The sequence below is a fragment of the Mercurialis annua genome, linkage group LG3, assembly GCF_937616625.2.
Source record: "Mercurialis annua linkage group LG3, ddMerAnnu1.2, whole genome shotgun sequence".
Taxonomy (NCBI): Eukaryota; Viridiplantae; Streptophyta; class Magnoliopsida; order Malpighiales; family Euphorbiaceae; genus Mercurialis; species Mercurialis annua.
The window spans coordinates 58,129,089-58,201,177 of NC_065572.1; the positions used below are offsets into that span (position 1 = coordinate 58,129,089).

At 35.0% G+C, this 72,089-nt stretch overlaps 3 protein-coding genes and 2 long non-coding RNA genes across 6 annotated transcripts; 1 reads left to right on the forward strand and 4 right to left on the reverse strand.

Moving 5' to 3' along the window:
* The first annotated feature begins 2,599 nt into the window (after nucleotides 1-2,599).
* LOC126672735 (uncharacterized) lies at nucleotides 2,600-4,000 on the forward strand. The gene has a single exon (XM_050366690.1). It carries the CDS (start codon nucleotides 2,600-2,602, stop codon nucleotides 3,998-4,000), a length of 1,401 nt encoding a protein of 466 aa, XP_050222647.1.
* Nucleotides 4,001-23,134: 19,134 nt separating this feature from the next.
* On the reverse strand, nucleotides 23,135-25,684 carry LOC126672736 (uncharacterized). Its single transcript, XM_050366691.2, has 3 exons — nucleotides 23,870-25,684; nucleotides 23,434-23,747; nucleotides 23,135-23,162 (listed from the first exon to the last, which is right to left on the reverse strand). The coding sequence occupies exons 1-3, from the start codon at nucleotides 25,682-25,684 to the stop codon at nucleotides 23,135-23,137; spliced, it is 2,157 nt and encodes a 718-aa protein (XP_050222648.2).
* A 6,716-nt stretch (nucleotides 25,685-32,400) lies between these two features.
* LOC126671017 (uncharacterized) lies at nucleotides 32,401-33,077 on the reverse strand. The gene is made up of 2 exons (XM_050364708.1): nucleotides 33,014-33,077; nucleotides 32,401-32,938 (listed from the first exon to the last, which is right to left on the reverse strand). The coding sequence occupies exon 2, from the start codon at nucleotides 32,831-32,833 to the stop codon at nucleotides 32,444-32,446; it is 390 nt and encodes a 129-aa protein (XP_050220665.1). The 5' UTR covers nucleotides 32,834-32,938; nucleotides 33,014-33,077; the 3' UTR covers nucleotides 32,401-32,443.
* An 18,139-nt stretch (nucleotides 33,078-51,216) lies between these two features.
* LOC126671363 (uncharacterized) lies at nucleotides 51,217-53,803 on the reverse strand. The gene is made up of 4 exons (XR_007638982.2): nucleotides 53,638-53,803; nucleotides 53,448-53,541; nucleotides 52,485-52,570; nucleotides 51,217-51,624 (listed from the first exon to the last, which is right to left on the reverse strand). It is a non-coding gene; the product is annotated as an uncharacterized LOC126671363 (long non-coding RNA).
* Nucleotides 53,804-58,449: 4,646 nt separating this feature from the next.
* Nucleotides 58,450-60,970, reverse strand: LOC126671362 (uncharacterized). Of its 2 annotated transcripts, none has more exons than XR_008790291.1 (4): nucleotides 60,815-60,970; nucleotides 60,625-60,711; nucleotides 59,662-59,747; nucleotides 58,450-58,801 (listed from the first exon to the last, which is right to left on the reverse strand). It is a non-coding gene; the product is annotated as an uncharacterized LOC126671362 (long non-coding RNA). The 2 variants fall into 2 exon arrangements; XR_007638981.2 differs by having other exon boundaries at nucleotides 60,625-60,718.
* Between the last annotated feature and the right edge of the window lie 11,119 nt (nucleotides 60,971-72,089).

Consider the following 72,089-nt stretch of genomic DNA (forward strand, 5'->3'; position numbering starts at 1 on the left):
CCTCAAGCAATAAATGAACCTTACTCGAGGACGCATGCCAACTAATGAATTCATATTTGCACACATGTCAATCATAATGTTCCAACCAATGAATGCCTGAATGAATGCTTCCCGAGATAACAACTAATGATGATGCAAACAAATGATCAATGCAATGTCAATGAAATAATTTGATAACATTAAGACTACAATCACGAAAGCATGCTTATTGACACAATTGACACTATGAAATTGCTATCATATGCGGGACGTGTAAACAAATTGGATACAAGCTACATTGAGCAAAACATAGCATAATTGGTCTAGAATTCAAGCAATGGCGTATACCTCATTAGATTTCACTCGCACAAAAGATCAAAGTGTATACAAAATGCACATGTAAAGTCACCATAGGCTTGCTCAAAGTCCGGACTCCACTACTTAGTTCGGTTTCCGACAACTATCAAATGGACTTAAACGGGTGGTAACAGGGCTAAGGGTTAGGGGTAGGTAAAAGGTAAATTTGGCTAAAAACTTGACTTGAAAAACGCTTTGCAAAATATAAACCCATTTGCAATGTTGCAAGGTTAATGATTTCCAAACCTTGAAACAACAAACACACATCTTAAATTTACATTTGTTTTGTTGTAGTTTTGGAGTAAGCTTGTAAACTCCTAAATCATTGTAGGTTCTTGATTAGCCTTAGAAAATCAAGTGTGAGTTAGAGTTTAACTTTGAGAAAACTCAACACTTGTAAGTTCGAGATTAGTTTTGGAAAATCTCATAGTTGGTGTTTAGCTATAAAGCACTAAGTTTGGAGTTAGCTAGAAAACTCTTTGTGAATCTCATTTAGTGGATTCTAAATATCAAACTTTGTTTGATAGTGGAGTAGGATCGATTTGTGATCCGAACCACTCTAAATCTCTTGTGTCAGATCCTCTAAACTCTTATCTCCTTTTAAATTCTTATTTCCGCTTTAAAGAATATTTTAACTTCCGATTCACATTCGAAATCCGGTTTGCCATACCTCAATAGGGTCTTTTAGACGCTCAGGGAGAGGATTTTCATAAGGTTAAAGTAACGGAAAAGAAAGCAGCAGGTAGGGCCAAAAAATGCGCTAAGACTTGGTTTCTATTTGAAATTAAGAGTCGACAATACTTGGTTTTGTGGTTACAAAGACTCAGTATCAATTAAGCGTTGACAACTGTTCACCATGGAAAAAATAAAACAACGTTAACAGATGATATTGTGAGTGTCATTAGGGTGTAATTGAGAAAGCAAAACTTCCTAGAAGTCAAGAAAACAAAGCACCAAAGGATCCAGAGGGAAACAAAGACCACCCAATAATTGTTCCTCGAATATAACCTAGTACCGGGGAGGAGGAGGAGCATTCGAAAAAATCCCAATATCAGCCAAGAATACATCGCAATAATTGGGTATGGTGTAAAATTCACGAAAAGTAACTAAAGAATATAGCAGTAAAGAACAAGGATACTTTTTCAGCATAGCAACAACTTTAGCATAACTCTGAGACATGAGTAAAAAAACAAATAACATAAATGAGAGAAGAAAAATAGGGGAAAAAAGGAGACAAAAAGAATGCAGCGAATAATGATAAAAGTTGAAGACCAAAAAGGTTTAGGCAAAATTTCAAATTGGGAAGAGAAACAAAACGACGGCAGTACCCGAAAAGGTGCTAAACACATTAAATGAGACATGATAGGCTTATTAGACAAGCACAGAAAAAAGAGCCATTCTACTATCACACTCCACTCGACAAATAGTAGCCCATCCCACAAAAATTAGGCATAAATATTTAAGTAAAATTGGTATAATAGGGAAGAAGGGGGAGGGGGGAATTAGTGATAAAATACCATAAAATTCCACATGGTTAAGTCATGAGAAGACTAAGTTGCTCGCTTATAAATACACAAGTACACATACCATTTTATACAATTAATGCACGACTCATTTACTAGTATACCCTTACTAGCTTAAGTATTAGAGTGGATCCGAGGCCAGTTTGCAAGATCCATCTTCTTTTTTGTCTTACAGAAGGAACCAAACAACCAAATTACCCGCTCATACATCTCGGCTCCATCAATAATTTTTGAAATAAATAAAATTATATATTCAAAAACTTAAGACATTGTAAAGTATATGGTCATGGAGATTTAAATTTAATTGGCACCATAACTGTGTTTGGGTTAGCGAATTAAGTATTAGTGTTTAAGTTAAAAAATTTGACCTTATGGATTCTAAAATTCGATTTATTTAAGACAACCGTAGGGTTATAGCTGAAATGTAGTCTATAGTCTATAGTTTATGTATGATTCGTTACATTTTGGAAGTTGGATTTGAAAATAAAAGTAGGACATAAAAATAATTGAAGGGTAAGATAGTGATTTGAGAAAAAATGGATTATTTTTTAAATGTTGTGAAATAGAATACAGAAATAATTGAAGGATAAGACAGTTTATCGAGGCAAAAATCAATAGTTTTCCTATAAATAGCGGTGCCAGAGTGGGTTGAAGATATAGAAAAAACTAAGGAAAAGTAAATTACATATATCAATCTCTAAATACACGCCTATTAAGTTGCAGAAGAGAGAGAGAACGCGATGGCGCAACCGGTGATTCCTCGGTTTGTTGTGTTGAGATCAAACGGTGACAAGTATTTGCGTTATACTAAAGAAGGAGAGTATGTGAAATACGTAAAATGCGAGGGAAATGATATTCTTGATCCCCTATCCAAGTTCAGAGTGGAGAAATCGAAGAGCAACCAAGATTTAGTCCACATAAGATGCTGTTATAACAACAAATACGTTGCTCGCATTGACGCATCGACGCTTTATATCGGCGCAGCAAGTGATGCGGTGGAGGAAGACCAATCCAAATGGTCGTGCACGCTGTTTAAACCTGTGCTCAAAGATGGCGTAACATATCGTTTCCAGCACGTTCAGACCGGAAACAATCTCTGCCATTTGCGAACAGGGGGCGCTGCTAATGATCACTGCTTAGCTGTCCAATGGTCTGGCCCGGACAAAAATGGATGGGATCTCTTCACATTCACCGACTGGGAATCGCTGGTCATACTGCCCAAACATGTGGCAGTGAAGGGAGACAACGGCAAGTATCTATTCTACCGCGGGAACGGAGACGAACACATGGAATTTGGAGCTACTGATATCGGAGATAGCAGAATTGGGGAGCAAATCTTCACCAATCCGGACGGAAGCATCCGCTTGAAGCATGACTCCAATGGAAAATTCTGGGGGGCTATTCCAAATTGGATATATCCAGACTCAAGTGATGAGTCCGACTCCAATCCAGCAACATCATTTTGGCCAGTGAAAATCAAGGGTAACGCAATCGCACTCCGTAACAAGGGTAACGACAGATATTTGCGCAGAACCAATTATGGTGGCACGGTGGACTGTCTTGCTGCAGCGTCTTCAGCGACGACTATTGACAAAGAAAGCTACCTGGTGCTGGAGGAGCTAGTGAACAAGAGAGAGATTTATGATGTGGAGTACCGGCTAGACGACGCGAGAGTGTATAATGAATCAATCATGACATTAGCACGCTCCTGTGTCACAAACATGACTCAAGAAACAGAAACATTAGAGGTGACGATGAGTTATAATCAGGAGTCGATGTACACCGTCACTACCGGTACTTCCTCCTCATCTTCTTTCAGTATCAAATTTTCGATTGGTATTCCTGAAATTGCAGAAGAGAGCGTTGAAATCAACAAGACAACCGAGAGCGATTACGAGTGGGGAACTACTGTAAATTCATCCACCACTTTGACAAAAACAGTCCCCGTAAGCGTCAATCCCATGACAAAGACAACGCTCACTCTTGTTGCAACGCTTGGATTCTGCGATGTTCCTTTCTCCTACACTCAGACAGACACTCTCACTAATGGCCAAAGAGAAACCACCGCAAAGAATGACGGTCTTTTCAGTGGTGCCAATTGCTTCAAGTTCCGCACTGAAGCCTCTGATGAACCACTATAAGTTAAGGTTCCATTTCATATACCAGCTCCTGCTCAGGGATGCATTATCTTTATCCTAAATAGATTTGTGTTGATGCGTTTTACCTCATCCGTATTAGAAAAAACTATGAAAATGAAAATAAATGCTGTAATGAATAATTTACTATAATAAATGTGTAAGCAGGTGATTTGTCGTTATAATATTATTGTACTGTGAAAGTGAAATATATTGGAATAAACTTCTTTTCGTGGTTCGCTGAGTTTTGCTAAATTTATGTGAACTTTATTTCTAGGGTTATCTACATATATACTCGTTTTACTCCACTGCTTCTCATTTATACTCTTCAAATGAAAAGTTAGCATTTTTACGCTTTTTTAATTCTCATCTTTGCAACTGTAAATACATTGTGATTATATTACATATGAACAAAGTTAGTCCATCTATTATAGAAAGCCTCTAATTTTAGCTCAAGCGCCACCATACTATAATATATAAACTAATAAATTATTTTATAGAAGATAATGATCTTGTTTGATACTAATAAATTAGTTGACTTATCTTTTAACGTATTTGACTGTTTTTTATATATTAAAATTCTTAAATAATTATTAAAAAATAAAAATACTTTGTAAGTTATATTAATTTAACTAAAACATCATTATACTAAACTTGTGTCTTTAATTCCTTATCTAAGTACTCTTCCTTCATAATTATTAAAAAAATAAAAATAAATATTAATTTTATTAAAATATTTTTGTATGTATATTATTAATATTCTTTTAAATATTTAAAATATCTTAGTATAATATAAAAAAAATTGCACATTTTAATCATTTAATATTTTTAATTCTAATAGAATTTAAAATAGATTTAATAAATTTTACTTATTTTAAAAATAATATAGTAAATTTTATGAATCATAACTATTTCTTTTATTTTTAATAATTGGAGAGTAAGAGCGTTTGTTAAAAAACATTGAACCCATAATTTTAACAGAAAGTTATCCAACGTTTATATAACTTGAGTTATACCTCGTTGATATGAACCATTACTACTAGAAAATATCAATAAAGCAATACATTCTCAATAAAGATTCACCAATATAACATTGTAAACTTCAATATTGATTATATTAAAATTGTAGTAAATAAAATAATATCATTGTAGATTTTTATTTATTATGCATCTAGATTAATTTCTTATAATGTATATAACATGTTCGGTAAAATACCTAAATAGATGATTTAAACTTAATTTAGTGCTCTGAATATATATTTGACTTTTTGGTTAAATATTTTTTAAATTTTAACTTTTCGGATATATAAAATAAAAACATTTAGAAACTAGAGATTACACATTTTAGGAAATAATATTTCTATAATATCTTGTATTACAATACTTGAAAAATATTTTTTTATTGAATATTTGTTGATTGTTGATTGATTTTAATTGCTCATCAATTTTATTTAGTTACTTTTGATAGCTTGTTACTGTTGCTCTTTGGTTGATTATTGGTAGTTAAATGGTTAATTATTGGTAGCTTATTGGTAGCTCATTTGTTGCTCTTTAATTGATGTTCATGCTAGTTGTATTTTGCTTTTATTTTGATTGGTTTTTAGTCGGTGAGTTAATTTTTACGATGTTTGAATACAAATACAATCTTTTAATAAATATTATTTCTTTTTCAAAAATAATGTAGTCTATCTTCTAATTTTATTTTATGTTATAACATATGATATTTTTATTTGAATAATATAAAAAATCAAAGATAATTTCTTAAAAGTTAAATTTTTGTAGATGAAAACAACTTTATACAGTATATATAGAACATATGAATATAATAATGAAAACATATAGAAATGACGCTATTTTTTTATAATAAATGATAATAAAATTATATGTTGAGTAGTTTTTTGTAATGTCATTCATTACAAATTCATGCAATGATATGATATTATTATTATTCAACTATTATAATAATTAAAAATATTATATACTTTAATTTGTATTTATTTACTTTTAGTTTCTAAGTAGCTCATTATAGAATTTTAGTTGTTTAATAGTTTCTTTTCAATAGCTCATTAGTTAAAATCAACCATCGAGCAATCAAAACTGAAATGCAATCAAATTTAATATAATTTTTTTAAAAATTAGGGAAAATTACATTCTATAACTTGTTGCTTTTGAACTATATAATAAATTATAAGTTCTATTAATATCATTGATATGGCACAAAAAATCTTTATAAAATAACACAGATAATTTTTTTTAAAAAAAACTAACTAAAAAGAATAAAATATCTTAAATGACAAATGTCTATTTATAAATGATAAATTATAAAATATTTATAGAAAACAATTATTTATGAAAGATAAAAATATATATGCTCTTATGGATACAATTCATTTTAAGAAAATTAAATTAAATAATAAAACAATAAAAATAACAATATTTATGTTAAAAGACACTATGTTACAAAAGCCTCATAGGGGCTTGATCAACAAAACAAACAAACAAAGCAACAAAAGAGTCCTATTACAAAAGTCTCAAGAAATTGCAACCAAAACAGACAAACAAACAAGACCCTGTTACAAAAGCCGGATATTAAACTCCCTGCGTCACTGAAATCTCAGGAAATCTCAAAAAGGTCACTAAAGTCAATTTTCTTACAAAATGGTCACTGAACTATACCTTTTATTACAAAAGGGTTCACCCATATAAAACGACGTAAAAACCTAACATTTTTGCTTACGTGGCAAGCCAAAATTATAAAAAGGAACATAGTTCAGTGACCTTTTTGTAATAAAAGGGATAACCCAATGATTTTTTTGTAGTTCACAAAAAATTTAGTGTTCTTTTCGTAACAATAGAAATATTTTTGAAATAGAAGGTATAGTTCAGTGACCACTTTGTAAGAAAATTGATTTTAGTGACCTTTTTGAAATTTCCTGAGACTTGAGTAATCCAGGGAGTTTAATATCCTACAAAAGCCTCATGGCCGGATAAACCTAACAGAAACTCCTGATACAGAAGCCTGAAGGAAGCTAGCTAGATAATCTCTGTAATCTGCAGATGGCATTGAAGATGGGAGAGCTTTTATTCACATAGTTGATCTTATCCAACACCACAACTTTCACATTTTTGATGATATAGTCAACATTTGGATCTTCATTATCAAAAAGAAAAATTAAACCTGGATATCCAAACATAGTAAACTAGTGTAGATAAAATGAGCCTTCTGATAACAACATAAGCATTCTTGCCTGAAGCTTTGATACAAAACGAGCTGATAATTCTCCTCCAAGTGTGAATATTCCCATGACAACCACATATAGGAAGCAGCTTATCCCAAATCCTTCTCACAAAGCAGCATTCATATAAGCAGCGGTCAATAGTTTCTTTATTATTATGACAAAAGACACAATTCTCATCCGACACCACTCCCCACTTGAATAATCTACTTTTAGTGTTCATTATCATCTTCATGGCAAGCCAAAGCATGAAGCTGAATCTGGGCACAGTATTCCTGTTCGAAACTAATTTGTACCATCTATCCTGATTTGACTCACATCTTAACTCCTTTCAGGCCTTAGAAATATAAAATTTGTTGTTATCAGCCATAGTCCATTTAACCACATCAGGATCACTTTTAAGCTGAAAGTTGTCTCTGATATAATGTAACCCCCTTCTCGAAATAATACAATTTCATTAAATTTACAAATATCTATTTTAAAACATAAAAGCTAAAAGCTAATTTTGAAAATAATAATTAATTGTTCATAAAAAAATTGAAATTTATACTTGAACAAAATCTATTTCAGATGACACCGTTGTCCCACCTAATGAGACTAATCGACTGACTCACAAACATAAATCACTACAAGGAATTCTGTATTTGACAACAAATTGTTTTGCAGCTAATTTTTTTTTGCTGCTAAAAAACATTTTGCAGCATTAATTTTAAAAGTTGCTGCCATTAGTTAAGTTATAGCAGCATTTTATAATAAATTTTGTTACCAATTACTTAAGGCAACGTTTTATTAGCAGCAACATGCTACAAATTTTTTTTGTTGCTATATATTAATAGTAACAATTTTAGCAATATTAGCAGCAAAAATGCTTGCTGCTTATTCTAGTATTTCTTGTAGTGAATAGATGAGCCATTGTGGTCTAACTCCTGAAAAAAATAGGTGGTAAAGGGTGAGCTGCCTACTCAATAAAACATAGCTAATTATATTTACTAGTGGTCGCTTTACGTGTTTCACCCGTGGCTCGTAGTGTGATTCGTCAAATTATCAAATAAAATTTAAAATAAAATTTAATTTAAAATAGTTTATCTTATTAAAAAATTTAGATGCCTATTTTACTTGTTTTAAAAAAATTAATTGGTTCTCAAATTTTATAATTATAAATAATTTTAATAGAAAATATAAAGTAAAAATTAAAATAGCAGTTTATTTGAAATAGTTTATCTTATTTAGAATTCTATACAATTAAAAAATAATTAAAATAGCAATCATTAAATAGTTAAAGTGGTCTATTTTAATTAGTACTCTATACAAATATCTCAATATAGTAGTTTATTTTGTTTAGTACTATAATTTATCTTAGCATAGTAGTTTATTTTAGTTAGCACTCTAATTTTAATGATATTTTAATAGTTTTTAATTAACAGTTAGATTTATTAAATGAAAAGGACATTAACGTAAATGTGCTTTTCGCCCCCCCCCCCCCCCCATCCGTGCTTTTATATATAGTATAGATAGATAGATATATATGACAACAACTAGAAAAACAAATAACAAAACGCTATAAGGTCAAACCATTAATCCATCAACTCCCATATTAGACCTACAAATACAATCAGACAAATTAAATCATAATTTATTATATTTATTTAATTAGGGCCCATCTTAAACTAGTTGAATCATATCCAATTGTTTGCCGGCCATTTCAATCACATTAATAATATACATCACAAAAAATACCAAACACATTAGTATTCCGACACCATCCCAGTGTTTAGCAAAACACATAAGATATTCTTTGCTTCTAAGAATATCTCGGCACCGAAGTGTCCAGCAAAACATTTATCACATCATTTATTTCATCGTATGACAATTTATCATCACATCTCTAAACCATTGGATATAATCAGTAATAGATAAGCAAATTGTCAACTTCCTTATATATTATCAAAATTCATTCTCAAACTACCTCATCAAACATAACCACATACTGACAACCATGTATCCGATATTTTCATAATTCTCAATTTCACAATCATAAAACATACAGATAATAATGTAACCACTCTGTCAGATAGAGTACAATTAATCATGTACCACAATGCCAATGGCATAAATAATAAAATAAATTACATTTAGCAATCAATTTAATATACATAAATTTAATTAACTATAGTTATCTCTATCGCCCAATAAATAAATTCCGTATGGTACTGCTCGATAATCTAGTCTATATGCGTCTCCTAAAAATATTTATAACATACACTCATCAATTTTATATCTAAAATATTATAACAATATATATTATTATTATTTTACAAGGGCAGTTCTTTAATATGAATTATTTCTTAAAATAAATTACAACAAAGAATCTAGATTATTATAAGTGTATTTTTTGGACTAAAAAGTTAGTTTGTAAATTTTAGGCTGAAGGTACAAAAAAACTCTCGTAGTTTTTTAAAAAGTACAAGACAGCTCTTTTACTTTTTTTGGGAACAAAACGACCCTTAAACTTTTAAAATTGAACAAAAAACCCTCCCGTCCAAATTCTCAGTTAACTGATGACGTGGCATATAGAGAAAAAGTTTAAAAACATCCTTAATGTTTAAAATACTTACCGATTTTATATTTTTGAATTTCTTTAACTATTTTCACCCTCTTCATCATTTAAATATCAATAACTAAATAAAATTATAAATTGAAAACCAAATTAAAATAATTAAAACCCAATTAAATCAATTGAAATCTAATTAAACACTTCAAAACACAATTAAAAAAGTTAAATTCTATGTGTTTACAATAATTAAACATATCGAAACCCAATTAAACAAATTAAAATCTAATTAAATACATCAAAACCCAATTAAAAATTAATTATTATTTTTTTAATTTTTTTTAAAAGAACATCCGGAGGAGAAATCTCCGGTCTCTGGCCGGAGACTTCTCCTCCGGCAGTCTGTTCTTGAGGAACAGACTTGCTGGTTTTGGTAAGCTAATCAAAGGTATTCCTTTTAATTTCGATGTGTTTTGATTAGTTTCAAAGTGTTTTATTGTGTTTCGATTGATTTAATCGGGTTTTAAAATATTTAATTAGGTTTCAATTTGTTTAATTGTGTTTCGATTTATTTTAATAAATGTTTTAATTCTAAATATTATTTAATTATTGATATTTAAATGAAGAAGAGGGTGAAATATGTTAAAAAAACTTATAAATATAAAACTGGTAAATGTTTTAAACATTAAGGATGTTTTTGAATTTTTTTCTTATGTGCCACGTCAGCGATTAACAGAGATTTTGGACAGAATGGTTTTTTGTTCAAAAAAAATTAAAAAATCGATTTGTACCTAAAAAAATAAAAAGTCTGATACTTTTTGAAAAACTACGAGGATTGTGTACTTTCGATCTAAATTTTAGGGAGTAAAGTATAGCTAAGTAGTATTAAGAATGTCAAAAGTTTGAATTGTTAAACGTGATAGTTTAAGAAATTGGGAAAACTTTAGCTCCGTAAACCGTGAAGATATGAAATACTATTGATCATATATAAATTAAAAGGAATACCTTTGATTTGCCTACCAAAAGCAAACAGTTTTGTAATTCAACTCTGTCACATCAATCTAAAAACTTTGGTTCTCTTAATAAAACACCAATCGCACAACATCTCAATATTACAAAGAACAAGATATAAAAAAAAGGGTTTTACTATTCGCCGCCCTAAATTACTATCCACCGCTCAACTTTTTACTAAAATATCCCTAAGCCATTTTCAGTTAAAAAAACTCAATTCTCTCAACTCAACTAAAAATCCGACAAATAACCGAGCGAATTTATAATAAAAATATCAAAATCACCTAAAAATAGAGGACGGTATCGGTTTTTAATATTTTCGTTTTTAATTTTTTTTAATTTTTTTTAATGGGCCATCGCCAAGCCATTTCAAGAAGATGGCCCTTTTGGGCCATCTTCTTGAGATGGCGATGGTCCTAAGGGCCATCGCCTCAATTTGGCAATGGCCTTTATGGGCCATCGCAAACTCAGGGCGATGGCCCACGATGACCCATTAAAAAAACTAGGGGTATTTTGGTATTTTGGTAAAAAGTTGGACGGTGAGTAGTAATTTAGGGCGGTAAATAGTAGTCCACTAAAAACGATAACTTTTATTTTAAACAAATTAATATTCAATTGATAAGTTACACTATCAATAATCATATAAATAAATATTGAATTCAGCAAAAAGAGTAATACCTTGAAAGTATTGAAAAATCTTGATGGAAATCATGTACTGTAGTTTGTGAATTTATGATGCAGGCTAAAATTTTACTTGTGTTTTTTCTTTCTCAAATAGAATACTTTAGTTCTTTTAAATACACATCAAATTAGGTTTAGGGTTTTACTTAAACAAGGATAAAATTACATCTTTATCCCTTATTTAATATTTAAGTTACCTTATTTCAATTATTATTTATTATTATTATTATTATTTACCGGATGTTATATATAGTCCCAAGCTTCATCAGTATAGGAGTCCATTGGATCAGGGAGAATCCAATTGCCATTCCTCCACATATTACTTACTGTGGAGTACTTATGTACATTTCAATCCTTCATTTTGACCCTAGAAAATTTTTCAGTTAAGGAGCACCTATGAATCTAGAGGTCATTCCAGAATTCAGTTTTAACACCATTCCCAACTCTGTAATCAATAAGCTTTTTAATGTCTGTCTAATAAGTAGAAGGCCCCTTGAAATCCAACTAGAACCATTATTTGCCTTAGTACTCCAGAAGCTGCCTCTTTTAATCTTATTATCAGTAATCCATCTTCCCCATAGTGAACCAGACTCATTAATGATGTGTCATACATGTTTACAAACTGCAGCTTTATTCCAAATGCTAATATCCTTTATCTCTAGATCTCCTTCTTTCTTAAGCCTACTGATATCTTCCAAGCTACAAGAGCACTGTTCCCTCCACTTTTACCCTCCCATAAGAATCTAGTGTAAATACTCTGAATCTCTCTATTAATACTTTTAGGAAGCAGCATGATGGAGGCCCAGAAAACATGCATACTCAGCAAGACATATCAGATAAACTGGACTCTACCAACATAAGATAAGAATTTTCTAGACCAAGAATTAATCTTACCAGTGGGTTTATCAATAATACCTCTACACTTCTTGTTAGAAAGTCTAGAAGTAATAAGAGGAATACCTAAATACCTTAGAGGTAAGACACCCTCAATAAACCTCAGGGACTGGATAATACTACTATTAATGTTATTGTCAATATTGCAACAAAATACCTGACTTTTCAGAGGATTAACACTAGGGCTAGAAATAGATTTGAATGAATTCAAAGTGTTAGAGAAGAACATAACAAATTGTAAATCACCATGAGAGAATAAGAGTAAGTCATCAGCAAACATTAGGTGATTAATTTTCATCTTATGACAGCTTTTATGATACTTAAAATCATCACTAACATTTTTAAGCATTTTGGACAAGTATTCCATACACAACACAAAAAGGAGAGGAGACATAGAGTCACCTTGTCTAAAACCTTTACTAGAATGGAACCTATCACCAGCATTGCCATTCCATTTAACATAGAAACTGGTTGTTCTGGTACAGTTCATGACCGATCTAATAAAATTATGAGGGAAATTAACGCTAATCAAAAGTCCCTAGATATTGAATCATAAGATTTTTTAAGGTCAATTTTAAGGAGACATCTAGGGCTACCCTTCTCATAGTGATAGTTCTTAGCTAGATCATGAGCCAGCATGATATTGCGAGCAATAGACCATTTAGGAATGAAAGCTGACCGATTATCAGACACAAGATTGTTAAGAATAGGGATGAGTCTAAAGGTGACAATCTTAGTAATGACTTTATAGAGAGTGTTACAACATGCAATAGCTCTGAAATCAACTGAACTATCAACATTTGTACTCTTAGGAATAACAACAATAGAGGTAGAGTTTATAGTTCTGAGGATTTTACCATTCTGAAATGTCTCCTATATAACTTGGACCACATCTCCTTTAATGATGTCCCAAGAATGCTTGAAAAAAGACTATTTAACCCATCCGGACCAGCAGCTTTCTCACTCCCAATAGAGAAAATAGCTAGCTTAACTTCCTCTTCAGAGACAGTTTACTTAACTTAGTAATGTCAGCTGCACTTTAGAAAGCACCTTTCCTGAACTTCTCCTTATTAATATGAATTATGTTCTGGTTATTATTATTATTATTAAAAAGCTCTTTGTAGAATCTTGTCATCTCACTATGAATATCTTCCTGATTGCTAATACTATCCCCTGAAACAAGCCTTAAGATGACCATATTATTTTTTATCTTCTTCTGCTTAATAGCATTGTGTAAATACTTGGTGTTAGAATTACCAAGATTGAGCCATTGCACCCTGGACTTCTGCTTATAAAAACTCTCCTCACAATTAAGAAGGTATCTCAAGTGATAACACATTGCTCTTTCTTCAGCAAGCACATGACAATTAAGGGGATCCAGTTGCACATCTTTTTAGACCCTATCAAGTTTGTCTCTCTGATCCTTCACTTTCTAAGAGATGTTTGAGAAGCAATGGTTGTTAAGATTGCTAAGTCTTGTTTAACAACTTTCATCTTCTGAGTAATTTGAAACATAGTGAATCCCTAATACTCTTTACTCCATTTCTCCTCAATAATACAATCATAACTAGGAGGGTTAGACCAAAAATTAAAGTACCTAAAGCTTTTTCTCTTCATGTACCTATCCTCTTTCGGGTTAAAAGTAATAATAGGACTATGGTTAGAGAGACCACTAATCTTAGCTTCAAAATAGGCATTCTGAAACAAATCACTCCATTCACCATTAACAAAAACCTTGTCCAGTCTCCTCCAGATTCTGTTCTCATTACACTGATTATTGGTCCGTGTATACAGACAACCAATACTTCTAAGCTCAATCAATCTTGAAGGAGTAATACAATCTATCATTTCTCAAGAATGATTACTATCCAGGTTGTTGCCACCACATTTATCCAACTCTCCTATAATAGCATTAAAATCATCTTGTACAGACCAAGGCTTACTAGTGACAGATGCAATGGAAACTATATCCTGCCACAACTCACATCTATTTAGTAGGGCATTATCATTATAAATCATAGTCCAGCGAAAAAGAATTACTATCAATCTCAACATCACAATGAACTAATTGGAAATAGTCTTTATAATGCTAATCTTGACTCTATTGCTATAAAAAAATGACCCAAATTCTTCCTATATAACTATGATCATAATTATCAATCATATTCCAACCCATCATATTAATCTTCTTCCAAACTTTATCAATGTTACACTGCCTAACTCTGGTTTCAAGGATACCAACTAAGATAATTTTACTATAACAAACAGGCGATGAACCTCAGCTTGCTTAAGGGGATCATTCGTTCCCCTTATATTACAAGTCATCATATTCATTAACCTTTGTCCAAAGGATTAAGAGGCCTTTTGGGTTTATCTATCACTATGCAAATTCCAGGAGTCTTAGTTACCATACCTCCACCTTTGAGCTTCAGATTCTGATTAGCATTCTCCTCAATACTTTTCCCCTATTTATTCTTTTGCTTCCTATTTGTGACCAACTGAAATCCATCCTCAAGAATAGGGTTTAATTTTGGGAATATAAAACCGCTTTGGCCTTTATCAACTTCAACCGAAGGCACAACTTCTATAGAAGACTCAGCATGAACTTCCTGGTGAATCTCCTCTTTCTCTTTGCTATTAATAACCACTTATTTGCTCCCCTCAACTCAACTGCTTCATTATTGCTCTTAGCAATCCAAACTTTTTTTTGCTCAAAATTCATGTGTCCAAGCTTCTTACAGGTTGAACACAATATCGGTTTCCACTCATATTCTACCATTTGAGTTCTCTAAGCTCCATCCTCATCTTCTATCACCACATTATCAGGGAAGATATTGGAACTCTTCGTATCAATCAAGACTCTAGCATATGCAAGTCTAGATCTATCTCTACTGAACTTATCAGTAAACAGCGGTCTACCCAGAGTTCTAGCAATTGAACTTAGTGATTCTGGATTCCAGAATTCCCAAAGAAGCATGTGGAGTTTAATCCATACAGGAATATAGACAATATCATCAATGTCAAAACTCATTTTCCTTTTCCATTCTTGAAGAAGAGGGTGTCTGTCAAATGTTATAGGACCGTCTACCATAGCTTTCATCTTCGCTTCCTCATCTTCAAATTGAAACGCAAAGAGATTGGGTTTAATGTGATAAAAATCAGTTAGACCAATTTTTCCCCATTTATTTTTGATAAAACTTTGAAGCTTGTAAAACTTAGGGTTTAACCCATAAACGCATCTCAGAATAGTGGTCTTTCATCTATCCACCTCCTTGAGTGAATCTTCTTCATGAATTTTAGCAACACGAACTCCATTATTCACCAGTGGATGAATGAATTTTAGGGCATCATTGGGTTCCATTTGACGATTAGTCCTCAATAAATCAACCCATTCTTTTTTTTAACTTCAGGAACTTCGGTGCTCCTATCTTTGACTTCCTCATCCACTACAGTTATTTCTTGCTAAACTTCATTCACTACCTCCTCCTAGATCTGAGGGGTTTCCCCAAACGGAGAGACCTCCCCAATTTGAACATCCACATCAATGAATTCATCTTGAACAACTTGTTGATTAGCCTTAACCTTAGAGATTGCTTTCTTATTCTGTTTCTTTTCCATGGAAACAATGTATGATAGCAGAAAAGTTATCTTTTTATTAGTTCATTTTCTATTACATTTGTGGTTTTTCTAGAGAACCAATCATCTGCAAAAACATCCGGATTTGAATTGAAACCATGGCCATATGTTTGATTCTTGGCCATTCTAAATGAACTTTTGCATTTTGCAGGTTGGACTAAACCAATTTGCATTGGTGGCCATGCGTTTGATGACCAGTGCAGAGCAACCAACCCAATTGGGATTTTTAATTTATTCCTATTTTATGTTTAAATTTTATCTTTAAAAAATTAATTTATTCTTTGTTGTTTTTCCATTTTTTAAATAGTTATGTGCTATTTCAAATAACGCATATAATAACTATTATTAAAAAACATTCACTGATTACTGATTTTTCGTCCAATGTTTTTGAGTAATGTGATGCATATAAATTTATAGCGAAGGTGTTGCCGAATAGACGGTAGAGGCTGTTTTGTTTTTTGTCCTAGCAAATCAATGTGTTTTTGTGTTAGGAAAGTTAATTACTGAATGAGTCTGCCAGTCTGCCTTCTGATCCGTTGGATTAACCTGCAAAACAGGGTAGAAGCTAATTGGATGTTGGTTGTCCGATTAACTCTCCGATGCTAAAGTTAGTATTAAGGTTTGAGCAACGCTTCAAGTATATGAATGTAATTGTGTGTTTAGGCATAACTCAAGCTGCTTATATAGAAGTTGAATATATACCTTGTAGACTTGGAATAGGAAAATGAATCCTATTTAGTAGAGTTTGACCCTGATTAGGAGTTTCATTCCTTATTCAGATAACAGCCCTATTTAGGAATGTCTTCCTAAGTAGTCTCGTCTTCCTAAGTTAGAGTTTATCTTCCTATGTTGGAGTTTGTATCAAAATAGGAAGGATTTTCGAGAATCCTTGTAAATCTTGTAATCTGGCCGAATCCCTAGGTCGACGCGCTTTGTCCGAGTCCTCAGGGGATTTGGTGTTATCCTTGTCGATTGAGGTTATATTCCAGTCGAGGCGGATCTCATAGATCCGACCGCTGGTTTTGTCTGGTTAAGCCCTTTGGGTGGGAGTCTGATATCGTCCGAGGATGGATCTTCTACGAATCAGCTTTATAGTATTTATGATAGGATTCGGTATCCATCATTAGCCCCCCCCCCCGGCCGCGCAAGTGAGCTGAAGTCATGGTATTTATGCCTTGGTAAATTTTAGCTCCATTTGAGGCGAGTCGATTCATATTTCGGCATATCGTTTTGCTTCTTCAACAAGATTTTCATTTTTCATCTCTCTGCCATGTGCCGTTCATCCATTCTTCATTGTGTTTAATTTTAAGACAAGTGTTTGTTCATGTCTTCTTGTATGCTTTCAACTCATATTTAAATTGTTGTCTGCATTTCGCTTCACCTTTCATTTTCTGAACATTACTTTGCTTTATTTTCGTCTTCAATCTCGACGTTGTATTTCTCAGGTTTTATTCTTGAGATTTGATCCATTAGAAGTCATCTTCTTCAATAAATTTATTTAAGTTCTAAAAGGTTCCTTAAAATTGAAGTTGTCAAACTTTTCCTACACGTAGCGCCAATTGATGGAGTCTGCCTTCTAGGTAGAAGCTAACTCAATGATGATGGTTCGATTAACTCTCTAATGCTAAAGTCACTATTGAGCTTTGAACAGCGTTTTGAGTATATGAGTATAGTTGTGTGTTTAGGCATACCTCAAACTCTTCATATATTTGTTGAATGTATACCTTGTAGTCTTGGAATAGGAAAGTGAATCCTATTTAGTAGGGGTTGACTCTGCTTAGGAGTGTAATTTGTTATTCAGATGAGAGTCCTATTTAGGAATAACTTCCTAAATAGTCTCATCTTCCTAAGTTGGAGTTTATCTTTCTAAGTTGGAGTTCGTATCCAAATAGGAAAGATCTTCATGGATCTTCGTGGATCTGGTCGATTAGTCGAATCCATAGTTTGACGCGCTTTGTCCGAGTCTTCAGGGGATTAGGTCTTATTTTTACGGATTGAAGAATTATTCTAGTTAAAGCAAATCTCATGGATTCGGTGTTTAGCCTTTCAAGAGTCCGACATTGTCTGAGAATGGATCTCCTGCGACTCGGCACTATATTACTTATGATAGGATTTGATATCCATCAATAATCCACGAATAAATTAGTTTTTATTAATATTTAAAAATAAACAAAAATAGTGGCTACATTTAATAGTGTTTTTTTAAAGAGAAAATAACAAAAAAACTCATAATTCACAATTAACTTTCATCAAATACCATCTCAGCTTGTTTGTTTTCTTCATTACCGTTATTCTTACATTTAATAGCACAAAACTCTAATTGTTTACATTTAATACCATCTCTCTGATTGTGACATCTGTCTACCACGTTTCATTAGCTCTGGGTTAGTTTTCATTTGCAACAGTAACTGATTCTCTCATTCTCTCACACGATCAGTCTCCTCCATTTCTCTCTTCTCTAACGTTACTCCTCCATTTTAGGTCTTCTCATGTTTAATCCCTAAATTCTAGCAATTTCTTTTCGTTCGTGCATTAGCAGTTTCTTTTCATCATTTTCATTTACTTTATAAGTAACATCATGGTTGTTTCCACAAGATCAACTCCCACAAAAGAGAAATCTGAAACTGCTATTCCTGGTAAAATGAAACGGAAATTAGTTAAAAAAGTGGACAAAAATGCTGAAGGAAGTGGTGCTGCCTCTGTTTCTCAAAATGTGAAACAAAAGGAAAAAATGAAGGATGGCGCTGATGTTAAAAGAAGGCGATTAACATTTGATGATGCAGCTGTGAATAAGAAAACTCAGAAGGGCTTGATTATTGAAGAACCTGCTCGTTCTGTTATGGTATTTTTCATTTTTCATTTTTTTGTTTTTGTTTTGTGTTTTTATTATTCTGATTTGTAATTTATGTATTCTAAATATATAATATATGTATATTTCATTACTAGATTAGTTTTCATGTTTTTTTTTGTTTTTTTTATTATTCTGATTTGTAATATATGTATTTTAGATGTATCAAATATGTATATTTCATTATTAGATTAGTTTTAGGTTTTAATCAATTTAATGTTTAGGTTTATGTGTATCATTTATGAATATTTGATGTATGTTTAAGTTGATATACATTTTAGTTTACATTAGTAGTCTATATTTAATTAGCTTTGTCCTTGTATGTATATTCTATGTATTTAAACTGTTTATTGATATATTTGTATATTAAATGTATCTTTATTTTACTAATTTTATGTGTTTTTTGTGTATTTGTTTTTGTATCTTTGTAGAACTGGGACTACTTGATAGCAGATGAATATCGTTATACGTGTAGAATGACTGTGCCGTTAAAGTTTAAGTATATCGAGGACATCAAGAAGACTCTTTCTGATACTCAGCTGGAATTGTTTAGGAATACGTTTCTTGGGAAGTTTTTAGATTTGAAGCCAATGTCTGTTCAGCCTCAACTTATACATTCTTTGTTGCTGCGTGAAGTGAAGCATCCAAATAATAGGGAATTGTGGTTTAAAGTTGCTGGATATAAACTTCGTTTCAGCATCGAGGAATTTGCTTTGATTACGGGGTTAAACTGTGTTGGCGAATTGAACGTGCTCTCTTTTGCTCCGACACGCAATCGGCTGGTAGAAACCTATTTCCCTAATTCAGATGTTACACGTCATGGACTGGGCGCTATTTTCTTAAATAAGTCTTTCAAGTCTGATCATGATGCGGTCAAGTTGGCTGTAATTTACTTATTTGAGTTCTTTTTGTGCTCAAATGAAACTAAATATCAGCATGTTAGTCGTTTCTTTATGGATATGGTTGATAGTGGCGACTATAATTCATATCCGTGGGGCATCATGGTATTCCGATCTACCATCTCTGATATGAAGAATAGGTTTGTTTCAAGTAGAAAGCTCAAGTTTTACAGGCTGCTTAGTTTTCTGTTGGCTTTGCAACTATGGTTTTACGAAGTTTGTCCTGCTGCAAAGATGAAGATCTGCCTGAGCAATGATGAAGGATCATCAATTCCTCGAATGCTGAAATGGGAAACCAATGATACGGTTCTTAGCAATCGATATCTAAATGAGACTTTTTATGATCTGACACGTGATGAGGTATAAGTTTTTAAAAGAATTAGTTTCTGTTTAAATTTTGTAGCTTTTATACATGTATCAAATATGTATGAAATATGTATCTTTTCTCTATGGACAGTTAAAGTTGAAGAATATTGTTCCAACAACAGACGAAAAAAGCTTGCTTAACATTTCTGGATTTTTTCAATCTGGAAAGAAGAAAATTGTTGAAGATTTGGATGATTCAACAGATGATGAATTGCTTGCTGATTTTCTGAAATGTAAGAAAGTTGAATCGTCGCGACAAAGGAAGACTTTTAAGCACTTGAAGGGTCGATTGGATATAATCGTGTCAAGTCAATCGAATTTGCAATCTGAAGTTACTTCTCTGAAGAAGGAGATGCGAATCGTCTTTGATTGTTTGACGGCGATTGGTGATCATTTCGGAATAAAAAATTTACCTATGGTATCTTTTTACATTGTAGTGAATAATTCATGTATCTAACAGTTATATTTTTAACCATGTATCTAATGCTTTTTCAAACAATCAGGTGTCTGCTGAAAATTTACAACCTGCATTTACAGATGCTGTTGTTAATGATGGTGGTGTAGAAAAGGAGATCGCTGATGAAGAGAATGAGGATGATAACTATGAGTATGAGGAGGATAACCATGAATATGAGGAGAAGGAAGACGATGAGGAGAAGGAAGACGATGATGGAAAGAAAGACGATGAGGGGAAGGAAGACGGTGATGGAAAGAAAGATGATGAGAGTAAGGAAGAGGAGAATGAAGACGATGAGGGAAAGGAAGACAATGATATAGACGAGGAGAAGGAAGACGATGATGGAGAGGAGGGTAATGGTGAGCAAAAAAAAGATGAGAAGGACGATGACAGAAATGATAATGATGGTGATGGCGGTACTAGCAATAATAACGATGATGGAGATGACGATGATGATGGCGGTGGTGATAAATCAATACCCGTGCAGGTAAGATTTCAAATTTATTATTTTATTATTATGTTTTAGTTATAATAATTTCTGGTTGTAAATTTTCAGCTTTCTGCTGACATTGCAACTGATTCTGGTACAAAAATGCCTGACATTGCAACTGATTCTGGTACAAAAATGTCTGACATTGCAACTGATTCTGGTACAAAAATTGTTGTTAATGAGGTATTGTATTTTTTCTATATATCTCTAATATGTATCAAATATGTATCTTTTCTTTATGTTGGTAATTTTTCTATATATATCAAACATGTATATTCCATGTATCATTTTTCTATGTTTTCTGTAATATTTTTTATATTTAATACAGTTTGCTGAGAAGAAAAAAGTAGTGGATGATCTTACTACTCCTATTGGACGTAAACGGAATGTCAAGCCAAGTACTTTATTGAAATCTCCGTACTTGGCTGAATTCAGTTCTGGGAATAAGGAATTTCGTATAGAGAACTCTTCTTTTGTTGTGCCTAGGTTGTGTCCATTGGATAACAATTTTGGAAATGTTACAATGTGTCCAGAAATTGAAGAGTACCATAATTGGATTGCTGCAGGGCACTTAAAAAATCCTAAGTTTAAGGAGTAAGTTCGATTTCTTTTAGTTTTAAGTTTTTTAATGATTTTTTTTGTTTTTGTTTTTAATTTTTTTTTTTTTTGTAGAGGAAGATTTGTTAAGGAAGCCTTTAATTCTATCAATCCTCCTTTTATTTTTGGTGATAAAATTGTTGATACCAAAGATTTTTTCTTTGTTCTGGAGTATGGCGGACAGTCTTTTCATCCGAAGGTATGAGTCGTGCTTAAATTTTTGTTTTTCATGATGTTATATTCATATTTGATACAATGTTGATACATTGTTACTGGGTTGACAGTTTGATAGTTGGCAATTGTTTGACATTTTTGTTTTCTCGTTGTTGTAGCACATGGATATCTTACTTTACTTTTTGAGGAAGAAAGGAAAATATAACAGCAGTGTATCAATGAAATTTACAACCACCGACGATTATTTTGATCAAAGTTTGCAGGCTTTCGCGAAGCTTTACTACGATACCGGAGAACGGGATTTGGTTTATGAAGATCATCCAATTTCTCAGTATATACGTGGTCAACGTATGCTTGCTAATACTAATTGGAGTGAATGTGAATATGTGTTGTTCCCTATCCGCGTTCCTGGAGTCAATCATTGGGCTGTCGCGTTGTTGAATTTCAAGTTTAGGAGGATTACAGTGTATAATTCTGCTCAGTCAACATTGAGTGCTTCATCGATCAGAGCGATTGCTATGAATTATGCATCTATTCTTCCTTTATTTCTTGCCAAGTGTGGTGTATTCGAAGAGAATTCTAATTGTGATTTGCGTTCACCATTTTATTATAGTCAAGGACTCGAGGATTGTATGGAGCTGATTATTGAAGAGAATGTGCCAGATCTTAAGTTTGAGTAAGTAATTTTTTCCAGATTTATACATTTTGTATTTTTATGTATCTACTATGTAGCTTACTTGTATCATTTTGTGTATGCAGTGACTGTGGAATCCTTGCATTCTGTTATGCTGAGTATATTGTGCATGGGATAGAAGATCAAATTACAAATGATTTTGATGTGAAGGGTCACCGAAGGCGGGTCTCGTTTAATTTGCACAAGTATGGGAAATGGAAGACCTTATACAATGTTAAGAGCGAATCAGAGAAATTTATCGACAAGGATAATCTGATTGCCAAACCAAAAAGATACAAAATCAAGGCTGGAAGAAACAAACTTGAATGAACAACACTGGATAAGAAAGAAGCTTTAGTTGTTGTTTTGAATGAACAATGGTTTTTACCAAAAGGTCCTTTTGGTTTGTTTTTATGTTTTTTTGTGTGTTTTTTGTTTTTAGGTTTGTTTGAACATGGTTCTGTTTCCGTCTTCTGTTGTTTGAATTAATGAATTAGTGTTTTTTAATTCAGTATTCCTTTTCATATACTTTTGTCCTTTATGTTTCATTTTAATTAAATTTCCTTTTTGATGATACATTTTGTCATCAATGTATCATACATGTATTAACTTTGTATCACTCGCATATCAACCCAGTATCATATATGTATCAACCCTGTATCACACATGTATCTGTTTTAATTAATATGTTCCAAAAACAAGCATAACAGATATGTTTCTATAAGTACTCTATCCAATCAGAAAATGAAATTCATCCGTTCATCAATGTATCAGAATTATATATATAACAATAAACAATGAAAGCAACATTTCAGGTGATTTTTGGCATGTTTCGGCACGTTTTCCTATTATGCCCAGCTTTTCCACATCTTCCACAAGTGCCATTTTTTAATTCCAAATGTGATTTGTTTCTGTTCTTTTTTTGCCTTCCAGTTCTTGTTCTATGCTGTGGTGGTAAGACAATGAAGTCCTTGACTCTTTGTGGTATAATCCATTCTTCTTCTTTCTCCAATGGATACACAATCTCACTATAAGTCGCCAACATAGCTGCTTTAGTATAGTACCTTGAACAGTACTCATATGGTTCAATTCGCCTCTCGTTTAGAACTGCTACCGCATGTTGACAAGGTATTTCTTCGATTTCAAACTTCTTGCATGTGCATGTTCTCTCCTTCATATTGACGGTGTACTTTTGGCCTCTTTCCAACACTGTTATGATATCATCTGTAGATGGTTTCACCTAACAAAAAGATAATATACAGTTGATAAACATGGCTGATACATATAAGAGATATAAGAAAAAATCTGATTTCTGCACTAAGTCAGATACATGAAATATACATAGATGATACAGATACATACCTGCAGTTTTAGAGCATTGATGTAATTTTGAAAAAGTAAATCTTCATGGTTTGTTGCAAGTGTTGTGACTGTATCGGTAGCAATTTTTCTATGTTTGTATGAGTATTCTTGTTGGAGGTCATGTAGGTGCATTAATAATGCTGTGATTGGCAGTTCCCTTGCATGCACTATTGCTGCATTTAATGACTCAGCTAAGTTAGATGTCATAGTTTTGTACCTTTTCTTGACAGCATGTACCCTTGACCATCTTTCATATTTGATGCTTTGAAGATATGGTCTAATTCGAACATCTAACTCGTCTATCTCTTTCATATGATATTCAAAATCAGTCTCGGTATATGCCTTGGCAGCTGCAAAAAAAGGTTCTTTAAGCTTCTTTGCATTTTTCTTGAAATTTGTCTTCAAATTATTAAGAAGGTGAAACATGCATATGCCATGTAAAGCTTCAGGAAAAATCTTCTTAACTGCTGATTCTATGCTGAGATGTCTGTCAGATACAATGCAGATACCCTGTCTTGTTCCAAATGCCTGTCTCAATCTAGTGATGAAATATTCCCAAGAGGCATCATTTTCTGAATCTACAACAGAAAATGCAAGAGGGAATAGCTTTCCAGCTGCATCTTGAGTTGTTGCAACAAGAAGTGTGCCACCAAATGTTGCCTTCAAGAATGTACCATCAACAACAATTATTGGTTTGCAATGCTGCCATCCTATGATTGAAGCCTTTAATGCAATGAAAACATACAAAAATGAATTGTCTTCTCTCAATTGTATGTCTATGGCAGATCCCGGATTTGTAGTTCCAATCATATATATAAAAGTAGGCAATGATTTGTAAGATTCACAAGGCTTACCTCTTAACATTTCAAATGCCTTTTGCTTTGCTCTCCAAGCCATCATATAGCTGATATGTACACCATGTAAAGTCTGCATATCATTTTGTATATCTATTGGTGTGTAGGTTGTTTTGACATTTAGATACTTCACTTTGATGGTACCCGCAATGTGTGACGATGAGGCTTGATTTTGATTGCTGAATCTGGTTTCTTTTCGGCATGTGTGGTTCATGTTTTGTTTACGAATGATAAACTGTTTTGTGTTACCATTTCTTGATGCCCTGAGATACCATTCACATGTATCATCGATACATTTTATCCAAAAGTTCTTTGGACATGATTTAACTATTTTTTGCTTGTAGTGATTGTTGATTGAATGAACTTGTAAGTATGTTTGAAGAATTTGCTTGTCTTTGAATGATTGCCCAACTTTCAATTCTGTTTCCTGCAGTAGATTTGACACTATTTCTGTTTCTTTCTCAATCTCATTTGCCTCATCTGTGGATTCAATTGTATCAACTGCAAGTAGTTTTGTATACTGCCCTATTTCATAAAATGTATCTGCACTGTATCTTTCTGGTATCTGCACTGTATCTGACATTCTATTTGATTGTGAAATTCCTGTTGAAGTACTTCTTGTAGCTTCTGGAAGAAGATTTTGTATCTGCAGGGTATCATCTGTAACTACTATGCATAGAGGATACATAGTGAAATCCAATTCCTTTTTTTTGATTTCTAAGTAAAATCTGAAGCTTGAGTTGTCTATGATTTTGAGTGGTGGATAATGAATCTTCACTTGATACTTTATTTCAATATTCTGTTTTTCCAAGTTAACTTGTATTTCTTGTGCTATTATATGTAGAAGACTCATATATGTTGAATCTTCAGGTATCATTACACCAATGACTTCAAAACTTTCATATTTATTTGAATCAACCCATTTTCCTTTGTGTTGTATCATAATAGGAATAGATTCCATATCTGTACAAATTTTAAAAAATTATATGAGTCAGATACATAGAAGATACATGTCTGCTATTAATAAATATTAATATTCTGGAAATATTACCTTGTAATTCTTCAATTTTGGTGATAACTCATGTGGAAGGAGCTACTGTCATCTTCCTCAAGCTCTGTATATTTTACGTGTATATATTTTGAATATTAGATCTGTTTGTATATGGAAAGGGAAACAATAACATGTTTTGATTTGTTTTTCTATTAAAAGGGAAACAAACGCGTGATATTAGGAGAGGAATATTGTGATTGTCACGTGTCATTAGCTGATTTGTTCTTCGTTATTTTTAACTGATTCTGTTGCGCGGATCCCGTGATGGTATCTTCAGCTATTAATTGCTGATTCAACTCCGCGTGTCAAGATGCTATTGGGATGGCATGGATGTAAACTTTTGATATTTTGTGGTATCAATGTAAAATAGGTGACCTAGGTGGTAATTAGTGTAATTGGAGCCCATTTTTTGGCAATTTTGTTATTTTCTCTTTTTTAAACTGTATAATAATAATAAAATAGACAATTATATTAGGAAAGAGAGTATTTTTTTTTCATGTTTTGCAATAGTGTTAGGTATTTTGGATTCAATTTATTAAAAAATTCTACTATTATTTTTTATTTTGAAACTAATGAATTAGTCACTAGTGGATAAATACAATCTGCCAAACCATATTAATTTCTTTCAATTCCCGTGTTTTTCCTGTTAAATTTATATGAAGAGATCTTAATTGAAGTTCTTTTCTAGTTATTTATTTCAATATCCATGACAAAATTTGGACTCATTCCATATATAATACGATTTTGATCAATTTTAATAAAACGTTTGGTACCATTTCAAAAATTGGACCCATTTTAAACATAAGGTTTGGACCCCTTTCTAATTCTCGACTTTTCTCAAAAAAAGTGAGTAGTTGGTTAAAATTAAATTATTTATTTAATTTAGTGAGAGAAAGTATATATAAAAAATAAAACAACATTAAATATTTGATCAAACAAAAACATCCTTATCTTGATTTTATGTATATAAAACAAAAACTCAACAATCAATAATATTTTCTAAAAATATTAATTCAAATAATATTTTTAAAGACATTGGTAGACCATTCATTGAATAAATAAAATATAGAAAATGTACTTCTAAAAGATTAAATAATAAATAGGATATAATTAGCATAGTTCATGAATAATCCACAAATTAATAGTTGACGGAAAATTTATTATTTTAAGCATAGTTTTAAGGGAAATTTTTTTACAGTACACTATTTGATATTTAATTTTTAACTTTATATTATTTTAAATATATTTACAGGTCATGCCTTTTTTTTTTACCAAAAATACCTTTTTTTTTCATTTTTCAATTTTTTTTTTACTTTTTACTGATTTATGCTCCTTTTTTTTAGATTTTTTCTGGTGTTTTTTTATCGTTTTTTTAATGTAATGATGGTGTTTTTATAATGTAGCTATTGTGTTTTTTTTAGTGTAACTGATGGATACCGAATCCTACTGTAAGTATAATGGAGCCGAGTTGCAGGAGATCTACTCTCAGGTGACACCGGACTCCCCCTGAAGACCGAAAAGGTATGAAGGAGATGCCGAATCTCTAAGATTCGGTAACACGCTAATAAAGACCGAATCCCACATGATCCGCCAAGAGCGCGTCAAGCCCGGGATTCGGGTAAACGACTAAATATGGAAATCTTGTCCTATTTGGACACAAACACTACATATGGAAGGATAAACTCTACTTTAGGAAGATAAGACTATTTAGGAAGACGTTCCTAAATAGGACTCTTATCAGATTAAGGTAGATCCCGACAAATCAGGAGAATCTCTACGATACGGCCGAATCCCTACAAAGTAGGATTCACCTGCCTAATACAACTCTACTAGGTATATTCGACTACTATAAAAGGAGCATGAGGTATGCCTAGAATCACAATTACATTCATATACTCAAAACGCTGCTCAAAGCTCTAAACTGACTTTAGCATCGGAGAGTTAATCGGACAACCACCGTCCGGTTAGCTTCTACCCTGTTTTGCAGGTTCACTCACCGGTTCAGAAGGCAGACTCCATCAATTGAGACTATTTAGGAAGACGTTCCTAAATAGGACTCTTATCAGATTAAGGTAGATCCCGACAAATCAGGAGAATCTCTACGATACGGCCGAATCCCTACAAAGTAGGATTCACCTGCCTAATACAACTCTACTAGGTATATTCGACTACTATAAAAGGAGCATGAGGTATGCCTAGAATCACAATTACATTCATATACTCAAAACGCTGCTCAAAGCTCTAAACTGACTTTAGCATCGGAGAGTTAATCGGACAACCACCGTCCGGTTAGCTTCTACCCTGTTTTGCAGGTTCACTCACCGGTTCAGAAGGCAGACTCCATCAATTGGCGCCGTCTGTGGGAAAAGCTTAACTAAACTTCAAAAGAAGGAGCTTTTCTGAACTCAAAAACAAATCTCATTGAAGAAGATGACTTCTGAAAGAGTAAACCTGAAGGATCAAACGTCACAGAGAAAACGAAAAGCAACAGAACTCTCAACTCCTCCTCCAGTAACTTTTGACGGGGAGGACTTCGGGAGAATAGCTGAAGAGCACAACGAAGCTCTGGTAGTGGCCATGATCATCGAACACTGGAACGTTGAGAGAATCCTGATCGATGAAGGAAGCGCAATAAACCTAATAACAAGAAAGGCCTACGAAAGCCTAGGAGGAGACCTAGTGGAACTAAAAAGAAATGCCACGCCTGTGGTAGGATTTGGGGGCTTGCCAATTAAGCCCAACGGAACAATTACCCTCGACGTCAAGCTAGGAAGGACAAGGAAAAGCGAGGAATTACCTACACGGTTTAGCGTCGTAGAAATCGACCTGCCATACAACGCAATACTGGGGAGACCATTCCTCCACGACTCAGCTGCCGTGACAAGCATAAAGGCACTAACCATGAAGATACCGACGAAACAAGGAATTATCACGATACAAGGAAACCGAGCCGAGGCGAAAAAGTGCTACGAGCAAGCAATAAAAGAATCAGACGAAGCAATGGCAATAGAAGAAATCCTTAATCACGACATCGAAGAAAAAGAAACAGCACCAGAAGGCAAAACAAAGAAACTCCAACTCGACGAGGAGAAAAGAGTAAATCTCGGCGCAAACATGAACCCGAAGACCGAAAGCGAAATCACGGCCATGCTGAAAAACAACGTCAAAACCTTCGCTGCTAACGCATCAGAAATAGTCGGAATAGACCCCCAAGTCATTACTCATGATCTAAATGTAGCAGAAGCGGCGAACCCAGTGAAGCAAAAGAAAAGGAAGTTCTCGGAAGAAAAACAGAAAATAATCGCTGAAGAAGTAGAAAAACTGGAGAAAGCAGGATTCATACGAGAAGTCCACTACCCCGAATGGGTAGCTAACGTAGTGATCGTAAAGAAAGCCAACGGAAAAAATAGAATGTGTGTGGATTACACCGATCTAAACAAAGCGTGTCCTAAAGATAGCTACCCTCTCCCGGATATCGATCAACTCGTGGACTCTACTGCTGGACACGCGATGTATAGCCTAGCCGACGCAGCTCAAGGCTACCACCAAATTCAGATGAAGGAGCAAGACCAAGAAAAGACTTCATTCATCACAGAGGGAGGAACTTACTGCTACACGGCAATGCCTTTCGGCCTGAAAAATGCTGGAGCAACATACCAAAGACTTATGAATTTCATGTTTAAAGACGAGATAGGAAAACGAGTCCAGGTGTATGTAGACGACCTAATCATCAAGAGCGAGAAGGAAGAAACCCATGCAAAAGATCTTGAAGAAACATTCAACATACTAAATAAGTTCGGAATGAAGCTGAACCCTGACAAATGCACGTTCGGCGTACAAGGCAGGAAATTCCTGGGATTTATGATATCTCAAAGAGGAATAGAGGCGAACCCCGAAAAGATCAAGGCAATTATGGATATGAAGGCACCAAGAAGCATAAATGAAGTTCAAAAACTCAACGGGCGAATCACAGCACTCGGTAGATTCATGTCTTGCTCAGCAAAAAGATGCTTGCCTTTCTTCAAAGCCCTCAAAGGAACACAAAAATTTGAATGGAATGAAGACTGCGAGAACGCTTTTGAAGAAATAAAGAAGTTCCTCGTCACCCCTCCATTGCTAAGCAGACCGCTGAAAGGGGAGACACTATACCTATACATCAGCACCACGCACGAGACCATCGGGACAGTGCTGGTAAGGGAGGAAGATAACGAGATGAAGCCAATCTACTACATTAGTCGAGTCCTGAAGGGTGCGGAGACACGATACCCCGAGATCGAAAAAATGGCACTTGCCGTACTGACCACAGCTAAAAAGCTGAGATACTACTTCCAAAGTCACAACGTTGTGGTAAGAACAAATCAACCATTGCGAAAGGCGATCCAACGACCAGAAACCTCCGGAAGATTAGTCCACTGGTCCATCCAACTCAGCGAACACGACATAAGATACGAACCTCGCCCGACTCTGAAAGCACAAGCTTTGGCGGACTTCGTAGCAGAAATAACTCCAACCGAGACTGGCCAACCCAAACCAGCCTTGGTATGGGAACTCCACGTAGATGGAGCGTCGAATGAAAAAGGAGCTGGAGCAGGAGCCATCCTCAAAGGACCCGAAAAAATCAGGATCGAATATGGAGTAAACATCCAATTCGCCGCCAGCAACAATGTAGCTGAGTATGAAGCCCTAATCGCAGGCCTCGGCCTCGCATTAGAAATAAGAACGGAAATCCTAAAGATCTATAGCGACTCCCAGCTGGTGGTAAATCAGGTCAAGGGAGAATATCAAGCCAAAGAAACAGGGATGATCGAATACCTGAGTCAAGTCAAAACACAGCTCCAACAGCTGGAAGCACAAGGAGGACAATGGGAAATCATTCAAATCCCGAGAGAGGAAAACACCGAAGCCGACGCCATCGCCAAATCAGCGTCAGAACTTGGAGATCTATTCACTAAAATGCAGCTAAAGGAAATTCTCGAATCACCAAGCACCAGAAAAACAGAAGTCATGGCAATCGAGGAGGCCGACTCCTGGATGACTCCACTGATCAAATATCTAGACCGCGGCGAGTTACCAACAGACAAAGTCGAAGCCATTCGCACCATCAGAAAATCTGCCAACTACTCTTTTCACAATGGAGTTCTTTACCGAACCTCATTAACTCATCCATGGTCTAGGTGTGTCTCGCCTCAGACAGGAGAATCCATCTTAAAAGAAATCCACGAAGGAATATGCGGAGCACACGAAGGAGCAATCACCATAGCGAGAAAAACAATACTCCAAGGATACTACTGGCCGACCATCAAAGAAGACGCGAAAACACTAGTCAAGAAATGTGATAAATGCCAAAGACACGACAACATCAGCCGTGTGCCAGCAGTACCTCAAGGATCAATGGAAAGCCCGTGGCCGTTCGCCACATGGGGGATTGACATAGTTGGACCGTTTGAAACGGGAAAACACCAAGTGAAATTCCTAATTGTCGCAATAGAGCACTTCACAAAATGGGTAGAGGTAGCGCCTGTCGCAACCATCACTGCAGCCAAAGTAGAGGAATTCTTCAAGAACGAAGTAATATGCCGATTCGGCATACCCCACACTGTAATAGCAGACAACGGCAAACAATTCAATTGCAAGCGGTTCAAGGCATTTTGCAAAGGACTGATGATCAATTTGAAATTTACTTCGGTGGCGCACCCTCAGACAAACGGAATGACAGAAGTCACCAACCGAACCATAGCACAAGGAATAAAAAAGAGACTTTCTCAGTATAAGGAGAACTGGGCAGAAGAATTATACAGCGTTCTATGGGCATACAGAACAACTCCTAGAAAAGGAACTGGCGAAACACCTTTTAGGCTCGCCTACGGTACTGAAGCGGTAATTCCAGTAGAAATTGGCATACCCAGCATCAGAGTAAACTATCTAGAAGAAGAAACTAACGAGGCTAGAACAAGGCTATGTCTAGACCTACTAGAGGAAAGAAGGGATGAAGCGGCAGCCCGAGCCGCTACATACAAGAAGCAAGCTGCAAGATACCATAACAAAAGAATGAATTCTAGAGAATTTCAAAGAGGCGATCTAGTCTTACGAAACGCGGAAGTTGGCAGAGGAAACGCAGGAGTGAAGAAAATGCAGGCTAATTGGGAAGGCCCCTATATTATCGAAGAAGCTACTGGCAAAGGCGCATATAGACTAAAGACAATAACTGGATCCATGGTACCCAGATATTGGAATATAGAGCACCTGAGAAAGTATTATCAATAGATTAATTCATGGCATGTACTTATTTCCATTTTTGAAATAAAAAGGCGATTTGGCGATAAGAAGCAAATTTTATAGGCTCGCTCGAGACCTAATACATATAATTTAACAAGAATCGCTTGAATCTTAGTTAAAAAATAATTTAGACTCATCCGAGTCAAATAAATAAAAGGATCCGTTCGGACCTACAAATAAATTACACCAGCAGAAGTTTAAATTAACTTCTCAAAATAGCAAACGAGTTTAGATTAACTCTACAACTAAAGAAAAGCAATGGTCAAAAGATCATTATATTCACAGAAGCAAAATTACAAAGGATCCGCCTACGATCCAATACAAAAAAGGCGAAAGCAAAAACTAAAGCAAAAAATACAAAAAAGCGAAAAATACAAAAGAAGGAAATAAAAGCTAAGCCTTCTTCAAAGCATCTTGCTTCTGCTTATCAAGCTTCGCCTTCACCTCCTTCGCCAAAGAAGCAGGATCCAACTGATTGACTCCAGAAAGATCGACGCCAGGATTCTGCTCCCGCAGCTTTGCCCCGATCGCCAACCGGTATTGAGTCATGACTTGGGAATAAAAGCTCCCAGAGTCACCCAAACGCCGGCGGAGACGCCCCTCTTCTTTCTTCAGATCATCCCTCTCCTTAGCGAGAGCACCTGAAGAAGACTGTAGAGACTCGACTTCCTCGGACAAAGTTCGAACCCGAGCCTCTAAAGCGGAAATCTCCCGAGTCTTGGCAGATACGGAGGACCTCAGCTGTTGGATCAGACCAGTCGCCTCGCCAGCCTCCTCCTCCATCTTTTGTTTTTCGGAGAGCCAGGATTCGGAATCTCTCTGGAGCTTCTTCAATTGATCCACCGCATCCCTTCGGCGGCGCTCCAAAACAGCGATGGACTGGACCACCTGAGAAAGAAAGCAACAAATAAGAAAAAAGGAGAAGCAAATCATAATATAAAACAAAAGAAAAAAAAAGCATACCGAAAAACCGCCGAGACAGGCGAACTCAGCCAAATTATCGCCATGCTCGCGATCAATGGACTCAATGTCCTGTTTTATCATAATATTCTCCATGCAAGCATGAAGAATGGCGACGTTTGAAAGTCGAGGCGGATCTTGTGCGTCCGCCCAAGCCGCAAACCGAGGTGCCTCCTCGATAGACACCCCAGAAGACTTCTTCTTCTTGGGACGCTTGGCAGAAGCTCCAGCCTGGTCCTCAGCAGGACGTTTCTGACCGGCGGTAGGCAACCCCTTCAGAGAAGGAGTTGATTCCTTCGAAGGAAGCAAAGGCGACTCAGAAGTCGCAGCAGGAACTTGATCGCCGGAAGCAGGACCAAGATCCACCGAATCAGGCGTTGGATCCGGTACGGCGATCGTAGACGGATTAGGAACGCCACTGGTGACCTCGCCCATATCTACAGTCATATCGACATGAAAATTGTCAAGCAAATGTTCAAGAGAAGTCGACATCCTACAAAACAAAAACATAACAACAAAAGATTAGAAAAATACCTTCTAAAGGAAGACCCGCCAAAAGTATTTCACGGCGACTCAAATACTGTTCTAAAAGAACGCTGTACTTGGGCTTATCAAAACGACAATCCGACAGCAAAGACAGGGCGAAGTCCTTCTCCCCATCATCCAGATCAGGTACATCAGTAAGCGAAACCTTACTAGAAGTAAAACTCCGCGAAAAAGAGGAGAAAGAAGAGTGCTGAACCAAGAAAAACTTAGGGGTCCAACCCTTCAAAGAAGAAGGAAGACTAAAAAGAGATCGATTCGGTCGACCACCAGCAAAAATAAATTCCTCACCCTTTCGGCGGGAGAAAACATAAAAATAATTAAAAAGAGCAAGCGAAGGCTCCTGCATCCGAACCCTACACGATTCCATAAAAGAACAAAGAAGGCGAATCGCGTTCGGATGCAGTTGACCCAAAGGAACACCTAAATTGTGACAGACCTCTACAATTAAAGACTCTAAGGGAAACCTAAGACCCGCTAAAAGCTGTTCATGAAAAATTACTATCTTAGAGGGCGAATCGGTGCTATGATTCGCCCGATACGATTTTGCCGGTCTCAGAATAACATACGACTCAGGAAAGTTGAATTCCTCGGCATAACCGAGTATCTGCTCTCTTGACAAGGAGCTCCGGGTATATTCTAGCTCGTCACGAGCACCCTTCGCCCCCTCAGTTACTTCTGACATTTTAAAATTTTTAAAATGGGGGGGAAACACGGAGTGATGATGAAATTAAAACTCTAAAAGATCAAAAGATAGGAAAAGACGAAGAACAAGACGAAGAACAAGAAGAACAAAAGGAATAAAATCAAAACTGAAAACTACCAAGAAATTAAATTAGCGAAAAGGTAAAATACCTCGCAAGCAAATACGCAGGATCGAAAGAAAGATAAGGAGCAACTTGAAAACGAGGAATCTTGACAGCAGAAGAAGGAAGCCCACAGAAAGTTTGAAGAAATCGAAGATTTAGCAGTTGCAGAGAAAGCAAAGGTTGAAAAAAGAAAGAAAATGAAAGAAAATGAGCAATTATATAGCCTGAATCAAAGAAACTGAAAAGACGAGATCCCATAATTACAAATACTAATAGCGCACGAAGACACTTGTCATTCATCCAGTCATAACCCTCTACTGATGGACGACACGTGGCAACACAGAATCTTACTAAAGAAGAAACGTCACCCACAAACATATGAAACGACTCGCCCGGAATACAAAACGACTCGCCCTTATAAGAAAACTCAGCTCCAAAAGAGCCAAAAATCCACTAAGGCATAAATGCCAAACTACTTCAGCTCACTTGCGGGGGGGCTAATGATGGATACCGAATCCTACTGTAAGTATAATGGAGCCGAGTTGCAGGAGATCTACTCTCAGGTGACACCGGACTCCCCCTGAAGACCGAAAAGGTATGAAGGAGATGCCGAATCTCTAAGATTCGGTAACACGCTAATAAAGACCGAATCCCACATGATCCGCCAAGAGCGCGTCAGGCCCGGGATTCGGGTAAACGACTAAATATGGAAATCTTGTCCTATTTGGACACAAACACTACATATGGAAGGATAAACTCTACTTTAGGAAGATAAGACTATTTAGGAAGACGTTCCTAAATAGGACTCTTATCAGATTAAGGTAGATCCCGACAAATCAGGAGAATCTCTACGATACGGCCGAATCCCTACAAAGTAGGATTCACCTGCCTAATACAACTCTACTAGGTATATTCGACTACTATAAAAGGAGCATGAGGTATGCCTAGAATCACAATTACATTCATATACTCAAAACGCTGCTCAAAGCTCTAAACTGACTTTAGCATTGGAGAGTTAATCGGACAACCACCGTCCGGTTAGCTTCTACCCTGTTTTGCAGGTTCACTCACCGGTTCAGAAGGCAGACTCCATCAGTAACTATTGTGTTTTTATAGTGTATATATCTATAGTTTATTTTTAGTGTTTTAATAGTGTAAACCATAAAAACATTACAGATACACCATAAACTCTGCAAACACACCAAAAAAACATAGATACACCAAAAAACGTAAGAAATACACTAAAGATACACCGGAAATACACTATAATGTAAATACACCATTAAAACGTTGCAAATACACAATAAATTAATTTGTTTTTTTACTAAATTAGTAGCATCAAAATAAAAAAAACAAATCTATGAACAAAAGAAAGACAAAATAATTATATAAACAATAAAATAATTTTATAAACAAAAGAAACAAAACATGTACAATAATTTGTTTACAACAAATCTAATTTATCACAAAAAACCAAAACAATTACAAAAAATCTAAAAACGTGTCGAGAAATCCATCGGAAGAAATGCGGTATTAAGAAAATCAAATGGAAGTTTTGTGGTAATGAAAAATTCACCGAAAAAACGAGGAAGACGCGCGACGGTAAGATGGAAGAAAGCGATGTGCGATAAAAGTAGACGAACGGAAGAGAAAATTGAAAAAAGAAGAAGCACGGAAGAGAAAAAGAATAAAAAAACAAGTGGCGAGAGAGATAGAGAGAAGAAGTGAGGCACAAATAACCTAAAATGAGTGTAAGCCTTCTATATATAATGGGGTAATTTTGTAAATATTCTTGTTAAAAGAATAGTGAGGGTAATATTGAAAAGATGGATTAAAAAAATAAAAATAAGTTTCAAAATAAGGTATTTTGAAAATGATCTTTAATCTTAAGGATATTACTATAATTTTGATATTAAATTATAATTAAATATAGTACTTTTGTAAATAAATTATTGAAGGTGGTATTTTTTAACAATTAGTATATTTATTCACTATTAAAATAATTGTATCCAACATAATTTATTTTTGATGAATATCCAACATAACTTTCTTAATGGGTTTATTCTCATAATATAAACTACCAAAAATTAAAAACATTTGTAACATAGATTTTTAAATTAAACATAGCAGTCAATAAATGAAATGTTTGTTCCATAAAAATTACCAATAAATGAATTTGTATTGAAGTTATATTTAATTAATTCATAAAAATAATAATTTAATTTTTTTAACAATATTGTTAAAAGTTATTATAAACGAAAAGTAGAATATAAATTATTGTGCAGTTTTTTTTTGATGAAAGTAGATTGTATTAAAATAGCCACAAGGTGTGGCTAAAGAACAAACTCAGAGAACACATCTCTATATGGAAGAACAAAGTCAAGAAATAAAAATACAATCCGGATTTCGGTAAACATTTAAGCTCGAATAAAGAAAATAAGAAAAATGACATTTGTAAAAGAATGCAGCCTTGACGAAACATTCAAAAACAATATCTTCCTGAGAAGTATCTTTGTGTTGGAATATTCTTTTGTTTCTGCATATTCATAGATTCCATACCACTAAATCCCAAATGGAGTACCACAGCCGACGGTAAGAACAATTTGGCAAGAGAGTTTTCCACTGACTAAAGAAGTCTACGATGGAATGAGGCAACACACAAATCAAGCCAAACTTCAAGAAAATCAAACACCAAACTGACCTCGCAAAGCGGCAATGAAGTAAAATGCGATCTTGATTTTCAGATTCTGAACATAAATCGCAGCCTATTTGAGTAGCCTCAATAATCCGTTTGTGCGCAAGAAAAGAACGAGAAGCTACACGACCATGAAGAGTCGTGTGGCTTCTCGTTCTTTTCTTGTGCAGCTAGAAAAATAAATAAGATTATTACTATTTCATCACTAATATTTTGTAGTGTATGTATCAATAAAGTTTTTCACTTTTTTTATAATTTTTGTCTCAAAACTCTTATCTATTTTTACTAAATAACAAATCTTAATTTTTTTTTAAATTTTTATTCATAATCCACGAATAAATTAATTTTTATTAATATTTAAAAATAAATAAAAAATAGTGGCTACATTTGATATAGATATAATTTTTTTGTAAAAATTTATAATATTAGTTGTGTTTTTTAATCCCGGTAATAATAATAAAATAGACAAATATATTAGGAGAGAGATTATTTGTTTTCATGTTTGGCATTTAATAGTGTTAGATATTTCGGATTTATTTTATTAAAAAATTCTACTATTATTTTTTTGTTTAAAACTAATGAATTAGTCACTGGCACACTGGCTAGGTAGCATGGAAACGGAAACGGGAAACGGAAACGATACGAAACGGACACGGGGAAACGAAAGTTTTTCAAAATGAAGGACACGAAACGTGGGGAAAACGTGCAAATAACAAAAATATAAGGATATATTTATAAAAATATTATCTAAATATTTATGATTAATTAATAAAATAATTTATTTTAATATACTAAATATTTAAAATTTTATAAATATAGAGAAAAATATAATATAATTCAACACAAATAAGTATATTTGATGTATTGTGGGCAATGTGAATGTAAAATTTATGGGTAACTAGTTAGATTTTTTTATTTATGGGTAATAATTTTAATTTTTTTATAAATTTTTAATTTTTATTATTTACGGAAACGGCCCGAAACGTTTCGTACGGGTGTCCAAGAGTTTCCGGTTTCCGAAACGTTTTCGAAACGGGAAACGCAACTTTGTCGAAGTTTCCGTGCTTCTTAGGTCACTGGTGGACAATCGTAATCTGCCAAACTATATTAGTTTCTTTAAATTCTCGTCTTTTTCCTATTTAATTTTTTATAAAAAGGTCTTTATTGAAGTACTTGTTTAGTTATTTATTCCAATATCCATGATAAGATTTGGACCCATTCCATATATAGGGTTGTTCTAGGGTACCACTTAACCTGAGGTACCACTGCAATTCAAAACCATTTGATTATTTTCTATTAAACAGAGACCGTTGATTAGTTTACCGGTTACTTAATCATTAGGTGACACATCTAAATTTCAACAACTTGCCATCTGTCCAACACTTAACAAAATAATTTTATTTTTGATTGTTATTCATGATCTTGATGCCATCAATCCTTGTGTTATCGACTCCGTAGAAATCAAGTCTCTTTTTTTTATCATTCTTCTCTTGGTTTTCTTCGACTTAAATTCTGATTACGAGATAATCTTTGCTTTTTGTGGCCTTGCATTTTTGGTTCTTTTACTTTGGTTGCCTGGTTATCGTTTTGAACATTTTCATTTGTATTTTATGTATTTAATCACAAGTTACGGGTTTGATTATTTTATGATTAATCTTTTATTTTAGAGGGTACTTTTCTTTTTAAGAAATTCAATCCCTTTTAACTTCTCTTGGATGATCCTTCTTGCTCTTTTGATGACCAATCAAGGAGATAATTATTGTTAATTATAAAATTCTCGCATTTGTTGAAAATAGAAAAAATAAATCTGCTTAGCGTACGTGACTTTTGAATGCGACTGGATCTTAAGATGCAGACCAGTACACCAGGTTCTAGTTTGTTCCCAGAAACCAGTTTGGCATCACATGCCATAGTAGTTCTGAAAACTTAATTTTCTGAAAATAGTTCTTGGTGCAACTTAATTTTCTCAACAGACACAGTCACGGATATTTTTTTAGAAATCAATTTTTACTCTTGGTTTAAAAAACATTACAAATTACTACGTCTAACTTTGTTGAATTCCTTATATATCTCATTGCCAGAAACTACTAAACCAAAGGCTAATTCAATATATTTACAAAGACCCAAAATGAAGGCAGTTCAATAGAATGGAATAATTTAAGCAAAACAAAGGTACTTCAAAGAGAAACCATCTCTTGGATTCAGATTTCAACTTGACATTCATTAGTATAGTATTTTAGTATCAGCTTTTTCACTTGCAGAAGCCAGAATTCTGCAGGTTCTTCGGCAAATTTTATACGGATTCGCCCATATGTCCGCTTTAACTACAAACAAAAAAAAGATAAATTTGATAATTTCAGTATCGTGTGCTAATTGATTCAAATTATAGTAAATGAAAAAGATAGAAAAGCTAATTGTTGTAATATAAGAAGAAGACCTAAAATTGATTTTGTTTACAGAGGTTACTAGGTCAGTTTGAGAGAGAGGTAAATGAAATTTTTCTATTTATTATTTAAATAAAAAATAATTTAAGATTACCTATTTTAGCCGGTTACAAACTGGCTATAACAGGTAAATATTGCTTAGGGGTATATAAGCTTATGTGGTACTCTATAACGAGCCCCATATATAATACGATTTTGTTCAACTACAATGATAAGGTTCGGTACCATTTTAAAAATGGAGCCATTTCAAACATAAGATTTGGCCCCTTTCAAATACTCGACCTTTCTTGAAAAACGTGAGTAGTTGGTTAAAATTTAAAGGACCTTTTCAAAAATAATCATGTTGAGTTCTAAAAAAAATAATCATGTTATATTTATTTAATTTAGTGAGATAAAATAGACATAAATAAATAAAACAACATTAAATATTTAATCATGACAAAAACATCGTTATCTTGATTTATGTATATAAAATAAAAACACAACAATCAATAATAATTTCTAATAAAAATTCAAATAATATTTTCAAATCATTGGTTGGCCATTCATATGATAAATAATATATAGAAGTGTATTGCTAAAAGATTAAATAATAAATAGAATATAATTAGCATATAGTACTTGAATAATTCGCAAATTAATAGTTGATGGGAAATTTATTTATTTTAAGCACAATTTTAAGGGGAAATTTTTTATAATACAGTATTTAATATATACTTTTTAATTTTATATTATTTTTAAATATATTTACAGGTCATGCCTTTCTTTTTTACCAAAAATACCTTTTTCTTATTTATTTTTTCATTTTTCAAATTCCTTTTTTTCTTACTTTTTGCAGATTTATCTCTCTTTTTTAGATTTTTTCTGGTGTTTTTTGATCGTTTTTTTAGTGTAACTATGGTGTTTTTATAATGTAGCTATTGTGTTTTTTAAGTGTAACTGTTTGTATTTTTATAGTGTATCTATAGTTTATTTTTAGTGTTTTAATAGTGTATAACATAAAAACACTGCAAATACACCATAAACTCTGCAAATACACCAAAAACACAAAGATACACCAAAAAAACATTAGAAATACACTAAAGATACATCGGAAATACAGATATAATTTGTTTTTTTCACTAAATCAGTAGCATCAAAATAAAAGAACAAATATATGAACAAGAGAAAGACACAATATGTGTAAAAACAATAGAATAGTTTTATAGACAAAAAATAAAATAAAAGATGTACAATAATTTGTTTACAGCAAATCTAATTTATCACAAAAAACCAAATCAATTACAAAAAATCTAAAAACGTGTCGAGAAATCTATTGGAAAAACGCGGTGACGAGAAAATCAAAGAGAAGTTTTGCAGCAATGAGAAATCCACCGAAAAACGCGGAAAACGCACGACAATAAGATGGAAGAAAGCGATGTGCGATGAAAGTAGACGAACGGAAGAGAAAATTAAGAAAAGAAGAAGCAAGAAAGAGAAGAAGAATAAAAGAAAAGAAGTGGCGAGAGAGTCAGGGAAGAAGTGCGGCACAAATAACCTAAAATGAGTGTCAGCCGTCTATATATAATGGGGTATTTTTGTAAGGCCTAATTACTTAAAAACCACTCATCTTGTAACTTTTTTTCATTTATACCATGACCTAGGAAAATTTTCAATTGTACCCTATTTACGATTTTTATGTTTCATTTATACCCCAAAATTAAAAAAATTGATATTTTAATTAATCTAAGGATGAAAATATTAAAAATAAGATATCTAAATGATTAACATTAACGTTTTATCATATAGGTTAAAAATGAAGGACTAATTTAAACTCTTTTTCAAAAGAAAATAGATCAATTTAACTCAATAGGGTTGAGATGAAACATGAAAATCGAAAATAAGGTACAATTGAAAATTTTCCTAGATCATGGTATAAATGAAAAAAAGTTATAAGGTGGGTGGTTTTTAAGTAATAAGACCTTTTTGTAAATATGCTTGTTAAAAGGATAGCGAGGGTAATATTGAAAAAATGGATTAAAAAAGTATAAATAAGTTTCAAAATCATGTATTTGAAAATAATCTCTAATCTTAAGGATATTACTATAATTTTGATATTAAATTATAATTAAATATAGTACTTTTGTAAATAAATTATCGAAGGTGGTATTTTCTAACAATTTAGTATATTTATTCACTATTAAAATAATTGTACCCAACATAACTTTTTTTTTGTTAAATGATGGGTATATAAGCACTATCACAAAGCAGCGATAGGCAAAAAGCTCAAAGAGCTAAAAGTCGTTACAGAAAAAAACTAAATTTCTGAAAACATCATTCGCCGAATACGAAAACCCAGGATTAAAATCCTTATAATAGGTTACTGCTCTACAGATACCTATGTAAACTAAAGAGTTCCGCTCCATCAACTCTTGTCGAAAGACTTTCTTATTTCTAGCCTTCCATATCTCCCAAACGCAAAAGAACCAAATACACTGCCACAAAGAACGATATCTCTTTCGAGAAAGAGAACTCCAATAGTCAAAAAAGCTATGAACGGAAGAAGGCGCCACCCAACAAATATACATAAATTGAGAATATAACTCCAAATACCCCAAGCAACTCGACAATGGATGAGGATATGAGTTGTATTCTCTTCCTCCGAACAAGACGAGCATAAAATTTGGTCGGGGGAAAGAACTCCACACTGGAATAAAGACACATTCGAAGAAATCATGTCCCTCTCTACTAGCCACAAGAAGAACAAGATACGGGGGGGAGCTGTAAACTTCCAAAAAAGACCAAAGTCTGTGACCAAATTAGGCCTCGCTGCATAATGTCTTTTTGAAACAAAGGCAGCAGCAGAATAAGAGATTTTTCCCTCCCAGCTCGCCAAATCTGAATTGCCCCGCTGAGGTTGATGATTCTCGATAATATGCAGCATTTGAGAAAGGAGCTGCTGTTCTCCTATTCTCAGCCGACGCCGCCAAATGAAGGAGAAACTGAGCTGTTGGAAGTCATAAACAGCAGCAACCATGGAGTCTTGGTTGCGTGAAAGGGCAAACAGACCCGGAAATTGATCAAGAAGAGGAGCTGAATTGTGCCATAAATCGTAAACGAACTTGGGAACCATCGCCCAAACTTATCTGAAAACTGGACTTAAAAGTATCCCAAACTGCATTGTTTTTAACACAACCCTTGTAGATGCCTTTCCAGACATGAGAAAGATGATTATAGTTAACTGATTCAATATCAAACCAGAAATTCATACCCGAGCTACACGAAACAACTTTGAGCCAAAGAGAATCTCTATTTGATGAATTCAACTTCCAAATCCACTTGATAAGAAGACTTTCGTTCTTTAATCTGATAGGCGCAATATTTAGCCCCCCAAACGTAAGAGGAAGACAAACATCTGACCAAGCAACTTTACTAAACCCTGCCTTTGAAACAGAGCCATTCCAAAGAAAACGACGCATGAGACGCTCCAAAGTAACAATCACAGACTGAGGAATATAGAACGAACAAAGAAAGTAGACATGCAAGCTACTCAAAACAGACTTAATCAAAACTACTCTGCCAGCTGGAGACAAAAGATTACCTTTCCAACTTGCTAGATGCTGCGAAAAATTAGAAATAGCCGGATCCCAAGAGCTCGCCTTAACTGGTCTCAGAGAAAGAGGAAGGCCCAGATAAGTGATAGGTAACTCTTCTATATTGCAACCAAGAATATCTGCAGCATCGGATAAAGATTGATCATCAACATTAATGCCGATAACTGATGATTTTTGGTAATTAATCTGAAGACCTGAAACCAACTCAAAGCAACGCAGAATTCGAAGTAAATTCCTGACCATCTCCAGATTATTCGGCATGAAAAGTAAGGTGTCGTCAGCAAATTGCAGGATAGAAATTGGCTTCTCATAACCATCAACATGAATACCATCAATTAAACCCACATTCACAACATTCTCAAAAAGAGCTTTCAAACCCTCCACGGCTAAAACAAATAACATCGGGGAGAGGGGATCGCCTTGTCTAACCCCTCGACCCATGTTGAAATTCTGAGTTGGATTACCATTAACAAGGACCGAAAGTTGCGCAGAAGAGAAAAAAGAAGATATCCAATCGATCCAAGACTTATCAAAATTCATCCTAGTTAGCATTTTGATAATAAAATTCCAAGAAATAGAATCGAAAGCCTTTTTAAAATCCAGTTTGATAAGAAGAACCTGATTTGTGCGCTTGTGAGCTAGGTGAATCAATTCGGAAGCAATCATGTGGCAGTCGTGAATACTTCTTCCCTTAATGAAGCCAAACTGATTCTCGGAGATAATGTTAGGAAGAAAGGGAGATAGTCTATTAGCCAATACTTTTGACAAAAGCTTGAAGACACCATTAATAAGACTAATAGGACGAAAATCTTTAATATCTTTAGCCCCTTTTAATTTCGGAATAAGCACCAAGAAAGCTGTGTTTAAACCCGCAGGGAAAGCACCCGTGCGATGAAAGGAAGAAAAAAGGTCTATGAAGTCTTGCTTAATAAATTTCCAAGCTTTCTTATAAAAAAAGAAATTGAAACCATCCGGGCCTGGAGCTTTGTTATCCACACAATCCGACAACGTCATAAAGATTTCCTCCTCTGAGAAAGGCCGAACCAAACTAGCTGCATCACCATCAGAGAGAGACTGAACAGGGAGACTATCCAAAGAAAAACTGACCTCTGATTGTCTCTGATATAAATTCTTATAAAACAAGTGAATATTTAATTTCACCTCGTCGACAGTTGAATAAGAAATATTGTCCACGGTGACATCAGAAATCACGTTGTTTCTGTAGTGGACTGAAGCAATTGTGTGGAAATACTTGGTATTTTTGTCCCCCGATACATTCCAATTGATCCGAGACTTCTGATGCCACAAAGTTTCAATTTGTTTCGAAACCGAAATGAACTCCGTACGCAAAGAAACCAACTCCTCTTGTTCTTGAATAGTCAACTCTCTTAAATCCTCCACTGCTTCCAAAGCTTGGATGTTATTTTGAACATCTTCTAATTTCAGATTAAGATTGCCAAAAGAATGGGTATTCCAATCTTTGATAACCTTTCGCAATTCCCGAAGCTTAAAGACCAGATTAGCATTAGGAAATCTCAAGGAAAAAGACTGCCAAGTAAAAGAGATTAAGTTAGAGAAAGAAGCATTACACCACCAAGCATTGATAGACCGAAAAGGTTTCGGACCCCAATTTGCTGCTGCTGCCGACTTGAATAACACTGGACAATGATCTGAATAATTGCAAGGAAGAGCATGAACGGACATCTGCGGCCATTTAGTAAAAAAATTCGGCGATAGAAAGCAGCGATCAATCTTTGAACGAGAGATTGAATTAAGTAAAGAAGCGACCTTGAAGAGTAGCTTCCTCAAGGTTAGAAGAGCTAATAAACTCTCCAAAATTAATCATAGCAGCTGAATACCCATGACAATTAGCTCTTTCTGAGGGATGAAGGATTTCATTAAAGTCACCCGCCATGATACATAATCTGTCTGAGAACAATTCCGAACCAATACTAGACCACAAAATAGCACGATTTGCTGCCTGCGAACAGCCATAAACAAGAAAAAATCTGATTCTGATGTTAAAAAGATCGAAATCCAAACAAATCCAACGAGGGAAGATAAGAGTTCTCATAACTGAAATAATGTTCTTATCCCAGACACAAATAAGGCCTCCTGAAGCACCCGAAGAAGGAGAATAGCAGTAATCATAATCTAAATTCGGCCATAAACGACTAACAAGAAAGTCATCAACCAATTCTTTTTTAGATTCAATGAGACCCAAAAGAGAAAGTTGATTTTTAGTAACCAAAGAACGGATAACTCTTTGTTTTCTCGGAAAAAAAACGCCACCCCGACAATTCCAGGAAATAAAGTTAAATAGCTCGGACATAAAAATTAATTAACCTTGAAGAGAAAAGAACCTGTAAAGATTCTTTTCCTGGAATTCCTTGAACAAGCCCTTACTAATGCTCTGAGATAAAAGGTTAATGATCTGTGCCTCATTGTCTACTGAAAAGAGACCCGTTTCTAAGCCAACAGACCAAGATTTTTTGGCCTCCATTTCCACAAAGTTCTCAGCTCTGATAGCTGCATTCCTATTTCTGATCAACCCATCCGAAAAAGAGTTAGTCTGAGCATCCTCTTTGCTGTTGGAAACCAAGTCGTTGGCAGTTAGCCTCTTTGATTTTTTCCTAACAGTAATATTAGTCATAACCGGAGTGGCAATCGATTCTGAAGAGAGATCATGCTGAGAAGAATTCTGGAGATGCGATGAGGAGACTGATTTCTGCTGGTCTGTTTCTGACGAGGCCTGATGTAAGTCCATAACCTTATCAAGAGAGAATCCTGAATTATCATTGATAATCTTCTGCTCAGTCCCCCCAATTGATTCAGAATCCGAATCTGTGATAGATTCTGAGCTAGAGTCTTAATTGTGAAGGCAGTTAGATATCAGGATGGGAACTGACGATTCGCAAACCTGAACGATAAATTCTTTCCCATTAATACGGACAGGATGATTACAATCAATACGAGGAGTGGAAATTGATATAGAAATAAGGACTGATCCCAAATCTAAACGTTCTCTGGATAAAACCATAGGATGAACAGTTATAGATTTCCCAAAAGTGTTTCCAATAGCCTTGAAGAAGTCTGGATTCCAGGCAATCAAAGGAACTCCAGTAATGTCAATCCAAGTATATCGTTCGTTTGAGACATAATAATCCTCCAAAGGAGTATATGAGTCAAAGAAGGTATTCAAATTCGCAAAGTCCTTGGTGAAACGAAGCAGATACTGTTCATCGTGAAAACATATTAGAACCTTTGAACCTCCAAGAAACGATAATGACTCAAACAGTACTTCATTGTCTTTCAAGAAAGTCTTGACATGAGGCAAATTCTCGATATTAGAGACGGAAACTACCAAGGCCAGTTTGCGATTAATCAATGGAGCGTTAAACGATAAGGGTGATGGTGCAGTAACTTCTGAATAAGATCGATTATCCCTTATTGATTCTCTGAAGGTTTTGTGAACAGCTTTGCGAATCAATGCCGGTTGTACAGATGGTAGTACCTGTTTAGGAGTCTGTCTAGGGTTTGGAAACCTAGAGGGAAAAGCCCTAATTTTGCATGGACCAACGTAGATAGTGTTCAGTTTGCGCAAAACTAAAGTGAAATTCTCCGATTGATCAATCCTCAAAAAACCAAATCTCATATTCAGACGATTCAGCCTCCTAGCTAAAGTGACACGGCCATAGATACCTAGCTTGGCAAAGTTCTTTTGGATATCGTCGTAGAACCAATTGTTCGGGTAATTCTCAAAGTATATGACCGAAGGCTGTTCTGCGGGTTTAGGTTGGTGATGATTGGTTGAAACAGGTGGTGGAAGGGTGGACGGAGGGTGCTGGTGATGGGGGTTCGAGGTTGCTGCCATCGCAAGGGTTTTTTCTTACCCAACATAACTTTCTTAATGGGTTTATTCTTGATGGAGTCTGACTCCTGATCCACTTATGTGACCTGTAAAACAGGGTAGAAGCTAATTGGATGGTGGTTGTCTGATTAACTCTCCAATGCTAAAATCAGTGTTGAGCTTTGAGCAGAGTTTTATGTATAATTGTAGTTGTGTGTTTAGACATACCTCAACCTCCTTTTATAGTAGATGATAATACACCTTGTAGAGTTGTAATATGAAGGTGAGTCTTATTTTGTAGGGTTTGATCCTGATTAAGAGTGATATTCCTTATTCAGACATGAGTCCTATTTAGGAACGTTTTCCTAAATAGTCTCAGCTTTTTAAGGTTGAGGTTATCTTTCTAAGTTGGAGTTTGTATCCAAATAGGAAAGATATTCGAGAATATTTAGCAGATCTGGCAATCTGTCCGAATTCCAGGGTCGACGCGCTTTGTCCGAGTTCTTAGAAATTTGGTCTTCTTCCTGTCGGTCGATATGATATTCCAGTCGGGTCGGATCCTATGGATTCGGCCGCCTGTTTCGTCTGGTTTGGCTCTTCGGGGAGGAGTCCGGTATCGCCTGAGAATGGATCTCCTGCTCTATTGTACTTAAGATAGGATTCGGTATCCATCAATTCTCATAAATTAAACTACCAAAAATTAAAAACATTTGTAACATAGATTTTTAAATTAAACATACTAGTCAATAAATTAAAATGTTCATTCCATTAAATTACCAATAAATAAATTTGTATTGAAGTTATATTTAATTAATATATAAAAATGATAATCTCTATTGTTAATTTTTAGTAGTACATAAGTTATTATAAACGAAAAGTAGAATATAAGTTATTGTGCAATTATAAAAATAAATAAGATTATTACTATGTTATCGCTAATATTTTGTACTGTATGTATCAATAGAGTTTTTCACTTTTTTATAGTTTTTGTCTCAAAACCTTTATCTATTTTTACTAAACAAATATTAAATTTTTTTAAATTCTTATTTATAATCCACAAATAAATTAATTTTTATTAATTTTTAAAATTAAATAAAAATAGTGGCTACATTTAATATATATATATAACTTTTTTGTAAAATTTTATGATATTAGTTGTGTTTTTTAAACCGTGTAGTAATAATAAAATAGACAATTATATTAGGAGAGAGAGTATTTATTTTTATGTTTGGCATTTAATAGTGTTAGGTATTTTGGATTTATTTTATTAAAAAATTCTACTATTATTATTTATTTTGAAACTAATGAATTAGTCAGTGGTGGACAAACATCTGCCAAACCATATTAATTTCTTTAATTTCTCGTTTTTTTTCTTATTATTAATTTATATGAAGAAGTCTTTATTGAAATTTTTGTTTAGTTATTTATTTCAATATCCATTATAAGAATTTGGAATCATTCCATATACTAGTCGTATTCCCGCACAATTGTGCGGGAATATAATATAATATTTGTGTGATGATAAATTTCTAAATTATATTTATTTCATTTAAATTAGAAAAATATTATATTACATATAATTATATATATATATATATATATATATAAAAATTATATCATATAATTTTATTTAATAAAAATATTATATGATGGTAGTAACCTTAATAAAAAATGATATTTTAAAGTTTAAATTAAGCCATGCCATCTATTCATACCTGAAAATTTAAATTAGCGGAATTTCATTTATTTTTGAAATTTTTGAAAGAAAATCATTTTTTTATAATACAAAATAAATATTTAAAGGATGCTTACCATTTTTATGGCCGGATCTGTATTTCTTTTAGGAAAAGGGAGTCTTGTAAACCGGTTAAAGTCTTTATGTGTCATTTTAAAATTTAAGATTAACTCATTCTAAAACTCCTAAAGTATATGTTTTTTTATTCAAAAAATCCCTCAAGTTCAAATTAACTCTTTTGGTCCCCTATCTTTTCATTTTTCGTATTTATAGAGCATTTGATTGATGTCCGTTAAAAATAAATTACATGCGCTTGACAGACATCCATCGAAGGACCTATGAATATGAAACATTAGAGGAAATGGTTCAGAAAGAGCTAATTGAATTTGATGGACATTTTAAAAAAAATATATACTTTAGAGATCTTAAAATAAATTAATTTATATTTTATTTATATAAATTAAATACATCTTTAATTTTTTTTTATATTATGTTCATTGCCATGTTTTATTTATAGCTCTTATTTTCCAATTTAACCGAGACTTATAACATCCGATGTAAAGACATCTCACTCAATACAATGTAATTTCTAAATGCTTTACAAACTCTTTAGTTCATTGTATTCATCAATTTGACATCATAAGCAACCAGCCATTATGAATATAACTGAAGAAATAAAATCAATTCATAATAAGAGATGTCAAAAGTGATATTTTGTAAAAAAATACTCCCTCCGTCCCAATAGAGTTGTCCACTTTACCTTTATCACACAGTTTAAGAAAAATAATTATTGCTTATGGGTTTTGTAAAATTTTACTTACTTTTTTTGTCATACCCCTATTTAATATAGGGTCCACTTGCAATTTACTTTGAAAAGACTCATTAGTGGATTTTAAATAGGGGTAATATAGAATTTTGAGTGTAAAAATTAGTTACTTTTTGAAAGTGGACAAGAGTTTTGGGACAAAAAAATTTCTCAAAGTGGACAACTCTATTGGTACGGAGGGAGTACATAAATATATCACTATATTGCCTGACAAATTCTCCATTAAAATCTTTGTAGTATTAATTTTTATTTTATCAAATACTTAATAAATATTTTATATTTAAACAATATTTTAATTATTATTTTTGTACACATGATAATTTGTATTTGAAATTTCATGTTTTGATTGGCATGAATTAGTTTTTTTTAATTCTGTCCACAAAATACCACTTAAATGCAAAATAAATAGTTAAAAATCTACTCAATTGTAATTTTTTTATTAAAAAAATAAGTGAAACAAAAATTAATAATACATAGAGTTTAAGAATTTTTTATATGTTGCATCCCACATTCATCATTACAAAAAGAAGAACTATTCCTAAAATTAAACTGTATTAGTACTCAAATATATAAATACCAATACAAAAGAGGCCGCAACGATACTAATATTATGTTTGCCTATTCCTATAATCAATGCATCCTTCTCATTTGCTTATATGGCACTGTTCTTCTTAATCCTCTAATTTGTAATTCTGTAAATTCTGATAAACATTAAATAACTGGTAACATGAACTCACGAAGCCTTCCTTTAATTTGAATTTTACCAAACTATAAACTTAAACATAGATGCGTATTTGCAGTTTTCATTATTGCAAAATAAATTACATAGAAAAACGGTAGATGCTACACAAAAATTAGTAATTTGTTATCAAAATCTAAACATGCATGCATAAGAAACATGCATCACATATAAATACAATAAGAAAAACAACTACAAACCTACCTTTTCCTCAAATTGAATTTTCAGTTTTTGATAAACTTTATAAAATTTCATCCTACTAATATCACACATTTCTGTCCATATTTACCGGTGTTTGGTCTTTCTTTCCTGTAATAAAATACAAAAATTTCTTGCATTCAATCCCTTCCTTAAAGATTTTATTATTCAGCACTTTCGAAAATTCAAACGTACGAAGCAACAGTTTTATAAAATCATTCAATGCAATAAAAAAACATATTCGAGAAAAGTTAAGCATTTATCATATATCTGTCCAACTACCGAAGCCCCCTCCAAATTGGCCATTTTCTTTTAATTTTTGACCAAAGGTTCATAGTAATATTGCTTCATAAGAAAAAAAATTATGAAAATATTAGTAGATTTAAGAAGAAAAACAAATAACAAAATAATAATTCTAAATTATTAATAGTTATCAATGATGGCACAATCATTATATGTATAATAAGAACACATAATCGTTACTCCAGTGCAAGTATAGATATTACACTATGGCTACATTATAAAAAAAAGTGATGTTTTCAGATTTTGTTTGAGTATAAGAAGTTGAGATATGTGAGGAGTTTTCAATAATTGTAATTATCACTTGATCTCTATTTAAATTTGTGTATGATTAATATACCTATTAATTAGTAGATAGCTATTAAAATAATTAAATTAAAATAAGTAGTTTGAATGTCACGACCCGATTTCTCGAGCCGCGACCGGCGCTAGGGAATGGAAATTGTAGTTCCGAAACCCGTAGCAAGCCTGAAATTTACTAAAACTTTTTCGCAATTATCATATAAACCTTGACCTTACAAACGGAAGCATTTAACAAAACAAAGATACATTTATATACACTAGTAAAGTCTTACAACTTGCTCGGGCTTATCGTTTCCGTATCAGGTACGTACTAGCCCGTCATAAACTACTAGTGTCAAAGTCACTTCACGGGTATCTACCTCCGTGGAACAAATACAATAATCGTAGCCAACAAAGCGTATATTTAATGACAACAACTATAGACATCATGAAAACATGTTAATATGCTAGGCCACGACACCGGTCAGAATCACACTACTGCAGCAACTACGAAAGTCGGGACTGTACATAGCCCAAAGGAACCTCTGGTCAAAGACAGACTTCTAGCCACGTCTAGAATCTAGGCACCTGAAAAACACACTATTTGGGGGTCAGCTATTAAGCTGAGTGAGTTATACTTTACTTACCATATTATCAAAATAAGCATCGCACTTAAAATATTTTTTAAAACAAATATATACAATCACATTTTCAAACCATTCCAACATATATAATCACAGCAATTGCAAACAATTCACTTAAGACAAGTATTTGATCCGATCGAAACCTTAATCTTAAACTCCTTAACCTCTCCTAATCCGAATCATATTCGAATCATATCGTCAGAGTGGCCGGGTCCCGAGATAGTTCGACCGAGTTACCCGCTACCACGTGGCATAGTCCCGAGATAGTTCAACCGAGTTACTCATGCCACTGCTTAATCCCAAATTGTGGGTCCCGAGATAGTTCGACCGAGTTACCCACCAGATACGGGTCCCGAGATAGTTCGACCGAGTTACCTCGTATCTGCCACAATTATAATCCTCCTTTCCGATACCCAAACATATTCCATTTCATAATCATAAATATGATCAACATTTAATGAGCTCATATCAACGTATCTATGTACGAATATCTAGACTTTCATAAACACCGGTGATCACACGGCCTATTGACGCCCAATAGGTAGCTCGTTTCTTCGGATCATATACAAACTCACATTGGCAAATAATCGACAAGTCTTAAGCAAAGTAATACAATTCATACATCAAACAAGTCAATCCAATACAATGTAGTTCACTCCATAAACAAACAAATTGAATATAATTCAATCATATACCAACAATTCAAATCAAACAATTCAACTCAAATAACTAATGCGATGCATTTAATAATAATAATATATGGTATATATAAAATAATTTTTAATACGATAATAAGAGTGAGTAAAATATACTCACCGCTTGCTATCCATAACCTTCGATAATAGTTTAGCGATGTCGCGTTTTGTAAGTTCCGGGTTCCATTGGTAGTCGCCTCGTCATGTCTACGCAAAGTCGATAATAGCTTGAATCAATAACAATCTAACTATAATTAGTTAATCCAAAACTAGGTTTCTAGCCAACTTCGGCTATTGAAACCGTTTACTTAAAACAGTCCGACCACTAAATAAAATTGACATTCTTAATGTTCAGAACGTCGCCTACAACTTTCATTTAGGTCTCGGACTGAGATAAGTACCCGAAGATGTCGGAATTTGGCTCTAAAGTTAATAACTTGGGGCTGTCCAAATTTCAGAGCTGCTATACGCAACATAATGTTCTGAATTATTTGAGCCATTTCGAGGCCAAACTAGCAGAAACTTAAACTTAGACATTTATAGAAGACATCCTTAAGTTTCCGTACCAACAAACGGAACTTAATTTGGAGCTATATAGCTCGAGATATTGCCCTTGCAATATGGCTGTTTTGCAGAACAATTTTCTGCAAAACGTCAAACTAGTTTACGTAAACTTATTTCGCAACTATAACATGTCAATACTAAGATCTTAACAAAATTATTATCTTGTGTCAATATAATGCAGCCCTCATAAACAACCATGAACACTAATAATCCTTGGTCTATAGATTAGTTTCAAACTCATTTTACATTAACACCGATTCTAGCTTCGTAGTGTTACGTTTAAACTCAAATCAAATACGTTCTAACTTCGGGGGAAGGAAAGTTCAGCCTCTTATTCTTGCCACCATACCCTAAAACATACACAACTCTCATAACTCTTACAACTCACAATCAATCCATCACAACTCATAAATTTATCTCATAAATACCAATTTTAGCATTTGAATCAAGTATCATCATTAAAAATCAACAAAACAGCCCCTATGTTCTGTAAACCGTAACTGAGAGTTGAGTTTTTTACCTTCAGATGTTAGTCTAGATCAGTAGGAAATTCTTCCCTCGTTCCAACGCCGCAAAAATCGCCCAATTCCGATATCAAACGAAGAATCTACAAGCTTTCAAAGATTTTTGAATCAAAACTCCATTCTTAAAATTCTAAATCGTAAACAGCCCTATAACCGAAAACCCTAACCAAAAATTGAGCTTTTTACCTTAAATTGATGAGTTAGATCAGTAGAGAATCTCTCTCTCGTTCCGTTGCCGCAAGAATCACGCGAATCGGACGAGAAACGAAGCTTGTAGGTGGATTTGAATTTTTGACATGAAGTAGGAGGAAGGAGATGAAGATGAAGCCTATCTCTACTCAATTCTGGAAATATGAAGTTGTGGTGATGATATTCATATGTAATAGCTATATATAGCATGTCAAAAATATCTCCTTAGGTCCTTTAAGTTGCCACCTCCATTCGTTTCGCTTTATAACTTTTCTTTCGCTCAATTAAGTCCATTAATCCGTTAATCATTCGATCTCGAGAAATTTTTGTATTATTTATGTCCAAATAAATAATATCACCTTAGTATCTCATAATTCTATTTCTGTAAGTTTATTTTAGCAATTTCCGGCTAAAAACGCTCAAAATTCAATTTTGAGCTAAAACGCACTTTTTCCAACTTTTTTGTCCAAATCTCATTTTAGTACTTATCGATAATCAATTTATCGATATTATTTTTATAAATACTAATTCCCCTCAATTATTTATTTAATTTCTATTTTCCGGGAACTAAACGCTTATTTTCCAATTTTGAGCTAAAGTGGACTTTTAGCCACTTTTCTCACATTTATCCTTTCAACCCAGTTCCATTTTCCTTGTGGAATATTATTATTAAAATTCCAATGTCGACCTACTCGGGTCTTCTTTTATTTAATTATTTCTCAATAATTCCCTTTTTGGCCGCTTTAACTGTTTAAATTTGGACACGTTGCCTGCCTTAGCAACGTCAAACATACGGGGTATTACATTCTTCCCCCCTTATAAAAATTCGTCCTCGAATTTTCTTACAACTTAATTATCTTATTCTGGTAAAGATCTTATCATTTTCTTATACTGTTGTACTTCATCATCACGATGGCGTATAAACGTGTCACTTCGATCATCGCACATCCTTCGCGTCCTTTTATTGTTGTTTCCTATACATTTTCACTATAATCAAATCCTATTTAATGTATTTTGAATATCCGTTCTGTCGTTGGCCAAGTCCTCGCATCTTCTCATTTCTTAGCGTTGATATTCTTCGACGTTTATTCGTCGTTTCTCCGTAATTTCTTGCTAGTCGTATTTGTAGCGTATCATATTTGATACTATCTTAAAGCGTCCTTTAAATACCTTTAGTTATTAATCAAAATCTTAATTTGATTAATGTAGAACAATTTATTTGAATAACTTAATATTTTAAGTTATTTTGAACTTGTTAAAAATTGCCCTTCTAGTCAACTTCAGTCCTTAAAATTTGCTAATGTCGAGTAGCTCGTTTTTTTTTTTTCAAATAGAGGTGTTGGTCTTATAGTCGTCAATGCCATCTTCAACTTTCTATGGAACATCGAGTTCAAAATAATCCTCGACGATGTCGAAAATTTGCGCAGAAATCACTTCCTTAAGGTAGTTTTGAGACTGCACTTGCAGTTCTTATAGGCCGCTGTTCAAGTCGATGAACCAACTGTTGAAAAACGTTTAACTCTGACTTAAATTCAGTATTCTTATATTTTTCTATCTCGTCTACAACTTTCATTAAGATCAAATTTCATTTCGACATCTCTTTGATTTCCGAATCTTCCTTAAAGTTGGCTGTTAGCCACACTTTTATCCTTTGATTAATTCATGCTTTTGGCTCGTCTTTGAGCTTGAAAAATAACTAATCTAATCGAAAAAAAAACCATGATCAAATTATTCAAATTTGATCTATGCAATATCCTTTTCTTATATCCATTGATTTCTATAGAAAATAATCGGGTTTCGGGATCTGAATTTCGACAGAAACATAGCCTCGTGGCCAATTTAGAACCATGTTTTGTTGTTGCAAATTCCAACTTCATCTAGCTTCACATATTCCTTTGTCGTTTACATTTAACGTTCACTTGGAATAAGTATAAGGTTGAATCCTTTACTTTATCTTAAAGCGTTACTCTCCATGTTCGGTTTACAGTGTTTATCTGATCCGACAACGCGTACCACTTGTCTTATACGCAACTAACATCGTTCTTTTGGTCCTCCTTATTTATCTCAATCCATCTCTCGATATCTCATTATTAACATATATTTCTTATTTCCAAACTATGTCTTTTCTTGTCCTTTAGTCGTTTACGTTCATCACTATTTATGATGAATTATTATTCCATAATAATTCTATCGGTTTCCTTTCGATCATTTCTCAAATCTTAATCTTAACCCTAACATTTTCTTGTTAGGATGTACTATCCTTGATAGTTTCTACCTTTGTTTCGCATCACATAGACTTCCGAGTTTATCGGAGTCTGATATCATTTTTTTTAACGTTCTTCATGTCTTTCCCGTATTCTGTCATGTCTATGCTTATTTTCTCCTTTCACGTTTTTGATGCGACATTCTAATTAACCATTTACTTACTAATATAGTCAACAGTTAGATTTATACGATCATTCGTTTGATATCCTTATCATTGTCCGTTGAAGTTATTGTCTTTGTCTTATCGTATTTTTTTTTTGTACTTCTTTTTTCGATATCTCCAATATCGTCTATCGATATGAGGTAAACCTACTCCTTGTTCGCATTTGTCAACGTGTTGCATCTTTATTTGCGCGTATATCTTTAATCGTTCTTACCCTTATATGGTCTTTTCCATGGTCAGTATCTTCCTCGGATCTATACCCTTTCTCTTCTCGCTTTAGATGTTGTAATTTCACCCCGTATCACACTTGGGTAAGCACAAATCTTAGGTACCTTACTGATATCTTACACGTCTCGCATCGATAAATTGCAATAATATTTATTATCATTAGGGCTTCATTTCTTATATTGGGGTGTATTTTATCACATATATTCATTCTTATTTATCAAGAATCTTTTATTATTCTTGTCGCAGGGCTTTACATCCGAGTTTCTCACAAAAACAAATACATTTCAAACAATGCTGGTGCACCAGTCTTTCAAGCTCTTCTTTCGACTCAAATTCTTTTACTTTAAATCGTTTGAAAACATTGGTACAACTGTAGCTCAGAGTGATGACACCTCTCATCACCAAAGAGTTGCTGGATAAAATCACGTTCTTTTCGATGTTTATACAAATATGATGCATGATCTATATTTTTGAAAATCATTTTTGTATGCATTGCTAACGTGATCATAATGTATCATATGCAAGGTCTGAGCACAATTGCACCATTTAAAATCACAAGATTTTCTTTCCTTGAGAAAAAAAAATCGTAAGTCCCTTCAGATTACACACCTTGCGACATTAATGGCTTTTCATTATAATTTATTGGGGTTTATTATGATTTCGATATTGGAATTTTCGTCATCCTTTAACACTCATTTAGGTGTTTTATAGTCAATGCCATCCTCTTCTAGCATTGCTAAACAAATATTTCGTTTTCCTGTCTTCGATACTCACCCAACTTTATACTTCACCACCTCGATCATATTCTTATCTCACATAGCCCTTAGGCTCACGTGTCAATCTTTCATAGCATACTCTCTTTAATATCGTTTACCATCCTTGTGGTAATGGAAACGTAATATAGGGAATTACGTTTCACGCTATATATATTATGTATGTTATGTATTTTATGCATTCTTTGTTCACTTTCTATACTAGCAACTATGTGTAGGATAAAGCCTATACGCGCGGGTTTCTCAATCTATCTCTATAGGCATTATCCTAACAATACACAATTCTATTAATGCATGCCAAATCAAACGATCACATAATAAACAAAATAATACAGACATTTTAATCACATAAACACATTTGGCACATAAGCATACAAATCATTTCGTATTTGGGGGTGTCTGACTGGACTCACCCCTTTCTCGGGTCACAATGCCATATCCGTGTCCTCTAGCGCATCTAGCATTGCCTCTACCTCTGTGCAAAATTGCGGGGTTATGCCAAATACTAGGAACATTACTCCTATGAAAAGGGAATGTTGGTCTCTCACGTCAAAAGAAGAAAGGTAGAATGGAATCGTCATTCCACTCATGATCGCTGGCTATCTGACAAGCTCTAGCGAATAACATTCCAAAATACTCAGGTGCATCGTTGTATAGCTCAACAAAGTCGAGTCCTAAACTCCCAATGTACCGACAGTTAACCTCTTCTGATGCTTCCTCTTCAGATGCTCGATCTCCTCACAAATTTTCATCTCCGGGGCAATGGTCCCACCTCGAGTTTGAATATCTGATATGCACTCATTCTGACATATCTCCGATAGTCTGTCAGTATCTACATGACATCCATTTGATAAATAGGAGGCGCTTCCTCCTCTTCTGATACAACATGTAGCTGAGCTTCATTTTGCTCAGATATACTGAACAAGAATAATACTTAATCATGTGATACTGTCCAAACCACTTTCCACAATATCCAATAATTTAATATATGATATGCACTATCTAACTTAAAGCTTGACTAACTATCTAAGCATATCACATTCACGTAAACACTTAAGCAATCTCACGCACACGCGTTCTACTCGGCAATAGACAGCTTATAACATCAAACAAATTCAATCAAACACGTATAGTCAATAAGGCTCGACTCTATACGCTGCAGTAGTTCCTAGGTACTTAGGGTCAAACAGACACTTTTCAAAGACTGGCAGTGGTAACTGGACCAACTGCTCTGATACCACCTTTGTCACGACCCGATTTCTCGAGCCGCGACCGGCGCTAGGGAATGGGAATTGTAGTTCCGAAACCCGTAACAAGCCTGAAATTTACTAAAACTTTTTCGCAATTATCATATAAACCTTGACCTTACAAACGGAAGCATTTAACAAAACAAAGATACATTTATATACACTAGTAAAGTCTTACAACTTGCTCGGGCTTATCGTTTCCGTATCAGGTACGTACTAGCCCGGCATAAACTACTAGTGTCAAAGTCACTTCACGGGTATCTACCTCCGTGGAACAAATACAATAATCGTAGCCAACAAAGCGTATATTTAATGACAACAACTATAGACATCATGAAAACATGTTAATATGCTAGGCCACGACACCGGTCAGAATCACACTACTGCAGCAACTACGAAAGTCGGGACTGTACATAGCCCAAAGGAACCTCTGGTCAAAGACGGACTTCTAGCCACGTCTAGAATCTAGGCACCTGAAAAACACACTATTTGGGGGTCAGCTATTAAGCTGAGTGAGTTATACTTTACTTACCATATTATCAAAATAAGCATCGCACTTAAAATATTTTTTAAAACAAATATATACAATCACATTTTCAAACCATTCCAACATATATAATCACAGCAATTGCAAACAATTCACTTAAGACAAGTATTTGATCCGATCGAAACCTTAATCTTAAACTCCTTAACCTCTCCTAATCCGAATCATATTCGAATCATATCGTCAGAGTGGCCGGGTCCCGAGATAGTTCGACCGAGTTACCCGCTACCACGTGGCATAGTCCCGAGATAGTTCAACCGAGTTACTCATGCCACTGCTTAATCCCAAATTGTGGGTCCCGAGATAGTTCGACCGAGTTACCCACCAGATACAGGTCCCGAGATAGTTCGACCGAGTTACCTCGTATCTGCCACAATTATAATCCTCCTTTCCGATACCCAAACATATTCCATTTCATAATCATAAATATGATCAACATTTAATGAGCTCATATCAACGTATCTATGTACGAATATCTAGACTTTCATAAACACCGGTGATCACACGGCCTATTGACGCCCAATAGGTAGCTCGTTTCTTCGGATCATATACAAACTCACATTGGCAAATAATCGACAAGTCTTAAGCAAAGTAATACAATTCATACATCAAACAAGTCAATCCAATACAATGTAGTTCACTCCATAAACAAACAAATTGAATATAATTCAATCATATACCAACAATCCAAATCAAACAATTCAACTCAAATAACTAATGCGATGCATTTAATAATAATAATATATGGTATATATAAAATAATTTTTAATACGATAATAAGAGTGAGTAAAATATACTCACCGCTTGCTATCCATAACCTTCGATAATAGTTTAGCGATGTCGCGTTTTGTAAGTTCCGGGTTCCATTGGTAGTCGCCTCGTCAAGTCTACGCAAAGTCGATAATAGCTTGAATCAATAACAATCTAACTATAATTAGTTAATCCAAAACTAGGTTTCTAGCCAACTTCGGCTATTGAAACCGTTTACTTAAAACAGTCCGACCACTAAATAAAATTGACATTCTTAATGTTCAGAACGTCGCCTACAACTTTCATTTAGGTCTCGGACTGAGATAAGTACCCGAAGATGTCGGAATTTGGCTCTAAAGTTAATAACTTGGGGCTGTCCAAATTTCAGAGCTGCTATACGCAACATAATGTTCTGAATTATTTGAGCCATTTCGAGGCCAAACTAGCAGAAACTTAAACTTAGACATTTATAGACGACATCCTTAAGTTTCCGTACCAACAAACGGAACTTAATTTGGAGCTATATAGCTCGAGATATTGCCCTTGCAATATGGCTGTTTTGCAGAACAATTTTCTGCAAAACGTCAAACTAGTTTACGTAAACTTATTTCGCAACTATAACATGTCAATACTAAGATCTTAACAAAATTATTATCTTGTGTCAATATAATGCAGCCCTCATAAACAACCATGAACACTAATAATCCTTGGTCTATAGATTAGTTTCAAACTCATTTTACATTAACACCGATTCTAGCTTCGTAGTGTTACGTTTAAACTCAAATCAAATACGTTCTAACTTCGGGGGAAGGAAAGTTCAGCCTCTTATTCTTGCCACCATACCCTAAAACATACACAACTCTCATAACTCTTACAACTCACAATCAATCCATCACAACTCATAAATTTATCTCATAAATACCAATTTTAGCATTTGAATCAAGTATCATCATTAAAAATCAACAAAACAGCCCCTATGTTCTGTAAACCGTAACTGAGAGTTGAGTTTTTTACCTTTAGATGTTAGTCTAGATCAGTAGGAAATTCTTCCCTCGTTCCAACGCCGCAAAAATCGCCCAATTCCGATATCAAACGAAGAATCTACAAGCTTTCAAAGATTTTTGAATCAAAACTCCATTCTTAAAATTCTAAATCGTAAACAGCCCTATAACCGAAAACCCTAACCAAAAATTGAGCTTTTTACCTTAAATTGATGAGTTAGATCAGTAGAGAATCTCTCTCTCGTTCCGTTGCCGCAAGAATCACGCGAATCGGACGAGAAACAAAGCTTGTAGGTGGATTTGAATTTTTGACATGAAGTAGGAGGAAGGAGATGAAGATGAAGCCTATCTCTACTCAATTCTGGAAATATGAAGTTGTGGTGATGATATTCATATGTAATATCTATATATAGCATGTCAAAAATATCTCCTTAGGTCCTTTAAGTTGCCACCTCCATTCGTTTCGCTTTATAACTTTTCTTTCGCTCAATTAAGTCCATTAATCCGTTAATCATTCGATCTCGAGAAATTTTTGTATTATTTATGTCCAAATAAATAATATCACCTTAGTATCTCATAATTCTATTTCTGTAAGTTTATTTTAGCAATTTCCGGCTAAAAACGCTCAAAATTCAATTTTGAGCTAAAACGCACTTTTTCCAACTTTTTTGTCCAAATCTCGTTTTAGTACTTATCGATAATCAATTTATCGATATTATTTTTATAAATACTAATTCCCCTCAATTATTTATTTAATTTCTATTTTTCGGGAACTAAACGCTTATTTTCCAATTTTGAGCTAAAGTGGACTTTTAGCCACTTTTCTCACATTTATCCTTTTAACCCAGTTCCATTTTCCTTGTGGAATATTATTATTAAAATTCCAATGTCGACCTTGTCACGACCCATTTTCATGAATCGTGACCGGCGCTAGGGTATGGGTATGGTTGTACCAAAACCCGTAGCAAGCCTTGCGGATAAAAACTTAATTACATTTAAAACAAAGTACTTGTAGAAAACCACATGCTCGGGGGCAACCGAGACTTCAGCCTAATCTAGCAGTACAGATAAACAGCATATATTTAAAGTACGCTTTATCTCAAATAAACTCCAACATGGCAATATAATATAAATGCCATAACACTGTAATCATGCCACAAGCGATAAGTAATAGTTGGACCAATCCAACAACAATAGTCTAAAATATAAACGTAATACTAAGACAAGAATAATATGAAACTACTACTGCGGTCTAAGAGTTTAAAATAGTTCGACACTTTATTTCTGAAATAATAAAGAACCTCCGAGAATGAAGAAACGGAGATCGACCAAAGCTCAAATCATAAACCTGGAAAATTTGGGAAAACAACGGGGTCAGATTTACTGAGTAGAGTTTATATAACCATTTACATTTATTAAGTTAAAAACCTTTAAAACGTTTAATAAAACATTTTCATTATGGATTATCAATGAAACCCTAAACCACAATTCTAAATCCATTGTCGTGTCGGTGAGACGTATCTCAATAACCGATCCCCGACTATCACTTAACAAATAGTGAGCCCAGGAGACGTATCTTCCACCGGTGCCCTCACTAAGGTGAGACGTATCTCAAACCTACCTCAATACCATAATCATTACCGGTGCGCACGCAGTCCCGATGATGCCCATCGAGTAGCACGTTCCAAATCAAATCCACAATGCCGAAAAAAACAGTTCGAAAGCTGTTTATACATATACATATACAAAATAATACATTTGCTTAATAAAGAGGTAAATAGAGATATAAACTCACTGCTTGCTAAATCCACGTGATCCTGACAAGCACCTAACTCTGGTTCGCCTCTGAAGTACGAACAGTCGACGAGTCTAAATAAAATATTAAAATCATAATTAAAATCAGACCCTAACTCTAAAGAGTACTAGACACCACATAGGACCAGTATAACACAAAACCAAGTCACATTTAATAACACACTTATATTAAATGCATTCAAAATATAACCCGAGTTATAAGGTACAAATCATATAATCACATTTAAAATAGTACATAAATTAATTTAAATAAATCCGAGTTAAAATCCATATTAGTGAGTCAGCCGAGTTATTAAAAACTACCAAGCTTCTTCCCACTTATTGGGCGACCACAGTCTAACCCAAACAAAACTTATAAATTTTATAAACCCGAGTTTATAAATTAAAAATACTTGATAAAACAATTATCTATATTAAAATAGAATTTAATATCTTATAGTTCAAGTAACCCAAGTTACAACCCAAAAACTTAATTAGATAAGTCATAAAAGTTTAGGGACTAAATTGTACTTTAGTCAAATAGGGACTAAACTGTACTTTAACCACTAAGGGCTAAATGGTACTTTAGTCAATTATAAAATCCAATAAATTTCCCATTCTTAATTTACTAATTAAAAATCAATTAGAAATCCCAAAAGATAAAACATAACTTAAATAAGTTTTTAGAAACTTTTAGGGGCTAATTTGTAATTTAACCAATTTATACCAAATCGAAATTCGAAGTTTAAATATAATTACCCGAGTAATTCTATTAGCTTAAATTATAAATAACTATCGTCTAAACATTTAATTTATAAATCAATAAATTCCAAGTATCTAAGTAAAGTTTAACTCTAAGGATTTATTTGTTTTAAACATAATAAATGAGGAACCATATTAGCATGTTAACCATCTCTTTCATTAAAAAAAAAACCCAACTCTCCCATGCATACAGAATCCGCCATAACCATTTGAAGAATCAAACATGAGCAATCTGTAACTTAAAACCCTTAACCAAAAACCAATTTCAAAACTCAAAACTTAATCAAATAATCAAGCTAATATTAAATCCACATCACAATTCCTATCATTAAACAACAATCAAACCGTGGAAAACACTCCTAGCTATTATGAAACAAGTTTCAAAAACAGAATTTGCAGAAACTCCAAACGAGACAATGATAACCGTACGGCGATTCACACAACGGAATCAATACGGCTCAAACAATCAGTTAATTGATTCTAGCAATCATGGATGCTAACAATCATAAAAGAATTCAGAATCACGGCTCTAAGAATTTGGCAGTAACAACAATAAGGAATTGAATCAATATAGCGTACAAATACGAAGAAACGGCGGCGATTGAAACGAGGTCGATTACGTACCGTTTTGCGAAATCGAGATAGGAAAACGTAGATACGTGAGTCTAGAACGTCTGGAATCAAACGGTTCTGATTTCGATTAAGAAACGAGGAAGAACGAATCAGAAAACTGAAAGACGTTTCAAAGGAAAACTGAAATTGAAAATACTTACCACAGAATTTTCTGTCAACTTCGGGAGAGATTACGGCTAGCGATTTCTCAGCGAAATTGAAAGGAAAAGACGGCTAGGGTTTGTTTGCAGCGTGATCTAGGTTTTTCATTTAGAAATCGACTTTAAAAAACGAAAGGAAACGGGCCGTAATTGAGTCCGAAAAGGGCTTGGCGAAAGGGTTCCATGGCCCAACTTTGTTCTCGAACGAGAACAGCCCTTTTGGGCTTGGTTCTCGTTCGAGAACCACCTGGTCTCGAACGAGACCAGGCCTGCAACAGGATTCCCGTTCGAGAATCCTGTTTCTCGAACGGGAATCAACCTATTTATTTATTTATTTTTTTTAAGTAAATATTGAATGGTTGAACCCATAAGAATCAAATCAAACCCAACCCAAAATAATCAGACCATGACACCGATTTTACTTCAAAACGATCGGAAAAATTGCCGGGAAAACGCTAAAAATTTACGGGACATTACATTCTCCCCAACTAATTAAAAATTCGTCCTCGAATTTAACACGATAAGCAAATCACACCAGAACAACACGTAACACAAGTAAAAATCATAAAAATCATAGAAATTAAGATATCGTACCTCACGGAAAAAGAAAAGGATAGCGATTCCGCATATCCAACTCGGTCTCCCAAGTACACTCCTCTACAGAATGATTGCGCCAAAGAACCCTGACCATCGGAATCTCCTTGTTCCGTAATTTACGCACTTGCGCATCAACAATCTCAACTGGCTGTTCCTCATAGGACAGCTCCTGGTCAATCTCAACACTCTGAGGCACAATCACATGCGAAGGATCGGAAATACACTTCCTCAACATAGAAATGTGAAACACAGGATGTACTAACGACATGTCTGGCGGCAGAACCAGACGATATGCCACAGCTCCAATCCTCTCTGAAATCTCATAAGGACCAACGTACCTCGGTGCCAACTTTCCTTTGACACCAAAACGAACCACGCCTTTCATAGGCGAAACCCGAAGAAACACAAAGTCTCCCACCTGAAACTCGATGTCTTTTCTCTTCGGATCAGCATAACTCTTATGCCGACTAAAAGCTGTCTCCAACCTCCGTTTTATCAACGGTACCTTCTCTAAGGTAATCTGAATAATCTCAGCACCAGACAACTTCCGCTCGCCGACCTCTTCCCAGCAGATAGGAGATCGACACTTGCGTCCGTACAAAGCCTCATAAGGTGCCATCTCAATGCTCGCATGGTAACTGTTGTTGTAGAAAAACTCAATCAACGGCAAAAGAGTATCCCAGCTATCCTGAAAATCAAGAATGCACATCCTGAGCATATCCTCCAATGTCTGAATAGTCCTCTCAGACTGACCGTCAGTCTGAGGGTGAAAAGCTGTACTGAAATCCAACCGAGAACCCAAGGACTCCTGTAACGCTTTCCAGAACCTCGAAGTGAAAAAAGAACCTCTGTCAGAAACAATCGAAACCGGTACACCATGCAAACTGACAATCCTGTCGATGTACAACTGAGCCAACTTCGAAGCAGGATACGAAACCTTGATCGGAAGGAAATGAGCTGACTTGGTCATACGGTCAACTATCACCCAGATGGAATCGTACCCCTGTCGAGTACGTGGTAAACCAACAACAAAGTCCATGGCAATCCGCTCCCACTTCCACTCTGGAATAGGTAGTGGTTGTAGATAGCCAAAAGGTCTCTGATGTTCCAGCTTCACCTGCTGGCAAGTCAGACACTTGGAAACGTACTCTGCAACATCCTTCTTCATTCCGCTCCACCAATACGTACCCTTGAGGTCATGGTACATCTTGGTAGATCCCGGATGAACACTGTAAGCTGATCTATGCGCTTCCTCCAGAATCTGGTCTCTCAAACCATCTGAATCCGGAACGCACAGTCTCGAACCAAACCTGAGAACTCCGTCAACAAAAACAAACTCGGAATTCCCATCCAGATGGATCTCGTCCATAATCCGTTTCAATTGTGGATCCTCAGCTTGTAAAACTTTAATCCTATCAATCAAAACCGGCTGCACTTGCAGATGTGCCAACAAACTCCCGTTCTGAGAAACCTGAAAACCGTAGCCCGAAGCTATCAAACCATGCCATTCTCGAACCATGGGTCTACGTCCAACCTCAGAAATATGGGCTAAACTGCCCGAAGACTTGCGACTCAACGCATCGGCTACCACATTAGCCTTACCAGGATGGTACTGAATAGTACAGTCGTAGTCTTTCAACAACTCTAGCCACCTCCTCTGTCTCAGATTCAACTCTCGCTGATCAAAGATGTACTTCAGACTCTTGTGATCAGTGAAGATCTCGCAAGTCGCACCGTACAAGTAGTGCCTCCAGATCTTCAGAGCAAAAACTACAGCAGCTAACTCCAGGTCATGTGTAGGGTAATTCACCTCATGCTTCTTCAGCTGACGAGAAGCATAGGCGATCACTTGGCCATGTTGCATCAACACGCAACCCAAGCCAATCCGAGAAGCATCACAGTACACAGTAAAACCCTCTATGCCAGAAGGCAACGCCAAAACAGGAGCTGTAGTCAGAATCTCCTTCAGTTTCTCGAAACTTGCCTCACATCTGTCGGTCCACTCAAACTTAATACCCTTCTGTGTCAGCTTAGTCAAAGGTGCAGATATTCGAGAGAAATCCTGCACGAACCGACGGTAGTAGCCAGCTAACCCAAGAAAACTCCTGATCTCGGTAACTGACCTCGGCCTCTGCCAATCCATGACCGCCTCGATCTTCTTCGGATCAACCTTGATCCCATCCTTCGACACCACGTGTCCTAAGAAGGTAACCTGTTCCAGCCAAAACTCGCACTTTGAGAACTTAGCATACAACTGATGCTCTCGCAAGGTCTGTAGTATAGTCCTCAAGTGATAAGCATGCTCCTCCTCACTCCGAGAATAAATCAGGATGTCATCAATGAAGACGATAACAAACTGATCCAAAAACGGCTTGAAAACCCGATTCATCATGTCCATAAACGCTGCTGGTGCGTTAGTCAACCCAAACGACATGACTAGAAACTCGAAATGCCCATAACGCGTTCTGAAAGTAGTCTTAGGCACATCGACATCCCGAATCCGAAGTTGATGATACCCGGATCTCAAGTCAATCTTGGAAAAGCACTTAGCACCTTGCAACTGATCAAACAAGTCGTCGATGCGAGGAAGAGGATATCTGTTCTTGATGGTAGCCTTATTCAACTGTCTGTAGTCGATACAAAGTCGAAAGGAACCATCCTTCTTCTTAACAAACAGAACTGGAGCACCCCACGGAGAAGTGCTCGGTCTGATGAAGCCACTGTCCAACAGTTCTTGTAACTGCTCCTTCAACTCCTTCAGCTCAGCAGGAGCCATCCGATACGGCGGTATCGAAATAGGACCAGTTCCAGGAACAACGTCAATGCAGAACTCGATATCCCGATCAGGTGGTAATCCAGGCAACTCCTCTGGAAAAACGTCAGTGAACTCATTCACTATAGGGACAGTGTTCATACTGCCCACCTCAGCATCCATGTCTTGAACCACAGCTAAGAAAGCTTGACAACCCTTACTCATCATCCGCTTTACCTTGATCGCAGAAATCAGATTCTTCGGTGTCTCCGCCTTTTCCCCTTGAAAAGAAAAGGGTAGATCACCTGGAATCCGAAACTCAACCGACTTCCCTCGACAGTCGATCGAAGCATAATGGCGCGCCAGCCAATCCATCCCCAAAATCACGTCAAATGACAGTACATCCAAAACAACTAAGTCAGCACGTAAATCTCTTCCATGGATCACCACGGAACACGATGGATACACAACGTCCACCACCACACAGTCAGACAAGGGAGTAGAAACAGATAAAGGTTCACTCAGACTTGTTGGTGTTACACCCAACTTAGCAGCAAAACACGTAGACACAAAAGAATGGGTTGCACCCGCATCAAATAAAACAAGTGCATCTACGAAAGAAATCTGAAGAGTACCTTGCACCACTGCGTTAGATGCATGAGCATCCTGAGGAGTCAAGGCGAAAACCCTAGCCTGACCCTGACTCTGCTGCTGAGAGCTCTGCCCGGTACCATAGCTGCTAGAACCTCTACCGCCGTTGCCACGGCCTCCAAAACCACGCCCTCCAGAACCTCGGCCCCGCTGGCCACCAAAAGAAGCAGCAGGTTGTGAAAACCCTGCTGGTGTAGAGAACGCTGGTCTCTGACTCTGATAGGATGGCTGAGCAACGCTAGCTGCAGACATCTGCTGCCCAGATGCCTAACACTCTCTGGCGAAGTGACCCGGCTGGCCACAAGTAAAACAACCCCCTGGTGCTAAACGACACTCGCTTGGATGTCGACGTCTGCAGTTCTGACAGAAAGGAAAACTAGCACCTCCGCTGTTACCGCGCCCAAAACTGCGGCTGCTACCGCTGTTGCCTGAACTGTAGGTGTACGGCTGATAACTCTTCTTGACACCCCTCTTCTTGTTCTTGTACTGAGAAGGTGCCGATTGGTAGCTACCACCACCACTCTGTTGTCCAGGGCCAGAAGACTTCTTGGTCTGAGAAGGAACAGAAATATCCCCAAACTGCAGTAACGAGCTCTCCATACGCCGAGCACTGTCTACTACGTCTGTAAAATCTCTGCGTGTCTCGGTCAGCAAACTCACAAAATCGCGCCCTAAGCCTTTTACGTATCTGTTGTTCACCCTTTCCTGATCTGTCTGCAAGTCCGGCGCGAACCGTCCCAACCTCACGAACTCTGTCGTGTACTCGGATACTGACCTATCATCCCTAATGAGTGAAAGCAACCTGTCTCTGTGACCCTCTGTCACTGAAAACGGCAAGAAGAAAGCTCTGAATCTTGCCACAAACTGAGCCCAAGAGATGGTAGCCATGTCAGCATGAATAGAGCTACGAAACCAGTCCCCAGCTGAACCCTTCATTGACATCTCTACTAGAACGACGGTCTGACGCTCCGTAGCCTGTAGTCGCCGAGCATTCTGCTCGACCTCCTCGAGAAAATCCAGCGCGTCTCCAGAACCGTCAAACTCTGTTGGCTTCAGCCTCATGTAAGCCAAAACCATGTCCCTGTCAGTGGTTCCGACACCACCAACTGCTGCACCACCAGCCTGTGGTTGCTGTTGCTGAGCAATCTGACCCAAAACTGCATACTGATCCTGCAAAGCGACCTGTCCCGCTTGCAGCTGAACCTGGTTGAGTTGTAACGCAGCGACTCCAGCCAAAAACGTGTTAAAGTCGAAATCGTCCAACTCAGCTTGTGCCGCACCTGGTTCTTGAGCACCCCCTGCAGCACCGCGTCCTACGCCTCTGCCTTTACCTCTGCCAGCTTGGCCTCGGCCACCACGACCTCGACCAGCTCGACCCCGACCAGCTGGGCCTCTGCCTGCTAGTCCTCTACCAGCATGAACCTCTGGTTCATTCTGATCCACCTCCATGGAGATTGCATCATCAACATCAGCATTTCGCTGAGCCGCAGCACGAGTACGAGTATTCATTCCTAAGAATGAAGAAGAAAAATTTTAAATAACACAGCAAATTTCATACCCAAGCATGAAACAAAACAAGCACCAATTAAGATTTCCCGAGAAATCAACAATGATAAAAATTTATTCACCCAAGTGAAAATAACAATATATCAAGCAATACAGCAATTTACAGACATAATTGACTCACGACATTCCTATAGGTGTAGGCAGAAAGTTTTGAAAACAAAAGATGACGTTTCAAAGACAAGACTCGAATCCTAATTCCGCAGTAGTTCCTAGGACAATTTAGTCACTTAACATGCCAAACAATTAAACACTTAACAATTTTAAAGGCCTTGGTTTGAAACCAAAGCTCTGATACCAAGTTTGTCACGACCCATTTTCATGAATCGTGACCGGCGCTAGGGTATGGGTATGGTTGTACCAAAACCCGTAGCAAGCCTTGCGGATAACAACTTAATTACATTTAAAACAAAGTACCTGCAGAAAACCACATGCTCGGGGGCAACCGAGACTTCAGCCTAATCTAGCAGTACAGATAAACAGCATATATTTAAAGTACGCTTTATCTCAAATAAACTCCAACATGGCAATATAATATAAATGCCATAACACTGTAATCATGCCACAAACGATAAGTAATAGTTGGACCAGTCCAACAACAATAGTCTAAAATATAAACGTAATACTAAGACAAGAATAATATGAAACTACTACTGCGGTCTAAGAGTTTAAAATAGTTCGACACTTTATTTCTGAAATAATAAAGAACCTCCGAGAATGAAGAAACGGAGATCGACCAAAGCTCAAATCATAAACCTGGAAAATTTGGGAAAACAACGGGGTCAGATTTACTGAGTAGAGTTTATATAACCATTTACATTTATTAAGTTAAAAACCTTTAAAACGTTTAATAAAACATTTTCATTATGGATTATCAATGAAACCCTAAACCACAATTCTAAATCCATTGTCGTGTCGGTGAGACGTATCTCAATAACCGATCCCCGACTATCACTTAACAAATAGTGAGCCCAGGAGACGTATCTTCCACCGGTGCCCTCACTAAGGTGAGACGTATCTCAAACCTACCTCAATACCATAATCATTACCGGTGCGCACGCAGTCCCGATGATGCCCATCGAGTAGCACGTTCCAAATCAAATCCACAATGCCGAAAAAAAACAGTTCGAAAGCTGTTTATACATATACATATACAAAATAATACATTTGCTTAATAAAGAGGTAAATAGAGATATAAACTCACTGCTTGCTAAATCCACGTGATCCTGACAAGCACCTAACTCTGGTTCGCCTCTGAAGTACGAACAGTCGACAAGTCTAAATAAAATATTAAAATCATAATTAAAATCAGACCCTAACTCTAAAGAGTACTAGACACCACATAGGACCAGTACAACACAAAACCAAGTCACATTTAATGACACACTTATATTAAATGCATTCAAAATATAACCCGAGTTATAAGGTACAAATCATATAATCACATTTAAAATAGTACATAAATTAATTTAAATAAATCCGAGTTAAAATCCATATTAGTGAGTCAGCCGAGTTATTAAAAACTACCAAGCTTCTTCCCACTTATTGGGCGACCACAGTCTAACCCAAACAAAACTTATAAATTTTATAAACCCGAGTTTATAAATTAAAAATACTTGATAAAACAATTATCTATATTAAAATAGAATTTAATATCTTATAGTTCAAGTAACCCAAGTTACAACCCAAAAACTTAATTAGATAAGTCATAAAAGTTTAGGGACTAAATTGTACTTTAGTCAAATAGGGACTAAACTGTACTTTAACCACTAAGGGCTAAATGGTACTTTAGTCAATTATAAAATCCAATAAATTTCCCATTCTTAATTTACTAATTAAAAATCAATTAGAAATCCCAAAAGATAAAACATAACTTAAATAAGTTTTTAGAAACTTTTAGGGGCTAATTTGTAATTTAACCAATTTATACCAAATCGAAATTCGAAGTTTAAATATAATTACCCGAGTAATTCTATTAGCTTAAATTATAAATAACTATCGTCTAAACATTTAATTTATAAATCAATAAATTCCAAGTATCTAAGTAAAGTTTAACTCTAAGGATTTATTTGTTTTAAACATAATAAATGAGGAACCATATTAGCATGTTAACCATCTATTTCATTAAAAAAAAACCCAACTCTCCCATGCATACAGAATCCGCCATAACCATTTGAAGAATCAAACATGAGCAATCTGTAACTTAAAACCCTTAACCAAAAACCAATTTCAAAACTCAAAACTTAATCAAATAATCAAGCTAATATTAAATCCACATCACAATTCCTATCATTAAACAACAATCAAACCGTGGAAAACACTCCTAGCTATTATGAAACAAGTTTCAAAAACAGAATTTGCAGAAACTCCAAACGAGACAATGATAACCGTACGGCGATTCACACAACGGAATCAATACGGCTCAAACAATCAGTTAATCGATTCTAGCAATCATGGATGTTAACAATCATAAAAGAATTCAGAATCACGGCTCTAAGAATTTGGCAGTAACAACAATAAGGAATTGAATCAATATAGCGTACAAATACGAAGAGGCGGCGATTGAAACGAGGTCGATTACGTACC

Coding starts and splice junctions, on each gene's coding strand:
- LOC126672735 (XM_050366690.1), top strand. CDS start 2,600: ATGGCGCAACCGGTGATTCCTCGGTTTGTTGTGTTGAGATCAAACGGT.
- LOC126671017 (XM_050364708.1), bottom strand. CDS start 32,833: ATGGAGGAGGAGGCTGGCGAGGCGACTGGTCTGATCCAACAGCTGAGG.
- LOC126672736 (XM_050366691.2), bottom strand. CDS start 25,684: ATGGAATCTATTCCTATTATGATACAACACAAAGGAAAATGGGTTGAT. Junction 23,748..23,869: donor TCAATGCTCTAAAACTGCAG/GTATGTATCTGT, acceptor TCTTTTTGTTAG/GTGAAACCATCTACAGATGA. Junction 23,163..23,433: donor CATAGAACAAGAACTGGAAG/GCAAAAAAAGAA, acceptor TGTGTGATACAG/GGTTGATACATATATGATAC.